We start from the raw sequence: 72,089 nt of genomic DNA, 5'->3' as shown, positions 1-72,089 counted from the left end.
TTTATGCGTTAGTGAAAACCGTATCAAAATCGCTACAGTAGTTCCTGAAATCAACCGTAATGCGGAAAAGAAAAACATGGCGGGAGACTTGGAGGTCATAATACTAGGTGTGACTAGTGTGAGCGCAGATATTTTCATATGTGATACCTTAATATGTACACACATCAGTGTACTGGTCGTTTTTTCTCTGTGTCGAACATTCTTTCCACAGACATTCACGAACTTTACGATGTGATTTTTTCAGCATGGTCGTAGCTGCACCAGTAAATGGACTACACTTGTCAGTATGTACTAACTGTTTTGCGTCCATGCGTCCACGCTTCATCACCTGGCCTGCTGCCCTGGGAAAAATAAACAATAACGTCTTGCTCTTGCCACATGTACTTGGAGGTACTAACCAACCTAAAAACATACTATTCTTAACAGCAATAATTATTAGTCTGCAAATGAAGTAAATACTGGTGTAATGTTGTTCAGTACACTGTCCTCAGTCAACAATGAAAATAGCTACTCTTATACCCATTACACAATGTATATATAGATTTTGTGTGTCCAGATAAACTTTCAAATAATAATACATCAAGATGTGTATAATAATAACATGCAGATAACAACAGTAACAACATATGAATAATAATATTAATAATAAAAACATTTCCGATTTTCTGATACTTCTAAAATCGTAATACAGAGAGATAAACCAAGACTTCAGAAAGCATGACGAACTGATGATGAAAATTTCTTTTGTTATCAGATCTCGGTGTGCCTCAGTGGCTCAGACCATAAATACAGGGATCCGAGATTCAGACGCCAGTCTGTTTGTAAGCTGTGTATAGATGTAAATTGCTACTGATTGTAGTGAGGCTTTTGTTCGTTTGCACGCGTTAAGAGAGGGTTGCCGCGCAAAAGTAATTGTGGAAGTGCCGTAGATCTGGATGACTCATCGGAGAACAGCGTGGTGAAAACTGTTCTGTTATAGCAGTAATATGGGAGTTGTTATCGGTGCTTGAACGAGTATGCCAAATCACTTCCATCTGTCGCAGCTGAATATATGTAGATGCAGACATTAAGACACAAGGTGTGGTAAAGACCCCTTATACCGCATTTCAACAAAATATACAGAACGTCGACACTGCAGATTGATGCCAGGAAAAATTTAACGTTTCAGAACCAGGATCCAGCTAAAGAAATGGAATTCCTTTCTCACTATGGTGTATATAGATGGGTCAAAATCTAGTGGCGGCACTAGTAGTGCCAATTTTGTGTGCCGGAGCCAACAAGCTGAATACACACTCCACCATTCTGAAAGCCGAGCTAATTGTCACTCTGGAAGCCCCGATATTCTCACAGACGACCATGGCAGAACAGTAGTCAGAGTCTCTGATAATATGTCTGTCCTACTTCAAAATAATTGTAACAACCCTACAGTTCAGCGATTGTCGAATTGTGTTTCTGATGCAGCGGAACTGTCGTGAAGTCGTGATAGTGTGGATGACAGGCCATTTGGGATACCTAGAAATGGACAAGCAGATGTCCTAGCACAGCAGGTATCTCTACATGGAGCTATTAAATATGATAGACTCACTATCACGGACATAATGCCGACACTTAGAGAGCGGTTGTCATCGGAGCAGCAAGAGGAATGGTCGAGGACATCTAAAAGAAAGGGCAGTCAGTATGCTCTAATTCCTCCCACGATTCCAAGAGCACCATGGTATGGAAATGAAATGAGCGTATGGGATCGTCAGCCGGGAGGCCCCATCTGGGGGAGTTCGGCCGCCAAGTGCAAGTCTTATTTCAGTCGACGCCACACTGGGCGAGTGGCGCGTCGGTGATGAGGATGAAATGATGATGAGGACAACACAACACCTAGTCCCCGAGAAAATCTCCAACCCGGTCAGGAATCGAACCCGGGCCTGCTTGCATGGGAGGCCAGCACGCTGTCACCCAGCTAAGCAGGCGGACTAACACCAGGGTATAAAAACATGAACATCAGAGAGCTTCGCGACGGTAGAAGCACGGCTGAAATTTAACCAATGGAAGTTAGGGAAACATCTATATCGGCTCATCCTCAGCGCCAGGAACCTCTATGTGTTTTCGGAGAGAAAGAAGATTCTAACCGCATATTTCTAAGTGTCCTCGGAACACGTAACAGATGAGCATTCTTGCAAGTAACCTTCGGGCTCTTGGTCATCAGTTCAGAAGTAGCCTCCAAACCTTCTTGTTAACATCCAACGATATAACAACAAGTAAAGTACAGTGCGAGTTCGTCAACAGTGCCAATTTCAAGTTGTAGCTGCCCGATCTGCTAACCTAATGGTCCTGGTAATTAGAATACCAGGGAACGACCAACACTCAATTAACTAGCTACTCAGTAGGATATGGATCTGTCAGCTTGTAAATATATGTCTCTATGTACCTCTTATATGTACGTGTCTGAATACCGTGTAACTATACTATGGCTGTAGTAACCAAATCTCGTTCTCGCGCACTGTTGTGCTGTTCTGTCTAGATGGTACTTATGTGCTTGCACAGATATTCAATTCTCTACCCACAGCATTTGAAACATTTCTTACCGGACTTACAAAAGAATAATGTATTGTTGGTGCATATTCATAGTTATTACTATAGACTGTATTGGGAATACCTGAGTGTACCAAAGGCGATTTACAGGGTGTCCAGAAAAGGACTCCCTGATTTCAAAATTAAATATCTCGAAAACAAAGATCGATAGAGGAATGCAGTAAACGGTATGTTTATTGTGAAAACTGTAAGAAGTTTATACAGCAGTTTGAAATAATAGTTACAAAAGCTGCTAACAGATGGCGCTGTACGCTGTACAGCTCATATCAGCATACATAAGTGAAATAATAGTATGAAAACAATCTTTGCAAACACTCACATCACAATGTTTTCAAAATGTTCATCATTGGCACTACAGAGGCGGCGCAAACGAAGAATGAAATTCGCCATCACATTTCGTAGTGTCTCAACCGAAATGGATTCACATGCCACAGAGATCGCCGATTCAAGCTCGTCCAGCGTGGCGGGATGCTTCGGGTAGACCATGTCTTTCACTGTGCCCCACAAAAAAAAAGTCACAGGGAGTCAAATCCGGCGAATATGGAGGCCAATCCATGACTGCACCAGTAAATTTGGGATATTCCAAAGCAATGACTCGATTCCCGAAGTATTCCTCAAGAAAGCGAAACACTTGTTCGGTCCGATGTGGTCGGGCTCCATCTTGCATAAACCATTCAGTACCTGGTCGATCCTCTAACGCTTGCTGTGTGGCGACAAATTGTTCCAAAATTGCAACGTAACGTGCACCAGTGACCGTTTCTCGAATGAAAAAAGGGCCAATAATGCCTCTGCTGCATACTGCAGCCCACACAGTAACTTTAGGAGAATACAGCGGTTTCGCTTCACACCAATATGGCTTTTCGGAACCCCAAAATCGCCAGTTCTGCTTATTCACGTATCCATTCAGGTGGAAGTGTGCTTCATCTGTAAACCAGATGCAGCCAACATCAAATCCTTCACTATCAATCATTGTGAGCATCTGATTAGCAAAGGCAACCCTTTGTTGCACAGCTCGTACGAGTATGGCCTGGTGAGTTTGAATTTTGAATGGAAACATGTGTAGGCTCTTTCTCAGTATTTTCTGCGTGCTGGAACGCTTCAAACCAGTCTCAGATGCAATTCTACGGACGGATGACATTGGATTTCGCTGAATAATTCCAGAAACTGACGATATTTTCAGGCGTAACTGCGGTTTGCTTGCGGCCAAGATGCCCCACTAGATCACCAGTTACGCTGCCTGTTCGTTGAAATTTTGCGAAGAGCGTACGAATGGTTTTCGCATCGGGTCCTTTTGGAACATTAAATCGTGCTTGAAAACTTCGCCTTGTTGCCGTAGGACTCTCTTCTAACCTGTGGTACTCTAGCACCAGAAAAACGCTTTATTGAATGGAGTACATGGTTTTAATCTCTTCCATCGGTACGCTAACCTCCTTAACGTTTCAATAGTGGAACTGATCGCTCAGGTCTGCAGATCACTATTTATACTAGGCATTACGTATGGCGATTACAGCGCCATCTGTTAGCACTTTTTGTAACTATTATTTCAAACTGCTGTATAAACTTCTTACAGCCTTCACAATAGACATACCGTTTACTGCATTCCTCTATCGATCTTTGTTTTCGAGATATTTAATTTTGAAATCAGGGAGTCCTTTTCTGGACACCCTGTATCATTTCTTGTTGTGTTGCTAGCAGGATTTTTATAGTCTATGGCCTCTGGGTATCCTGTGTTACATTTCAGTATTCTTTAATCCTTTCAGTATATTGTAGATGTAAAACTTGTTTTATGTCGATATTAGTTCATTGTTTTGTCTACGTAACTTCGTACCATGGTGCGACTAAAGGTTTACTCTGAAATGTTACAACAAACTGTAATGTAGCGTTTGTAGTGCTGAGATGGCTGTATGGACACATTCCGAAAGTCAGTGAATTGGGACAAAATGTCAGAAGTTATCGATAGGAATTATAAATAAACGGCGGGTGAGCAAGCAACATTAATTCCGTCCACCTGTTATATGACGAGAGAGAGAGAGAGAGAGAGAGAGAGAGAAAGAAAGACAGGCAGAGAGAGAGAGAGAGAGAGAGAGAGAGAGAGAGAAGAAGCAGTCTCTAAATAAAAACGTCCGTCTCTGTTTATAGGGTCACTTACTAATTTTATTCCTTTATAATACTACCCCAACAGTGGGAAATTCACACTAGAATATGTGTTTTGTTATATTCCACAACCTGACCAATGGATAGGCGATGTTTTCCGATAGTGGATTTGTTTGGCTTTTGTAAGCGTGTGTAACCAGTACTCTACGGTCCTGATGGACTCACTACCGTACCATATACGACAACTCTACAACACTCGCATTACGAAAAGCAGCATCATCGTTCACATACCCCAGAAGGGGCCTAATCTTATATTGTGGTCAAAAACACACTACACACAGTGCTTACGTAGACAACGGCCAACACTCTTCGAAATGCTACCTGCGTAAGGCAAAAAGAAAACTTCACTGCAAATTTAGGAGCAATCAAAACCTCACGGACAAATAAAAACTATACAAAGCCAAAATTAGTTGAAGGAAAGCCCAGCGCAAAGCGAATTACAAACATTCTATCGGCCTGACAGGAAGTGCGAAGAAGTTTTCCTGTTAACTCAAATCAGTAAGCGAATCGAAGCCGTCTGCCTATATCGAAATAAGTGATAGAGAAGTGAAGTAGAAAGCAACTGAAACTGCTCAATACAGGGAAGGCAAGTGCATGTCACGGGATACAAACACGATTGTGCATAGAGTGTGGAAAACAATTTGCACCTCTTCTTGCGGCAGTGTACCTTAGGTCTCTTGAGGCACGAAGTATTCCTAATGATTTGAAATAAGCACAAGCCATTCCCTATTTCAAGAACGATCATCACACAGACGCAGAAAACTATACCAAGAAACTTCCTCCAGACCATCAATGAAGAGAAGGTAGCCATAATTTTATACCTCCGTAGTGAAACGAATATTCTGGTGGATCCTGTTAAGATGTTGTAAAAAGCAGTTTCTCACTGTCGTCGACAGGCTAACAACAAATGTACCTTCAAAATATCTAAAAATACATTCAGGTTTCAACGCCATCGAGATCTCACATTAACAGATTAGCCATAATAGGGTACCGAGCGATGTGACGCAGTGGTTAGCACACTGGACTCACATTCGGGAGGACGACAGATCAAACCCGTGTCCGGCTATCCTGATTTAGGTTTTCCATGGTTTCCGTAAATCGCTTCAAGCAAATGCCGGGATGGTTTCTTTGAAAGTGCACGGCCGACTTTCTTTCCCATCCTTCCCTAATCCGATGGAACCGATGACCTCGCTGTCTGGCCCCTTCCCCCGAATAAATCAACCAATCAAACCATAACAGGTAAAAAATTACTCCCCATCCCGTCTCCATCTGCACATTGAGGTCTAAGATTTCGAGCAATGCCGATCGACGGCTTGAATTTCCTTCACAACTTTGCATTTATGCATTGAAAATGACGGGATAGAAACCTGTCGAAATACCAGCGGTTGTCAAAGACACTGAATGAAGGCTTTCACTACAGGATGACATAGCTGCAGGTAAACCTTTCGGGATGTGAGGTCGTGGTCCAAGAAACTCTTTTGTTCTCGACGTTCTGTCCAGGAGTGCGCTGATCATCCTCCAAGGCGCTCCTGCGCTACGTCGGCAAGACTAAGCGGATGAGTGCCTCTGAGGATGTCCAGCAAAGTACTGGACGAAACGTCAGGAACAGAAGAGTTTCTTGGACCACGACCTCAAATTCCGAAAGGTTTACCAGCAGCTATGTCGGAGACATTACCCAGCTGCCTTCAAACTCTTAAACTTGCGTATACAACGCTCTATCTTTGGGTGGGCCGCTTACAGGTCCTGAATTTTTTCTCCTCTTATCGCTTCGTTCACATCAGACACTGATTTGTTAATGTGGTTAATATAGCTGCACATTGATTCGACGTCCACATTAAACTAGGTCGCTACAGTCGGCTGGGGAAGTAATTTCAGCGGTCGGAAGAAGTAAAGGGCATATCACCCCAGTAGGAGAACGTCTATTAAGGATTGACAACAGGAAAAAGAAAGCACTACCATTATGGCCACAGATGAGCCAATCGGGACCAACCGACCACCGTGTCAATCTAGGCCGGTGGTGTCATGTGGATGCAGTATGGAAGGGCGGTAGCGTCAGCACACCGCTCTCCCGTCCGTTAGTGGTTCAGCAGACCTGGTCCTGCTACTTGTCACTGAAAGAGCTTCTCAGTGGGCATTACGAGGGACTTGAGGTGCCATGAAGGGGTATGAGGCCACAGTTGGTCATAGTTGTGGCGCTCGAGCCCCTTCTGTGTCTGTAACGACGTAACACTCTGCCCACGGGTCGCGACTACTGTGGCAGGAGTCCAAGCAGCCTTGCCCCCATACGAGTGGGCCCACACGGCCGTGCCCGAGGTATAGCACTAAGAGGGTCGAAAGCGGGGCTCAGAATGTGACGGTGTCAACAGATAGAGCAATGTCTGTGGTTCCTGCCCATGGAGGTCTTCGGCCGGACTATGACCATCAACGAGGCTGATGGACTCCACTTCTGTCCTCCCACCAAGGAAAATTCCCTGGCAGTACCGGAAGTCGAACTCGGGTCCTCCGCCTTCATCTACGGTGACTACTCAGCTAGAGAGGCGGGTGGCTTGATCGCACCTCGAAGTTATTTCTGGGTCGGGATCCACCATAGTTGTGTATGTCAGCAATCTCGAGTACCAGGGAGATGGATAAAAACGGAAAAAAGTAACTGTGATTTGGCGCCAGGCAATTTCGCAATGATAAGCCTTTTTAAAGAGTAAAGAAGGCAACGCTTTGACAACGTGCGAGTGCGTCACGCCTGCGTGGCGAGCTATTCAAAATAAATAAACAGGTCAGCGGGGGCGGCAGAGTGGCTTTTCGCACAGCGAGATGACGGGAAAGCGGGGGTGGCTGTCGCCAGAGCCAGTTGTCAGCCAGTGTGGAGGGTGGGTCCGACAGGAGAGGAATTGGGTGGGAGCGAGGACCGGGGGGAAGGGCATGTAATCCCGCATCACCAAACTGTCAGGTGATTAATTTTAAATGTGCGCGCGTCCACCGGGCTTCAGATATGCATTAGGCCGGCTCCATTAATGACGGAACGCGGCTTGGCGCCGCCAATCTGCGAATGGCGCCGCAGATTAGTGCCGCATTACGCCGCTGCAGGCGGGGCGCGCTGCAGTCGCGGACGCGCAGTAGTGCGAGGGGGCGTCGGCTGTCTACCTGTTCGCCCCTTCCTTCTTTCTCGTTATCACAGCTGCGGAAGGTAAACGCGACACACACTGTAAATGAACTGTAGCACTTCTCATAATAAATCTCTTCTTTGAGACAGTGTTACCACTAGACTTCAGTTAGCCTCTCCGAAGGGCAACGGACGACTGAAGACGTACGCTATCTGAAGAACGTAACTGAACACCTGGACATTAATATGGAACGTGTGCAGCCCTCGCCTTTGTGACGGCTTGAACTATGCTGCGGACATTTTGAATGAGTTGTCTTAATGTCTGTGGAGAAGTGGCAGCCTATTGTTTCTCAAGAGCCGAAACCAGAGAAGATAGTGATGTTTCACACTGGGGTCTGGAATTGACATTCTAACTCATCCAGAAACTTATTTCAATACACACAGTCGTGATCTCATTTAAGCAGTTTATTTTTAGTGTTTTCATTGCCTGCACATATGGACTTGCTCCACGCCAACGGTTCCTACGGTAATCAAGGAATGTAAGATCTGAAGGTTGTATCTTAGAAGACTGAGACCGGTCATCTAAAAATAAAAATAAAGAAAATGAAACAAATGAGCCCTCGGTCACAAATTTTTAGTCTTATTGACCAGGTTTCGACACTTCTAAGCGTGCCTTTATCAGAACTTAGACATACAGAGTGATTTAAAATATAATTACAATTTTATGAAATACATTTTTTTATATATAACCTGTGGCTGTACAGGTATGAGCAGCCCTTAGAGGCTCGCCTTTACACATTCTTTCTGAATTTTGTGACTAAAACCCTTTTGGCTTGTTATTTATCTTATACTTGACTCTGCCTGGTATTGTTAGTCAGTACTTACACTTTCTTTACATATATAAATTTTTTTCTTCTGTAAAATTGTAATTACGTTATAAACCACTTTGTATGTCTAAATTCTGATGAAGGCACTCTTAGAAGTGTTGAAACCTGGTCAATAAGACTAAATATTTGTGACCGAGGGCTCATTTGTTTCATTTTCAATTTATAAACGGTCACCGAACCAAGCAACCATGTTTAAAACTTTGAAAAATAAAGAACTTAAATGCGATCTCGACTGTGCGTTTTAAAATAAGTTATAACAATATAAATCGCTTTTTACCTTTGAACAACGTTCCAAAAAATTTCAACCAAAAGGTGTTTCATTGGATTCAGGTTGGGTTTCCGGGAAGACCAATCCTTTTCAGGAATATAGTGTCGCAAACCCTTGCATCACAGATGCTGCCTTATGACAGGACGCATAGTCACGCTGATAGAATCAGCGTCTCCGATTCTAGTGTTTTCCAAGCGCAGTGAGGGGATCACTTTCTAACCACATAAAACGCGCCCACACCGTGACATCACCTCTCTACTGCGCTGTTGACACCACACATGGTGGTGGGTAGCTATGTCCAGGCATTCACTAAGCACAAACTTTTCCGTCGGATTTCCACAGGGTATGAAGCGCTTCATCACTCCAGGGGGACCACTCGTTTCCAGTCATCTGCTGTTCACGGGCGGCGTTCTTTACATCACTTCAGATTTGTAGTAGCTTTGAATTTATAGTAGAAATGTGTGATTCACTAGGAACTGCTCACTCTATCCCATTCTTTTTAATTCCCTCTGAACATTCATTGTGCTACGAGGACTACTGACAGCACTTCGCAAGCCACTAGTGGTTCAGTGATCCCTTCCACTGATTTCATGCTGATTTTCACAACCACCCTCCACAATCATTGACGTTCCGTCCATCAGCGCATGAGCTATGTTTGGTCTTGGTTAAGCTATGGATGTTCCTTCGCGCTTCTACATCACACTCACATAAGTAAAATTCGACTTGGGCACCTATAAAACGGTTAGAATGTCCCTGATGGACTTATCATTTACAATAATCAGTGTTCCAAGTCACTGAGATCTGCAAATCGACCCGTTTTGCTGTTACTCCTGCTGCACTGCCAACATAAGAATCCCTGCACCCTTTATATTGGTGGATCCTAATGTCTGACATCTAATAATCAGAAACTCCCTTGCGGATTAAAACTGTGTAGTGGACCGAGAGTCGAACTCAGGACCTTCGCCTTTCGCGGGCAAGTGCTCTGCACGTGAGCAGCATCGTGCCATACCGGACTGGAAGCGTTTATTGCCGCTGCCGATGGTCATTTTTAACATGAGATGGTCAGTTGTCTCGTTACTGGTCAGAATGCTCATTACTATTGTATGCATTTGTTCTTTAGTACTTGCTGCCACGGGTATTGTACAGGTGTCGATGTGGGAAATTTTCAAAATACGATATCTCCTGAACGATTCGCACTAGAATCCTGTAACAAACACCACTGACATTATAATTTACCCTAATTTTTGTTTGTTAATGTAAATAACCATTGTTCCATTTAAAAAAGTGTATGTTTGCGCAAAAAATACACTTTTTAGGTATTATTATAATCTGTTGATTGGCCGGCCGGTGTGGCCGAACGGTTCTAGGCGCTACAGTCTGGAACCGCGCGACCGCTATGATCACAGGTTCGAATCCTGCCTCGGGCATGGATGTGTGTGATGTCCTTAGGTTAGTTAGGTTTAAGTAGTTCTAAGTTCTAGGGGACTGATGACCTCAGAAGTTAAGTCCCATAGTGCTCAGAGCCATTTGAACCAATCTGTTGATTGGCTAACAAAATGGTTCAAATGGCTCCGAGCACTATGGGACTTAACATCTGAGGTCATCAGTCCCCTAGAACTCAGAACTACTTAAACCTAACTAACGTAAGGACATCACACACATCCATGCCCGAGGCAGGATTCGAATCTGCGACCGTAGCGGACGCGCGGTTCCAGACTGTGGCGCCATAAGCGCTTGGCCACCCCGGCCGGCGATTGGCTAACAACACGAGCCCTTGACTACCAATCCATTTTGTAAAAACCACACATCAATAGAACTTTGTGTTTCCGCAATATTTGCTGTGCAATTTTTAGGTAATTCACCCTGTATATACGGGCGGAGAATTTAGCAGCCGCAGCGACAGAACTAAAATCTACATATTTAATGTATTTTTACTCTATGATTGCTTGTTAGATCTACAGGGGGCTTATGTCACTGAATTTCCCGCAGCGACAGAACTAAAATCTACATATTTAATGTATTTTTACTCTATGATTGCTTGTTAGATCTACAGGGGGCTTATGTCACTGAATTTATCTTATATAAATCTGCTTTTCTGTCGGCAAAAAGTAGTACAGCTGCATTAAAAATAGATTTTGCTGAATTCAGTTTTTAAAGTTAGAAACCTAAATGAGTATGTTAATAGAATGTTATGCAGAACGTTTCTTAAGTTTATTTATATTTACGAGTACATCTTGCCAGAGGAGAGCGGGAGCATCAAGTACTTCACTTTTGTGCTGCACAATGTATGTCAATCGTATACCAGACAAGTATGAAGCCACCTAAACTTCGCCGGCCGCGGTGGCCGTGCGGTTCTAGGCGCTCCAGTCCGGAGCCGCGCTGTTGCTACGGTCGCAGGTTCGAATCCTGCCTCGGGCATGGGTGTATGTGATGTCTTTAGGTTAGTAAGGTTTAAGTAGTTCTAAGTTCTAGGGGACTGATGACCACAGATGTGAAGTCCCATAGTGCTCAGAGCCATTTTGAACCACCTAAACTTCGAGCACTGTTGTATATTAACATCGCGGTTTTATACTTTTTACTCTGCATCTATAATATCGTGATCGGTACATGACATTAATAATTTAAATTCTTTCTGTTTTTCCTTACCAATGTACGAAGGATCTGCATCTCTTTTGTTCAAAAAATGGTTCAAATGGCTTTAAGCAGTATGGGACTTAACATCTGAGGTCATCAGTCCCCTAGAACTTAGAATTGCTCAAACCTAACTAACCTAAGGACATCATACACATCCATGCCCTAGGCAGGATTCGAAACTGCGACCGTAGCAGCAGCGTGGCTCCGGACTGACGCGCCTGGAACCGCTCGGTCACAGCGGCCGGCTCTTTTATTCAGGGCGTGGACCTGGAGAGGTCTACTGTGCACATCATGTGAGGATGTGTGTCGGACTTGGTGACGTTCCTGATTTAATGTGATTGAACGGTTACTACCTAGATTTAATGCTATGCTACTGTATTCTCAGGGCTCGTTGGTTTTTATGTACAAATTTTATGTTAAAGTTTTGTGGTTGGCACGGACTTCGAATATTATATAAAGGAGCACAGGCACTTTGTATGCGCTGTGCATTGTGTTCCAGTTATCGGTGCTTTCTTTTCACCCTTTAGTTCCTTGCATCGTTGTGTGCTACACCTAGACATCGACCACCAAGGCTCCTAGCTACCGAATGTTACGTTATTAATTTCAAATATCGAGAAACCCATGTGGTAGCGTAATGATTCCATTGTTGTACCATTCTGACTGCACTTTAAAAGTTGTTTACGATGTTTCACCTTGGAACTTCTTATTGTTCCTCTTTGATGTAAACTACATCTAGACATCGAGCGACACTTACATGTGATACCCATATTTCATGCTGTTATAGCCGCAAGCGACCAGCATGCGGTGCACGGCAGAGAATGGAGACACGAAGACGCCAGATGGGGGAGCTGCTGGTGGTACCACCAACAACGAAAAGGCAAGACAGACGAACGAGTAGGGGACGACAGAGACTGTGACTGAACAGGACACAATGCGAGACGAGCAAGCAAGAACTGCGAGACAATAACAACAAAAACGCAGGAACTCTCCAGACAATGGCAGTATGTATCGCAACACACGGAACTGGGATACAGTATGACCGAGATGCACACGCGAACTACGGCGAGTGCCAGACTGCCTGGGTACCGCCACGCGGTCACCTAAATACCTGAATACGGGAAAAGCGATTGGCCGCGGATTTCACGTGGTACGGAGATTGGGGCACTCGCAAGGCGAGGCTCGCCCCAGAGCGCAGACCCCTAGTGGGTATCCAGGTCCACACCCTCTGAGCGCATTCAAGTTCCGCGCCTTTTGACACAAGATCCCTCCCGCGAAATCTGTGCGTAGGGTCAGATATCCCCAGATGCTGCCGTAGTGGACGGAACGGAGGGAGACCCTGCTGCATCAACTGCCAGCAGTGGGTTGGGAGGGCTGTCTGTGGAATCCATCAAAACGTCACCGGAAGGCAGCGCATCGCACGGCGCCTCCGATCCTTGTGGATGTGGGCCGGCGGTCATCGGCAGCTGGGCCGACTCAGTGGCCTCGTGCACACCAGAAGGAGGCAGGGTGCTGGAAGACGTGAGGTGCCATGAAGGGGTGCGAGGCCAGAGTTTGTTATGGTGGTGGCAGTCGAGCACCTTCTGTGTCTGTAGCGACGTCACATGCCGCAACTACTGAGGCATTAGTCCAAGCAGCCTTGCCCCCACACGAGTGGGCCCACACGGCCGTGTCCGAGGTGTAGTGCTGAGAGGGTCGGAAGCGGGACTCAGAAGGCGACGGTGTCAACCGATAGAGCAGTGTCTGTGGTTGATGCCCATGGAGGAGTTCGGCCGGACTATGACCATCAACCAGCTCGGTGCGATAAGCGCTCAGGAATAAGGTGACGGCTGATGTGGTGGCAGAGGATTCGAATGCTTTTGTCAGCTGTTGTTTAAACATCCAGACCAATTGTTCTGCTGTGCCATTGGAGGACGGATGGAATGGAGGGGTGTGGATGTGTTTGATGCTGTTGGCCTCACAGAACGTGTGGGAGGAGGTTGCTGTGAATTGGGGCCTATTATCAGAGACCAAGGCATGACGCAGGCCTTTGAAAGCGAGAACCAGAGCTAAGGCCATGATTGTGGCATCAGCTGTGGTGGACACCATGTGCACCACATACAGGCATCTGCAGTATGCATCCACAATGAGTAACCTCATCTATCCCAAGGGGTGAGTTGTGAGCCAGGGGGCAAATGATTGTGGCGGGCTTGCCTGGTGATGTGCACACACTGTGCATCCACAGACCAAGTGGTCGATGTCGCCAGCGACGCTGGACTAATATACATTCTGGTGAGCCAATACCTCCATATCGTATATCCCCCAGTGTCCTCGGTGCAGCAAGCGTAGGACACAGTGGTGCAAATCACGTGGGATGATCACCCAACCCACAGCCAACAGAGGGACACCTGCCACAACAGAGAGCCTGTGGGAGAGGTGCTAACAGCGGCTGAATTCAGTTTTCAACTGGCGAGTCAGATGGGTGGGCCAACCATGAGACACATAGTGGAGAACCTGCCACAGAATGGGGTCCCAGCATTTGGCAGAGGCGACCTGTGCAGCCGTGACAGGAAATCCGTCCAGTGTATCTTGGCAGGCCATATCAGTGTGGAAGCAGAAGACTTCCTGCTGGTTGAATTCGGGATCAGGGCCCGAGGGGAGACTGGCCGAGCGGTTCTAGGCGCTACAGTCTGGAACCGCGTGACCGCTACGGTCGCAGGTTCGAATCCTGCCTCGGGCATGGATGTGTGTGATGTCCTTAGGTTAGTTAGGTTTAAGTAGTTCTACGTTCTAGGGGACTGATGACCTCAGCAGTTAAGTCCCATAGTGCTCAGAGCCATTTGAACCATCTTTGAACCGAGGGGAGACGTGACAAGGCATCGGCATTGGAGTGTTGAGAGATGGGTTTATATCAACATAAGTGTAACTGCATAAGAACAGCACCCATTGCTAGGGAGGTTGTGCAGTTTGCACAGGGAGGTGTGTGTTTGTGGGCCAAAGAGGGTAACCAAAGGCTCGTGATCAGCAAGGAGAGTAAACTTCGTCACAAACAGGTAGATGTGAAACTTTTGAATGGCAAAAACTATCGCCGGAGCCTCTTTCTCAATCTGATAAATGTTCCTTTGTGCTGGGGATAGCATCTTGGACACATATGCAATGGTCTGTTCTGAGCCATCTGCGTTCCTCTGAATCAGATGCCCCAATACCATAGGCTGAGGCATCAGCCGCCACAACCAAGGGGCAGTCCGGAGAGGACAGGGTCAGACAAATGCTCGTGGCGTGTATGGTCAGTGACCAACACGTCAGCGAGATAATTGACACAAGGCGGGATGGGCTGTGTGAGCTGCTCCAGGTACCGCTGGAAAATGGCTGGCGCCAGAAAATACCAAGTGGAAGGCGCTTGTATTTATATAATCCAAAAGACGTCTTGATGACCACGAAATTTTGGGATTCCTCATCTAAGGGTAACTAGTGGTAAGCCTCCGCCAGGTCGATCTTAGAAAAATACTCGCCACATGCAAATCTAGTGAGAAAGTCTTCCTGCTGGGGAATGGGATAAGTTTCAACCAGTAATTGTGCACTGATCGTAACAGTGAAATCCCCAAATAGGTGGAGGGAGCCATTGGGATTCCTGGTCACCACCAACGAGGTCGCCCAAGCACTCACCTTCATGGGCTCGATGACACCAGCAGCCTTCAGTCGATCGAGCTCTTGACTGAGTGCTGGACATAAGGACACCAGAATCGGTCGAGCCTGGAAGAACCCCACTCCCACCAGAGGTTCGAGTCCTCCCCCTTAGCGTAAGTTAGTTTGAGTTAGTTTAAAAAGTGTGTAAGTCTAGGGACCAATAGCCTCAGCAGTTTTGTTCCTTAGGAATTCACACCAATTTCAACATTTCCTGGAAGAACCGCAACTGGTTGGAGAGTAATGAGCACCTGGAAGTCTGAAGCACGTCAGTTTGAAACAGAGAGGCGTAGGCCGAGCGCAGATCGTCGAGGTCCTAGAACTGGACAGCAGTGGAAAGGACCTTAACTTCGTAAGGAATCGGAAAGCCAAACAGTGTGAAAGCATCGAGTCCAAAACTGTTTGAAGCCGACAGATGGTCAAGCACCGGTAGGGTTAAGAGGCCAGAACCGAGAAATGCCCACAGAGGGAAATAGAACCGTCACCATACACGACCAATCGTCAAGAGGTGGGAGACAGCTCCGAGCAATCTAGATTGATCAAGGAGACGCCTCTGTATCGATCTGGAATCGAACATTCATGTTAAAAATGTAGAGTATGAGGGACAACTTTTCTCTCAGTGGAGCGTCCAGTGGGACTACTCATTGCAGCGTGTGTTCGGTGTCCTGATGCCCCGTGGGTGAGAGGCGGGAGGGTGTTGAGCGACTGCGACAGACACATCGGAGATGGACATCTTTCTGAAAGAGGCCTGTACGTCTTCCAGCGATGAGGACAGTCTGTACGAGAGTGAACGGGAAAGGACTGTGGGCAAGATGGAAACGACCCACGCGACAGCCGGCGAGGGGCGACTGGCGGCTCCGAAGCCATAAAGACGTTGGTCTCTGTGGGATGTACCACGCCGGCGCCGCGAGGGAGGCGCCCATGGGGAAGACTACTGCTACCACTTGTGGCCTTACCATGAAACGCTCGTTCGCCGCTTGGGCGATTTCAAAGGAGTGGGCTATGTGTAGAATGTCTTCCAGCACGGGGTTATAGAGTTTCAACGCAACCGTGAGGACCTCTGGATCGGGTGTCAGGTGAATGAAAACGTCGCGATCAAGGACTGAGCATACGACGCCTTGCAATGCTGATTGGCACAAGTGAAGTCGCTTTTGCGGCTGACACCCCGCATGTCCATGACCCAAGAACGGTATGGCTGACCGGGCTGTTTATGGTACTGGTGGAACTCAAGTCGAGACGCCACGACGTAGCGCTGGGATAGTAGTTAGCCTGCAGCACAAATATCTCATTAAAGGAGGGGACCACGGGGTAGGACAACAGGGCCAGCTTGCGGAGCAGAAAGAACATGTCTGGTGATGCCCATGACAAGAGTAACGACTGCCGTAGGGTGTCATCCGTGATCTGTAAACGCTGTGAAATGTTGTTTCAGACGATGCAAGTATGTTTCCCAGTTTCCCTTAGCGTCGTCAAACGGCGGAAATGACGGCGGATGTAGGGAAGCATCAGAAACCTGGACACCAGGGAGCTGGCGCCATGACTTCGTCCATCAGCCACTACAAGGATTACTATAAGACTTCTAAGTGGCGGTGCTGCTGCTGCATGGGCGGCTGCTGTTGCTCCAGGAGACAGACCAACTTAGCCTCCATGCTACCGAACCTTTTACCTTATTGCCAATGCTACAGTCGCGAACGACCGTCGAGGGGCGCACGGCAGAGAATGGAGACGCGAAGCCGCCGGGCGAGGGAGCCGCTGGAGGTATTGCTAACAACGAACAGACAGGACAGACGAACGACCTGGCTACCTATTAAGGTTTATAACTTTATTTGTCCAACACTGTACAAAGGAGTTGAAACTTCTTTTTTTTTTTTTTTTTTTATTTGCACGTTGGTGCGGTTCAATGTCGGCACCATTTGTAAAAAATACTCCATTTTTAGCCACATGTTCATAAAGATGACAGGTGTTATGGCTCCTACTAGGGTGTAGATGCTTTGTCTCAAATGTACCAGATCTCGAAACCTTTTTCTGTAAACAATGTCCTTGATAAATCCCCACGCACGGAAATCCAGAGGAGTCAAATCGGGAGACCAATGGGGCCAGGCAATAGGACGCCAACTTCCAATCGAATGCTCAGGAAAGACTCATGGACAGTGCAGGGAGGGACACCATCCTGCTGGAAAAAGACGTCGGTAGGCATCTGTTGAACCGCACAGTTCGCAAACAACTCGAGACAACTGTGCCCCGTCACTGGCGCATGCGCCATGCGGCTTAACGCTGTTCACATCTCGGAGAGTGTCTATCCATTGCATATTTACTCAACAGCAGATAATGTCGTGTCCTTTCGCTATAAGGACTTGTTTGTGCATACCTCTAGCCCTTGCACACTGTGCGTTATTTACATACTGTATGATTGTTGGGGACATAGCAGTCAATTCTTTTTATGTTGCTTTTGTGTGTTCTTTTTTTTTTAAAGTGATTTATCTATACCGTGTATATTCATTGTCTTTTAACTTCGGCCGGCCGGTGTGGCCGAGCGGTTCTAAGCGTTTCAGTCTGGAACCGCGCAACCGCTACGGTCGCAGGTTCGAATCCTGCCTCGGGCATGGATGTATGTGATGTCCTTAGGTTAGTTAGGTTTAAGTAGTTCTAAGTTCTAGGGGACTGATGACCTCAGATGCTAAGTCCCATAGTGCTCAGAGCCATTTGATCCATTTTTAACTTCAAATGGGCTTTCGCAACTTGTTTTCTGATGTATACAGTTTGTTATGAGTTTCACATCATTACAAATACATTAAATGATGAACATGTATATATAAAAATGGCTTTAATAAATTACGAAGAACTACAAAAATAAAAAACAAGCTCTAGGAAAAGCTTTTTAAATTTTTTCTTATTTACTATGATTTGGCTGACTCCTTGTATAGTATTCTAATTGCATTGTAAACAATTATATGGATCTATATTGTGTACTTTTACTTTAAGCGATACGATATACTCATGTTCGATACTACTAGACTGTCACCTGGTAATTGACCATAATATCTATAATGTCTATTCCCGAATCTCAGTCTTCATTCAGTTCCTGAGCGAACGTGAGGATGTATAAGCGGCGTTCGATGGATGACATGTTATGTAATGGTAGTTTTACTTATGACATGCTGATATACTATGCTTTACATCGTCTTGAAATGTCTTTTTACATTGTGACACGATATATAGAGCACATGGACGAGGTTATTTGAAGTGTAATGCGTAAGGTACGTTCTATATGCATATATTTAGACAATGTTATGTAGATTTGTCACATCTGATTTTTATAAAAATAAATGCTATACAAAAGCGATCGCGGCTGTTTGAAGATTTTCCTTCTGTTTTCAAATACATTTCAATGACCGAACTGTTTTCGTTATTCAAATATAGTTCAATGAAAAAGGCCTAAAGCTGAGGCAAAATATGTTGAGAACTATGTTTGTGTGAGACTTCTAGCAGTACATTTAGTCTGTTGGTAATAGTAAAAAAAGTGAAACAGTGGAAGTAGGATAACAGTAAAAAATGTGTCCTGTGTCTTTTCACGATATATTATTCAACAAACCTAGGAACATTGGTACGAATAATGCATTCTCGAAAAACATAACTTTTAGAGATGTAGACGATTTACTTACGACGGGCAATGTTCTGTCGTCTGTGGCGAAGGAAATTTTCTGTTAGAATTCATCATCCACTTCAGATTGCTCTTGTTCGTCTCTTTGCGCTGTCCCATGACTGCTGATGCTGCTGTCAGTCGTAGCTTTCAGAAATGTGCTCTAAATCAGTCAATGCGTACGTACAACATTGATTGCTGCAGTTTATAGCTTGCATGTTATTGACAGATGAAACCGTATTCACACAGAGAGGAATACTAAATTACCAAAATTATCGCACGTGACCTGGCACAAAGCCTCAAGTGATCATACATGCAAAGAACAAAGTTCACAGTGGTATGAATATGTGGGCGGGATCTGTTGGTGACAGACTCGCAGGCCCGCACATTTTACGAGAAATATTAACACATGCTGTTCATCAACCACTCAGTTGGACATAAAACTGTAAGACAATGAACGCTGTCCGCATACTGTGTGCATAAGACGTGTTTGGTGTAAGTACAAATGAGAAGCGAACGCGACAAATAAACAATCCTAACGAACACAGATTCGGAATCCAGTGGTTTCCCCTATGCACCATATACAAAAGTGCAGTCATGTCCATGTTAAAACAATTTTAATGCCTAAGGCTACGTATATCTTGAAACGCCCCAAGTCAGGCGTACATTGCAAAGTGATAAACTGTCCTCCTTTGATTTTATGATCATTCCGTAAACCTAGTTGATCATAAATTGCGTTTTGACAAGAAGTGTATATGGCCGTGGCTCGCCAATACCACAACCTCCAGGTCTCCGGAGATTTATTTGCGTTGGAATATTTAAAAGCTTTGGTGTATTCCGACTGTGTTGATTGTGTTGATGATATCCGAGAACGTGTTGCGGATGGTGGTAGAGGCATTCGGAAGAACTCCTAGGATTTTTGATGTGCGTTCATCGACAAGGATCTATAGTGTATGGTCCCACTTGTAACATTTGTGTAATGTGCTTGTCCCCACGTGCATATCTGCACTTTCTATCCTACGGTACTCTCTTAAAAGTGATTATTTGTACTCACAAGGAACCCCTTGAGTGCTAGGTCGCAACTACAAACTTCAGTAAGGCTTGTTTGAAAATGGTTTGTTAACTGTTATGACAGTAAAAATATTAGCTGCTAGTGGCTCACTATGTGTACGAGGAGGGCTACAGAAAATGACTGTTCGGGATGTGCAGAGATCAATCTTCTATAACGTATGTACTACACTTCACAAAATGGACATCGCCAACATTCAAGAAATGTTCAAAACAAACCATTAAGTTTTTCCGAATGAAAAAATGTTGCATCACAGTGATGACAAATGTTTGCACCATCAAGGCCGAAGGCGAACTCCTTGGACATTACAAACAGTGCAGAACGTTCAGTGAGGTATCCAATCTTAAAGAGTGCATATAGAATCATGTTGGTGTAACGGGTTGATGAGAACTGAAGGAATGTCATGGTACGCAACCGAATGCGAAACAGTTTGTCGTGGAGCTTATCATGAAACTGGCTACCCTTTAAGACGTAGCTGCAGAGGCACGGGAAAAACTAATATGAAGAGTCTGAATTTGTCCAGTGGTTCCAGGTGATATGAAATGCAATGTCACACACTTGGGGGGGGGGGGGGGGGATAGTTTGCTCTAAACGTGTAGGATTTTTATACGCAGACCAGTAATCAAGCAAAAGCAAGTTTTTTGTCCAGCTATTGGATAAAAGCAGTGCTCATACCCTAATTGTAGTTCTCTTACGCTCATTTTCCCACTCTTGTTTGCTGTGACTAAATGTTCCGTACAGCCCTTCAAGATCACGCACGCGAGAAAGAACTGTAGAGAGCAGCGCACCTCCAACGTCTCGTAGCGCAATAAATTACTTTTCAGCCAATTTACGATCCACATTAACAGTCGGCATAATTCAATATGAATGCGTTAAGGCATTGATATTAGTTGACCTTGATACAGTTCTCTTGGTACCCCTAATTTCCACGGTTCCTTCCGTATGCGTTTCCTCTTCAAATTCCGATTGGTTGGAGCTGAAAACAAACTTATTACTGAACGATGGCATAAGAGTGTTTATCTCATCTACAAATTTTCCGGGTCGACTCCACAGGTTGCTCTGCATCGCCAACTTCACACTTACTTTGAAATTTCGTTACCTTACGTCTTCCAGTTCTGTAGCACTGAAGTTATGCAACTATCCAGAGCTTCCCTTCAAATCACTGCAATCTATGTCGCGCGCAGTTTGATGTGCATAACGTAGTAGGCCACTTCCATGCACATCCTGTAAATTGTATCGAGAATCCTTGAAACGCGCAAACACATGTATTTGTAATAAGTGTGCATTGTCCTCCCTTGAATATCCGTAGTTTTCCTTACACACCACACAGTCATAGTGCTACGAACTTGTTCGAAATCTGTTCTTTTTTTATTTTTACTATGCTGCGGATGACCTTCCATGTATGTAATTATCATTATGACCCCCTATTGGACAACGATTGTCCTTTACTTCGTTTCACTGGAGACGGGATTTGCGCTCCCTGTACGACAAGGATGGTGAATTTTACACGGCTCGACACCAGTCTCAGTATTACTTCCACTTGTCAAACACATATCGTCAGCATTGTACCCCTCACGAACATCGGCCGCACAGTCGAGTGTATACGACACCACACATTACACTGACTCATCTTGCAAAAACGCTAGTATTTCATCTGCTACTTCTTCCTCACTCTGTGAAATTCCTTGGGCTCGTTTCTAACGAAATGTCAGCTGTGGTATCTGTTGCTGCAGATATAATGCAATGTTTGTTTGTCGTTGCCATTGCTCTGCTTTGTATCAACACCACTAGCACTGTAGCACTGACGTGAATTACTCGTCGACTAAGCTGTCCAGCTATGCTCTGTGGTCTCACGCTGTGCTCCCGATTGGTTACTTCCAGTCCCGTCCCCTATAGCCATTAGCAGCCAATATTGTGGTTTCATGGTAGACCACATGTGGGACGTCGAATGCCGTAAAAATCATTGGCGTTTCGCAACCTCGCAGGCATCTACATCTACATCTACGTTTATACTCCGCAAGCCACCCAACGGTATGTGGCGGAGGGCACTTTACGTGCCACTGTCATTACCTCCCTTTCCTGATCCAGTCGCGTATGGTTCGCGACTGCCGGAAAGCCTCCGTGCGCGCTCGAATCTCTCTAATTTTACATTCGTGATCTCCTCGGGAGGTATAAGTAAAGGGAAGTAATAGATTCGATACCTCATCCAGAAACGCACCCTCTCGAAACCTGGACAGCAAGCTACACCGCGATGCAGAGCGCCTCTCTTGAAGAGTCTGCCACTTGAGTTTGCTAAACATCTCCGTAACGCTATCACCCTTACCAAATAATCCTGTGACGAAACGCGCCGCTCTTCTTTGGATCTTCTCCATCTCCACTGTCAACCCGACCTGGTACGATCCCACACTGATAGCATTAATCAAGTGTTCCTTGACAGCAGTTACACGCCGCATCAGGGAAACCTTTGGTTTCCGGACGTATGCTCATTAGCATTATTTTCTTGTTACACGTCTTCCATTTCCTCCTTTCGTTTGTACCTATAATGTTCAAATACTGAGTATAGAGGTTATGCAGCGGGTATGTGAATGTTGATTATTTGCGAGAAGACCATGTTATACCATGAGTAAAGCTGAGTTCACATACGTAACTAAGGTGACGCCCGGCTTGTGCACTCTATAGTGGCACCGTGAGCTACCGTTCATGCTGGACGTCACCAACACTACGTACCTGCACAGCTTTCAGTATGGCGTCAGCTGAGATTATACGGGCGGTTATTAATGTTACAGTGCAGGTTATGACATTAGAGCTGCGGCAGAGTTAAATACAAGGAAGACGAAACTCAAATGTTGGATCCGAAAATAGATTTCATGCAGGGATAAATTAGGGCCACGAACATGTTTATGAAACAAGTAACACTCGAAGACGAAAATGCTGTCTCCTACGACAAAGTAACTAACAGCCGTCACGTACTTGTAAATATCACCTTCACGCTCTTCCGAGATTTTATAATCTTATTATATTCTTTGATATAGGCATTCTTAGGTTAGCAGGTGTGACATCACACACGAGGCCTATAATTGACAATTTACACAGTGCTCGGTCTCATATATGGTATATGCGAATAGCATTTTCGGTTCCATACTAAGCTTTTTTGTTTATTCGTCCAAACATCTTTCAAGGTTGTGGCACACTGAGAACTGGGTGTTCCGCCACTGCAGTATGCCATTAGCTGTGGCGTCAGTTCAGTTGCGTATATGAACTCAAGTTGAGAAGAACAAACGTCTATCAGAACGAGTTGCGTTCGGACACGGTTGGACTGTGGCCTTTCGAGACAATGTTTAATCCTTACACGATGTTGTTGCTGGCGTTGGTAGGAATCTTAAGACTGTCACGCGAATATGGAACAGATGTGTTCAGGAGGGACATACTCAACGCAATGCTGGATCTTAATAGCCGAACTTGACTAGCGCCCGAGAGAACAACTGTTCCTTCGGGCGTGTAGGATCGTACAAAGACGTTGAGTCAAGTAATGGGCTTGTTTATAACGGGACAAGTATCCACACGGACGGCGCCTGGACTACCACAAACCGTCATCACGGTGACATCGCTGTGCTTATCTTGATGCGACAACAGAGGGCAGCACGCTGTCAAAGGTTCTCTATAGTGACAACATTGGACGAAGAAGTAGAATCACGTCGTCTTTACAGACAAGCATTACAATGGACGTACAAGTGCGTGGAGGCTTCGTGCAGAACGAACGTTGCCAGGTCGGGTTCATTATTATCATGGTATGGGGTGACATTGGATGCACAGCACGATCACCTGTGGCTCACATTGCTGGTAATGTGGGCTGCAGCCGTTATAGTTCTTTTAGTTTTCTTAAGACCGGTGGCTGCGTCCTGTTTTCGAGGCCTCCGTGATGTTACTTTTCAGAGAAATAACGAAAGACCGTACATGCTCCCGTGCTAACCAGACCTACCTCGATGTGGAGGTGGTTCGACTGCTGCCCTTGGCAGGATGCTATCCAGCTCTCGCAGATGGCGCATCTATTAAAAAGATCGGGTCATTGCTTGTCACTAGATTATGACACCACCACTTGTGAGACACTACGGTGGATGAGATTTGGCATATAGCTGTAGCGCCATGTCTGACATTCAAGCCCAGTTCGACTACTCAGAGCAGTTAGAAACGTTTTTGCTGCCAGGGGTGGAAAATTCTGTACGCTAAATTCCCATCATGAGTAACAACTAATCCCCTACAAATGCTCGTATTCCTTTTAACATACTCTAGTTGCACAATAACTGAAATTTCATTATTTTTTTTCTCGGTGTTACATGTTTGCAATTTCCGTAGGTCAGTCTGGTTCAAATGGCTCTGAGCACTATGGGACTTAACATCTGAGGTCATCAGTCCCCTAGAACTTAGAACTACTTAAACCTAACTAACCTAAGAACATCACACACATCCATGCCCGAGGCAGGATTCGAACCTGCGACCGCAGCGGTCACGCGGTTCCAGACTGAAGCGCCCAGAACCGCTTGGCCACTTCGGCCGGCAGTCAGTCTGGCTGCGCCATTAGAGACTTTTACCCTTGCAGAGAGGCTACGCATATCTCTTGTGTAGAAATGAGCTCCACTTCATATCATACGCCTCATACGGCAATCCATTCTTTTGTCGAGAACTGTGTCCCAGTTCGCCTGTCATTTAAAGACATTGATCTGTGATACACCTATAGACACATGCACGCTATACAAGAGCATGTATTCGAAACATGTGACCAGATCCTAAGGGCAGTCAGGTTCGGTTGGCACGAGCTGAAAATGAGGGCCAACGGAAGTAAAAGAACTAGCGATAACCACATGCAATATCAAAAGACACATGGCTGTAATAAAAAAGAATGGCACTAGCTTACATATACATATAAGTTTTTCTTCTAGATTCAATGAATACTGTATCCTGAAGAAATATACAGTACTTATTTTTAATCATTCTTCACATGGCAAACGACAATGTCATCGCTACACACTGATGAGCCGTAACATTATGACCACCTAATTAATAGCTCGTTTGTCCGTCTTTGGAACGAAATACATACCGATTCCGCGTAGCAGCAATCTTACAGCTTGTTGGTAGGTTTGTGGAGGAGTGAGGCAATATCTGTCTACCCTCAGGTCATGAAATCCGCGTAAAGGCCGCTGATTTGCGTACGCGGTAATGGTGCACGATAGCGACCGAGATCGGTTCCATAGGATTTACACCAGGTGAATTCGGTCGCCGACACATCAACGTGACTTCACTTCAATGCTCCTCAAACCACTGTAACACGATTCTGGCTCCGGGACACCAACAATTATACTGCTGAAAGACGAAATCGCCGTCGGGGAAGACGGGCATGAAGGGATGCAGATCGTCCGCAGTTGAAATGATGTCTTAGATTACTACCACAAGTCCCATGAAAGAGCAGGAGAGTGTCTCCCATGGCATAACACCCACCATCCTGCGTCCGTGGCGCGCTGCACCTTTCAAGCCGCCGTTCATCTCGAGGGTGGCGTTTATAGAGACGACCATCGACCTAGTGTAGCAAACATTGTGATTCACTCGAGCAGCCGACACGTTTCCATTGATCTATGGTAGAATCCCGATGGTCTCGTGCCCACTGCAATCATAATTGGCGAACTCGTTCGCTCAACATGTAAACACGTAGGTTGAACGGTATGCTCCTAGGCTCCTGTGCATGCACCAGCATTGTACTCTTTCAACAGAGGTGACACAGACTATAAAGTACATAATCTCCCGAATCCTACGTTCTGTGAAACGTCGTGGACATCTAACCATTTACAGCCTAGTGGTAGTATCACTGTCCTTGTACCTCTTTCTGTATATGCTCACGACACTAGCACATGAACATTTGACCAGCTTCATCGTTTTTGAGATACTCCTTCACAGGCTCTGCGTTATAATAATCCGCGTTTTGTCAAAGTCGCTTATCTGAATGGAATTCCCAATTTTCAGCCCTTATCTTCGCTAGGGTGATACTCTTCCCGCTTACAAACTTTTGCTACCGCTTTACGTGTACACAACACCACAAGCAGGCATTCAATGTCGCCGGGGGGCCGCACCGGGGTAGCCGATCAGTCTAAGGCGCCTCGTCACGGTTCGCGCGGTTCCCCCCGTCTGAGGTTCCAGGCCTCCCTCGGGCTTGGGTGTGTGTGTGTATTGTCCTTGGCGTAAGTTAGTTTAAGTTAGGTTAAGGAGTGTGTAATCTTAGGGACCGACGGTCTCAGCAGTTTGGTCCCATAAGACCTTACCACAAATTTCCAAATTTTGCTGTGGGGAGTGGTTGGTTGGTTGGTTGGTTGGTTGTTTGGGGGAAGAGACCAAACAGCGAGGTCATCGGTCTCATCGGATTAGGAAAGGATGGGGAAGGAAGTCGGCCGTGCCCTTTCAAAGGAACCATCCCAGCATTTGCCTGGAGCGATTTAGGGAAATCACGGAAAACCTAAATCAGGATGGCCGGATGCGGGATTGAACCGTCGTCCTCCCGAATGCGAGTCCAGTGTGCTACCACTGCGCCACCTCGCTCGGTGGGGAGTGGTCATTACGTTTCGAGTCATCAGTATGTGGCATACTTGTTTTTAGTATGAGGTATAGGTTCAGAAACATATGCTGTTTCAGTTATGCTGGTGTCTTAAAGACATAGAGGCATACACAACATGTTGCTTATGTCTGCCTACAGAAGGTTATTCAAGCAATGCGTTCTTTATATGTAAACTGAAGGTGGAGAGGGGAAGAAAGGTAAGGAAAGGGGACGGATCACTGCTGTCAGGTCCACTGAGACATTACGGGGAATCGGCGGCGACGAGTGAAAACGTGTACCGGATCCGGATTCTGGCCCGTGATCTCCTGCTTACTAGGCCGGTGCGTTAACCACTGTGCCATCCGGGGCACAGTTTCATCGCAACTGCACGGAAAATCTAGGCTCGACTGACGGCCGATCCACACTCCCATCGAGCACCACCTATCCGTAGCCTCTGTCCATTTCCTCCATATTCGCTCTTCCGAGATTCCCAACGGAGGTCGGACGTATTTGTGCGTTCGCACTGAAAAAGGTGGATTCATTGCCCAGCTAGGACAGACACCACGCAGAATCCGCAGCTGTTATATATTGTATGTAAACTTGAAACATCCTCTTAGAAAAAATTTGAATGACTATGCTAGTAAACCCCTTACATTATTTGATTTTCAAACAGCTGAGCAAACATTGAATGTACTCAGACATTTCTCTCTTTACTTATTCTGATCATCACGAAACCGACACACAATATTTTTATCGCAACGCAATCTGACTTTCAATAATCCCTACAAACGAATGACCCTGACTAACAATAACCTATACCTTTCATAAATCACTTACCTCACAAAAATCTTCGTTACTCGAACTACTGCAATACAGCGAGCGCCAATACTGTCAGCTAAATGAAAGATTATAACAACTGAAGGCACTATCTACTGATAGCCATAGTTAGCAAACGAAAAAATTTGATAAAGAACAAACAACGTATTTACCTTAATAATGTTCAAAACTCATCATATATAGATCTATCAATTCATGACATCCATCTTCATAAATTTCCTTTTTCTGGCGGACACACGTCCAGATCGTCCGCTTAGAGTAACCTCTCAAAACTCTGGCATCTCTCTCTCCACATCCACCACTGCTGGCGGCTCACCTCCAACTGCCCAACGCTACGCGCTGTTCACATCCAACTTCCTAACACTACACAAGCGAATATTCCAACAATGAGTCCAAGCAGCACAGTCAGTGATTTATCAAACTTTCCATTTGCTAGCTACCCCTATCAGTAGTTAGTGCCTTCAGTAGTTGGAATCTTTAATTTGGCTGGCAGTATTGGCGCTCGCTGTATTTCAGTAGTTCGACTAATGAAGATTTTTGTGAGGTAAGTGATTCATGGAAGGTATAGGTTATTGTCAGTCAGGGCCATTCTTTCGTAGGGATTATTGAAAGTCAGATTGAGTTGCCCTAAAAATATTGTGTGTCAGCTTAGTGATGATCAGAATAAGTAAAGAGCGAAATGTCTGAGTACGTTCAGTTCTGCTCAGCTGTTTGGAAATCAAATAACGTGAGAGATTTACTAGCACAGTCATTCAATATTTTTCTAAGGGGATGATTCAAACTGGAGAGGGGAAGAAGGGAACACATTTTTACTCGTCATCGCCGATTCCGCTTTCCTTTCTTCCCTTCCCCATCTTCGATTTACATATTATGTATAACAGCTGGGGATTCTGCGTAGTGTCTGAGTAGGAAAGCAGAAAAATTTGTCATCTTCTAAGAAGTGCTGTGTATGAGGCCGCAATATTGTGGCTAGATGCAGTGTATGGGCAAGTATAGACACGATATCAGTACAGTCTGTTCCGGACAAGTGTGTAGTGAACGTGGAATGAAAATTGGGACGCAGCGGTCATTGCGTATGAGAGGTGGTTCTGCCTCCTCCTGATATGAATACGTGATCTGCAAACAAAAACAAATTTGTTGAGAGCAGAAAAATGAATGAATCCAATGATGAGAAAGTCCAGCTGCAACGCAAGCTCGAAATCCAGTAATCAGAATGGCGTTAGTTAGTTAGTTACATGTTCCGTAGACCATCTGAACGATTGTCGTATCGAAATGATATCCAGCCAGTCAATTTACAGGATATGTGTACATGATTTCTGTTAACACTAATGAACACATTGTCATTTTATTCCTACTCAAGCAAATACCCTTATAAACAAGTTTTTTTATAGAAGAAATTCTTCAATGGAATAGAAGAAGTAGTCCAGGAGAAATGATTTCAATTTAGATCTAAAACTTGCTTCGCTACCTTTCAGATATTTTATGTTATCGGGGAAAGGACCAACATTTTTATTGCTGCATATTGAACGCCTCCCTGATCCACTAATAGCTTTAACAATGTGTAATAAATGTAATTTTCCCCTCTAGTGTTGTAGGTATGAACAACACTATTCTTCTCAAATTGTGGTGCATTATTTATGACGAATTTCTTTATTAAACAAATATATTGAGACGGCACAGTCAAAACGCCTCGTTCCTTAAAGAAGTACCTACATGATGTCCGTCAGTGAACACCACATACAATATTTTTATTGCTATTCGCTATTAAGGAATGAATGCTTTCTTTTTAAGTGACGAGTTATCTCGGAAAATTTCCGTAAAACATTATTGAGTGGAAATATGCAGCCGGCCTGGGTGGCCGAGTGGTTCTAGGCGCTACAGTCTGGAACCGTGCGATCGCTACGGTCGCAGGTTCGAATCCTGCCTCGGACATGGATGTGTGTGATGTCGTTAGGTTAGTTAGGTTTAAGTCGTTCTAAGTTCTAGGGGACTGGTGACCTCAGAAGTTAAGTCCCATAGTGCTCAGTGCCATTTTGGAAATATGCAAATTATGTCAGGAGGCTGATAAGTTTGTTTCCATGATTACCAATTGTATGTGGAACAAACGTAGGTGAACTTAATTGTTTGAGAAGCTCGGTGACATGCTTCTTTTATTTCAAGCTTACATCAATATGTATACCCAAAAATTTGGAGCATTCTACCCTACTTACCGATTTCTGCTCTTGTGCTACATCAATAGTTGGAATGACTCTGTTTGTTGTACAGAACAGAATGTGGCGCGTCTTCTCAACAATTAGGGAGAGCCGTTTTCAGTGAAGCGCTCAGTAATTCCTTGGGAAATATCATATACTAACTCTTCTGTTGCTTTCTCTCTAAAGCTATTTATTACAACACTAGTATCGACTGCAAAAAGTGATAGTTTTGCTCGTTGGATGTGGAGTGATTGACAGTAGGTCATGCAAACGAGCTGTACAGGACTGAATTACGGCTGCCCGCCTGGCCTATCGCTATGAGCAGCTCGATGCATTTGACATGCTGCCCCCGCTCCTGGAGTCTATCATCAACCACGACCCGTAGCTCCTCTGGCCGCTATACATGTCAACTGCTGGCGGGGTATTGAGGAGATTAAGTTTTTGTGCTTCTGACGTCAACAGTATCTACAGGGGATCTTAAGTATAGCAGAGATCATATCAATATATGTGTGCACATTGCCATATTGGACGCCTACAAATGTTTTGCAAATGGACAATTCGTCGTCTCTGCAGAGCCATGTGGACGATCACCGGTCTACTATTGACAGGTCACCGCTGATTTGAATGTGAGGCAACCGGGAACCCATTTGTACCAGTACTATAAAGACAACAGTGAAACATATAGGCTTCAGCTAGCATTGACTGACTCCTGATATGGCGGCTTCTCACGAGTTTTGACCGCTTAGCTAAATGCATATTTATCTTTCGATTTCTTGTAAAATATTCATTATTGTCCCTTCTCTGCAATGTGTAGAATTTTGGGCTCTGTTCTTTTTAGTTCCAGCATCCGTGGTACGCTCGTTTTCCTTAAAACACAACACTGAAAGGAATGAAATGAGACCGTAATTAGAGATGGTTTACCTATCTCCAATCTCCATAATGTGCGTCACTACAGCAAATTTATGCCCGTGAGGAGGTATTTGTCGAGATACTAAAACTGAACTAATCTCCGTCCGAACAGGCCATGAAGGCCCAACGGTACCAACCGGCCGCCGTGTCATCCTCAGTCCACAGGCATCACTGGATGCGGATATGGAGGGGCATGTGGTCAGCACACCTCTCTCCCGGCCGTTGTCAGTTTTCGTGACCGGAGCCGCCACTTCTCAGTCAACTAGCTCCTCAGTTTGCCTCACAAGGGCTGAGAGCATCCCGCTTGCCAACTGCGCTGGACAGACCGGATGGTCACCCATCCAAGTGCTTGCCCAGCCCGACAGCGATTGCCTTCGGTGATCTGAGGGGAATTGGTGTTAACACTGCGCCAAGGCCGTTGACTGTCGAGATTCTGACTGATTGCAAAGACAGCACAGTCAAAATGGTTTTAGAAAACATCGTTCTTATGAAACACAACTAGCTCTTTATACGTATGAAGTGTTGAGTGCTATTGACAAGGAATTTCAGATCGATTCCGTATTTCTCGATTTTCGGAGGGCTTTTGACACTACCATACAAGCGGCTTGTAGTGAAATTGCGTGCTTGTGGAATATGGTCTCATTTATGTGACTGGATTTGGGATTTCCTGTCAGAGAGGTCACGTTTTGTAGTAATTGACGGAAAGTCATCGAGTAAAACAGAAGTGATTTTATGGCGCTCCCCAAGGTAGTGTTATAGGTCATTTGCTGTTCCTTATCTATATAAATGATTTTGGAGACAATCTGAGGAGCTCTCTTAGGTCGTTTGCGGATGACGCTGTCGTTTATCGACTAACAAAGTCATCAGAAGATCAAAACAAATTGCAAAACGATTTAGGAAAGATATCTTTATGGTGCGAAAATTGGCAGTTGACCCTAAATAACGAAAAGTGTGAGGTTATCCACATGAGTTCTAAAAGGAATCCGTTGAACTTCGGTTACACGATAAATCAGTCTAATATAAAGGCCGTAAATTCAACTAAATACCTAGGAATTACAATTACGAACAACTCAAATTGGAAGGAACACATAGAAAATGTTGTGGGGAAGGCTAACCAAAGACTGCGTTTTATTGGCAGGGCACTTAGAAAATGTAACAGATCTACTAAGAAGACTGCCTTCACTACGCTTGTCCGTCTTCTTTTAAAATATTGATGCGCGTTGTGGGATCCTTATCACATAGGACTGACGGAGTACATCGAAAAAGATCAAGGAAGGGCAGCACGATTTGTATTATCGCGAAATATGGGAGAGAGTGTCACTGAAGTGATATTGGATTTGGGCTGGACATCTTAGAACGAAATGTGTTTTTCATTGCGACGGAATCCTCTCACGAAATTCCAATCACCATCTTTCTCCTGCGAATGGGAAAATATTTTGTCGACACCGACCTACATAGGGAGAAACGATCACCACCATAAAATAAGGGAAATCAGAGCTCGTTCAGAAAGATATACGTGTTCGTTGTTTATACGAGATTGGAATAATAGAGAATTGTGAAGGTAGTTCGCTGAACCCTCTGCCACATACTTAAATGTGATTTGCAGAGTATCCATGTAGATGTAGATGTAGATAGCAATGGGTGAGGTGGCGCATTGGTTAGCGCACTGGACTCCAATTCCGGAGGACGACATCTCAGTTCTCCAGCCTGCCACCCAGATTTTGATTTTCAGCGATTTCCCTAAAGCGCTCAAAGCAAATGACGGGATGATTTCTTTGAAAGGGCACGGCCGCACTCTTTCCCTCTTCCTCCTCAATCCAAGCTTGTTTTCCGTCTCTAATGACCTTGTTGTCGACAGGACATTAAACACTGATCTGCCTTTCTTCTTTCAAAGGTATCTTCACGGAAGTTCTTTCAAACTACCAATTTAAAAAAAAAAATATTTTACTATAAATATTATTATAGACAGCACAGTTGTTGCTAAATACTTAATCTCCTTTGTGCTTCTGTTTTTGAAACTTATGCTTCTAGAGTTACATCCAGTAGATACCGAGATAAGTACAATATGACAACGATTCACTTTCGATTATCTATCCAACTCACACTCTTAGCCTACCACGAAGCTTCCACAGATCATAATCTACCGCAGACTGAATTCTTCATGATATACGTTCTTCTGAGAAATGTAGTCTGGAAACATATGCAGACGAACTAAATTTTGGCATGATGGAAGCCGTGAGGTCGGTTTGTGGTTCCAGCCCTGCTTGGATTCTATTAGGTTGGTGCACAAGTTTGTAGCGTTTTTGTTTTGCATGTTGGTATTCCGAGTGCTATGGGTTTATTTATCGATTGGCATTTTTTGTTTGTAATTCACTGTTGCCTTTTGAGTTACATGTTGTCATTGTACTCGAGAACTGGCAAAAGTGATGAACTATCATCATTCCGTCATCGTGCGACATTTGAATTCAGTGGGGAAAGTTCAAGAACTGGGTGTGTGGATACCGCATGCTGTGTCAAAATTAAAAAAATCAGCGGGTGGGGCCATATGTGCGTCTCTGCTTGCTCATCATCAACTGACACGTGAACAACACCGACCATTCGTATCCTGTGTCGTTAACGGTGACAAGAAACGGTGTTTTCATGCTGCCTTAACGAAAAGAAAGGAATGGTTGAGCCCAAAAAAAAAGCAGCAACTCCCTGCGCGCCCCCACAAAAAATGTTATGCGTCTGTTGGAACAGAAATGGCGTGTTGTACTACGAATTGCTTCCCCCTGGTGTAACCCTTGGTGCTGACATTTATTGTCAACATATGAGACGTCTTTTAGACGCAATCCAAGACCAACGACCAGGAAGACTGCGTTAAATGATATTTTCCACCATAACACTGGCCCGGATTATGCTAGACTGACGGAAAACTCTATACAAAAGTCCGGGTAGGAAGTCTTACCGCACCCATCTTATTCACCTGACCTTGCGCCCTCAGATTTTCACCTTTTCCGTTCTCTATCGAGCAACCATACAGGACCTTCCTGTCCGGATGAAAATGCGTTACCAACATGGCTCGACGATTTCTTTGCCTTGTTGTGCCTGTAGAAAATTTTAATTTTTATTCATGCTTTTGTGACCATAATAAGAGTCCAGGCCCCATAGGCAAACAGCCAGCCGACATTAAGAAATAGTCCACCAGGACGTAGGGACAAGATAAGCGGCGGAGGCTGTCAAGTATGGCTTGTCGATCAAATAACTTTGTGTTTTGACTTCCTGCCAGAGGAAGCAGCATGACTCAAACTTGCGCAATGGAAGATGCAAACACCAGGGTGATAATACAGCAAGAGAGAGTGTCAGTCACGTGCGGAAAAGACTCGTGTGGAACCAAATTAAGTTGTGTGCAGCTAGAAACGAAAATGTGTGGAACCGAAAGCATTCTTGCGCAAGCCGACCAAGTAGAAACGAGAGTGTCTTGTGGAACCATAGGCATTCTTGTGCAACCAGATCACTTAGAAATGAAAGGGTCGTGTGAAACAAATTAACTCGTGTGCACCCAAGTAAATGAGAAACGAAATAAAAGGCCAGGCAGCGGAGTATCTAGAAACAGAGATTCAGATGCAGATTCAGAGCCAGGGTGATAATACAGCAGCGGAGTATCTAGAAACAGAGATTCAGATGCAGATTCAGAGCCAGGGTGATAATACAGCAAGAGAGAGTGTCAGTCACGTGCGGAAAAGACTCGTGTGGAACCAAATTAAGTTGTGTGCAGCTAGAAACGAAAATGTGTGGAACCGAAAGCATTCTTGCGCAAGCCGACCAAGTAGAAACGAGAGTGTCTTGTGGAACCATAGGCATTCTTGTGCAACCAGATCACTTAGAAATGAAAGGGTCGTGTGAAACAAATTAACTCGTGTGCACCCAAGTAAATGAGAAACGAAATAAAAGGCCAGGCAGCGGAGTATCTAGAAACAGAGATTCAGATGCAGATTCAGAGCCAGTGCCGGCAGTTTGGAGATTCCGCAGCGAGACGCGAGCGGGGCCGAGTAGGCCCATAGCAGCCGATAGAGCTGATAGAGACTTCAACTAGGAGAAGACGGTGATAGATTCTGGTGGACAATGAGGAACTGAAGGTCAAGTAGGATTTTTAGAGTTTCATTGGGATAGTGTTGAACGGAGGCTGTTAGTCTTTGTCTCAATTACTTAGAGAGATTTCAGTGCTAACCAAGAACAATTGATTGCTTTGTATTTGTTTCTTATACGTACCGACAATTAGAGTTGAAGTAACAAGTCCGAATAAATAGACTGAATCTTACTAAGGGGTTTATGGTCCAACACCTCACGTATATGTGAGAATAAACTTGATAGAAACTAACCAATCTTTTCTGCCTATTGCAATTCTGTAACCTGTTTTCAGGAAACTTATTTGCTTCAAACCAAAGACATTCTCTCCCTATTATCTCCGATATAAAGGTTGACAGCAATTTATAGCTAATCCATTGTCGTTAACGTTCCGATTGCGCTATGCAGTTCGCACTTACTTCATTCTGGTATAGTGATGATGTGCTGGGGACGCGACAGCCTCAATACCACGTGATTTCTAAGTTCACGGAATCGAAAATTTACCCCAACGCTGACAAACTGTTGTAAACAGCAAAGGAGAATATATTACTGATGATTAAAGTCTGTCTTATGTGCGCCTGTTGCGTTTATTAAACTTGTGGAAAACATTAGGAACTTATGCACCAACCCACTACAACTGTTAAAAAACGTTGATCGTGGAAAGCAAGGTTTCGGTGTCAATTCCATAAATCTCCCGGGTGGATAGTTGTGAGAAAGACTAACTGGATCTACCCATAGTTTACTTCAGCAGCCAAAGTCGGTCTACGTGCGAACCAGTGCAGAAACACGAAGATACGAAAAAGGTGGAAGAGAACGGGACAGAAATTGCACGCCATCTGGAAGACAGTTCCAGGCTTCCGAGACGGGCAATATTTTCCAGCCTTTGTTTCGCCTCTAAAACGGCTTCCGGCCTTATGTTTACGTGCCTTCTATCGCACTCGCGTGTCTGGCAGCTGTTGAAAGAAAGGCGCGTCTGGCTATGACGTCAGCGAGCCCCGCGCCCGGCGCAGTGATGGACGCTCGTTCCATCTGTTGTTCAGGGCTACGCCCGACAGTTTTACAACTGTTGCTCCCACCGGCCGCGCTAAAATCAGGACTCTTCCCCCCCCCCCCCCCCCCCTGCCACCATCCGTCGATCGTGCTTTATGGCCAGAGTGTCGGCCAAGTCGTTCCCAGCGCCCGGGAGCAACTGCGAGGAAAGGTCAGACGATAGGCTCCAAAATAACGGTAACTTCTACTTGCGCAATCTTCCTCGAACCTCACTTACCTTGCGATTTTTGCTGTGATTTATTTTCCTGTGTCTGTCCAAATCATCCATAGGCATAAGCGAAATAGAATCCCCATTTCAGCCATTCTGGTGAGTTTTTCATGAATCTCTCCACTACCTCTACAAAGTGCGACTCTTTGATCCTATCAGCACCTTGTTAACGATGCGTGTTGATGATGATACGAGCCCGCCAACAGCAGTCTTGTCGTCCAACCAGCTGGCATCAACACCTATAGGCAGTTTGCAGACACAGCTAGTGTATAATACCATCCAGATAGATATGTTCTCGCTACTTTTCAAAAAATGTTGTACATGGTGTGCTACGTCGAGCCCTATTTTTTTCAACTTCCGATCGATTGTGTAATGGAAACTACAGTGAAAATAACATGTTTAATTTGCAACATTTAGCTACACCTTCCGCCTAATTCTCTACACAATCGCTGCTCCGATTGTGACATTTATCGTGTCGTGCTGTAACACGATAGCTCTAATACTCCACTGATTTATTTTGCCTTTTGTTTTATTTAATGTTACATCGTTGAGCTTCTGTAAATGTGTTTGATTGAATAGAAAACACAAAATTGTATACTCCTTTCTTTGTTAAAACTTTGATGTCATGATTTGATTCTATGCAATGTAGTGTATCTGTCATTTAAATTCTTTGTCCCAGTTGGAGGGAGACAAAAACTTACTGTATACATTTGGAATTTGTTTAAACAAATGTTTTAGAAATGTCAATATGTGTAAAGGCTCTATTTTATTTAAAATGTTTATTTGCTGTTGTGTAAACTGCTGACCTTCACTTAGGATTCTTAGTTAGTTTGTATGAGAAAGGTGTAGTGGTTCCCCACGGGAACGGCACTGTGTAGCGCGCGCAAATTGTGGTAGGCCTAGGTAGAAAAGGTGGATCCAAGAGTCAGTCGGGGACGAGCTACCAAACTGTGCACTGACATGTAAAAGATGTATATTGTGCTGGTGCCGAGAGAGGCTTTTTCTGCCACTTTCCAATGCCTCCGATCTCGGATGGATGGATAAATAGATGGAACGATTCTGGAATTGGTATCCATCATCGCCACCAAGAAATGACAGAGTCCAGCAATTCTACCTACAATTCCATCTTCCAACATGCAATCGCCACCACATTGCGCAATCACTATAATGGAGCACTATCATAATGTACAGTGAAGGATCAGCTCATGGGATGTTTTAGTGTGCACAAATATAAGGTAACTTATATTTGGCGCTTGCTATATTTTGACAAAATTTATTTTTGATTTGGTTTCCTTTCAGAGACCAATAAAATAATCATTGAACTCAGGCATTTCCATGTCGATTTCCCATGTCAGAAAAATATTCTTAATTGGTGATTCAATTTAATGATGATACCTTTGGACAGCAATAGGTATTACGGAATGGCAAAGATGACTTGGACTGTTTTTGGTAAACTAAATGGAAATGCCAAATTTCTAATTTCTCTAGAACTAGAAGTTCACAAACAGTATGTCTTAATAGCTTACAAACTCAATGCGAAAGCCGCGCAGATATATGTCGTTGTTCAGAGAGCTCGGAGAATTTCATGATGGATTTACTATAAAAGACAAACGAACGAAACAGAATTGTTCAGGAAACAGATTCTAGTGGAATATGTAAACAAAACTATGATGAAAATGTAACGCTGATGTGCAGAACGTATGTGGACGGTAGATCAAGAAAGCTCTTTGGTGTATTTCAGGAGCTAAGAAAAGACCTAGACGTAATGGAAGGTCAGTCGAAATACGCAGGATCAAGAAGAGTGTGCAATGTGGTCTTGTATGGCTAAAAGTCTAATGCAAACATTTATCAGGCAGTTGATCTGAAACGGCACATGGTGGTGATGATGATGATGATGATGATCATGATAATGATGGCCTAATAAATTTTAGAGCCTAACGAAATAACAATAACAGTCTTTTTAAATAAATAATTAGCTAATCATTCCTGTTTTATTCTACCCCGAAAGGCGCGATTCCCTCCAAGTTGGTAACGATCGATCTAGGACTCGTCTACGAGGGATATTTCTTTCAACCTCCGATCAGTCGCCATATTAAAACCGCAATGTATTGCACAGAGTGTCTAGTATGGCCGTCTACCGTGTCACGTCAGATATCTCAGTTCAGAGCGCACCGTGGTCATGTAAAGATGCATAGAAACTACACTACTGGCCATTAAAATTGCTACACCAAGAAGAAATGCAGATGATAAACGGGTATTCTTTGGACAAATGTATTATACTAGAACTGACATGTGATTACATTTTCACGCAATTTGGGTGCATAGATCCTGAGAAATCAGTACCCAGAACAACCACCTCTGGCCGTAATAACGGCCTTGATACGCCTGGACATTGAGTCAAACAGAGCTTGGATGGCGTGTACAGGTACAGCTGCCCATGCAGCTTCAACACGATACCACGGTTCATCAAGAGTAGTGACTGGCGTATTGTGACGAGCCAGTTGCTCGGCCACCATTGACCATACGTTTTCAGTTGGTGAGAGATCTGGAGAATGTGCTGGCCAGGGCAGCAATCGAACATTTTCTGTATCCAGAAAGGCCCGTACAGGACCTACAACATGCGGTCGTGCATTATCCTGCTGAAGTGCAGGGTTTCGCAGGGATCGAATGAAGGGTAGAGCCACGGGTCGTAACAAATCTCAAATGTAACGTCCACTGTTCAAAGTGCCGTCAACGCGAACAAGAGGTGATCGAGACGTGTAACCAATGGCACCCCATACCATCACGCTGGGTGATACGCCAGTAGGGCGATGACGAATACACGCTTCCAATGTGCGTTCACCGCGATGTCGCCAAACACGGTTGCGACCATCATGATGCTGTAAACAGAACATGGATTCATCCGAAAAAATGACGTTTTGCCATTCGTGCACCCAGGTTCGTCGTTGAGTACACCATCGCAAGCGCTCCTGTCTGCGATGCAACGTCAAGGGTAACCGCAGCCATGGTCTCCGAGCTGATAGTCCATGCTGCTGCAAACGTCGTCGAACTGTTCGTGCAGATGGTTGTTGTCATGCAAACGTCCCCATCTGTTGACTCAGGGATCGAGCCGTGACTGCACGATTCGTTGCAGCCATGTGGATAAGATGCCTGTCATCTCGACTGCTAGTGATACGAGGCCGTTGGGATCCAGCACGGCGTTCCGTATTACCCTCCTGAACCCAACGATTCCATATTCTGATAACAGTCATCTCGACCAACGCGAGCAGCAATGTCGCGATACGATAAACCGCAATCGCGATAGACTACAATCCGACCTTTATCAAAGTCGGAAACGTGATGGTACGCATTTCTCCTCCTTACACGAGGCATCACAACAACGTTTCACCAGGCAACGCCGGTGAACTGCTGTCTGTGAATGAGAAATCGGTTGGAAACTTTGCTCATGTGAGCACGTTGTTGGTGTCGCCACCGGCGCCAACCTTGTGTGAATGCTCTGAAAAGCTAATCATTTGCATATCACAGCATCTTCTTCCTGTCGATCAAATTTCTTCGTGGTGTAACAATTTTAATGGCCAGTAGTGTAGGAGCTGTCACATGGGTTACTCAATATCCGTTCCGGAGGGGAATGGTGCTGTGTCAGGAAAGGAATCCGATCACACACTGCCACTAAAGACCCTCGTACTCAATCAAACTTGTTAGTCAGATTCTCTCTTTTCTGTTCCAAGGTGTGTCAAACAAGTCCATACGCGTGCTAGGGAAGTTGGTCTGTGTAACCTCACTTTTAAAGTAGAAATTGTTCGTGTTGCGAAGTATTTAACACTAGTGGAGAATGACCAGCAATGCAAACAAAGCATTTCTCTCATTGACTTTAGTACTACTTTTAAAGAAGAGAAGGAAAACAAGATTCTGTTCTGTGGAATGGTTGAAACTGAAAGAGAAAAATAGCAATGAAAAACTGCTAAAGGTAATGTTACACGCAGAACCTCTTGAGTACATTAACTTTCTCTCAATGGACAGTCACACTTATAACAACTGAGTATCTCCATCGTAGACTGTAATAGAAGATAAAAGTTTGCGAAAATGTATTCACTTCTATTCGATCTTCTAATGAGACTTCATTAAAATACCACAATCTGGGACCATGGAAGAACCAGAGAGTTTCAATTTTTAGGATCCCGTGCGTCAGTCTGTAGAAACGGAACGCTTACAGGATCGCTGTGTGTCCGACTGTTAAGAACCAAATTTTTTCAGGAACGGGTAGATGCATCACTTTCAAATTTATGTCACATATGAAGGTCTATGGTCCATCAGCGGTGTAGAAACTTTAAGCTTCAAAGTCAATTCAGTCAAAACCTACGACCATTTACGTCACATATTTTGCTACTCGAAAACTCACTCATCAATCCTTATAAGATACTTCCCAAGAATCATGACATTTGACAGAAACCACCATTTCACACTACAAATAAAAGAATAAATCCGAAACTTGTTAATCTGTAACTATCTTACACGAAAAAATATTTTTTATCTTTTTTTATCCGTCTACCTGCCATCTTTTAAGACCTCTTTTGCTCTTTAATAGCTTGGCATAAGAAGCTAAAATTTAAGTCACATACTAAAGTCTATCGTCTCTTGCTCGTGTAAGAAATTTAAGCTTCTAAGTCGATCCAATCAAAATATTCTGTCATTTAGGTCGCAAGTTATATGCTCGCAAAGTCACTCGTCAAAACTTATAGGGCACTTCCGGTTGATCTGGAATCAGGAAACGCAGAAAGAAACAATGTTTCGCAGTACAAGTAAAATAATAAATCTGAAACCTGTTAAACTGAAGTTTTTTTTTTGTCATCAGTCTCTCTCTAGTACCATGGAAGTCATTCCCTCATGTCTTAGCAGATGTCCTATCATCCTGTCCCTTCTCCTTATCAGTGTTTTCCACATATTCCTTTCCTCTCCGATTCTGCGTAGAACCTCCTCATTCCTTACCTTATCAGTCCACCTAATTTTCAACATTCGTCTATAGCACCACATGTCAAATGCTTCGATTCTCTTCTGTTCCGGTTTCCCCACAGTCCATGTTTCACTACCATACAATGCTGTACTCCAGACGTACATCCTCAGAAATTTCTTCCTCAAATTAAGGCCGGTATTTGATATTAGTAGACTTCTCTTGGCCAGAAATGCCTTTTTTGCCATAGCGAGTCTGCTTTTGATGTCCTTCTTGCTCCGTCCGTCTTTGGTTATTTTACTGCCTAGGTAGCAGAATTCCTTAACTTCACTGACTTCGTGACCATCAATCCTGATGTTAAGTTTTTCGCTGTTCTCATTTCTACTACTTCTCATTACCTTCGTCTTTCCCCGATTTACTCTCAAACCATACTGTGTACTCATTAGACTGTTCATTCCGTTCAGCAGATCATTTAATTCTTCTTCACTTTCACTCAGGACAGCAATGTCATCAGCGAATCGTATCATTGATATCCTTTCACCTTGTATTTTAATTCCACTCCTGAACCTTTCTTTTATTTCCATCATTGCTTCCTCGATGTACAGATTGAAAAGTAGGGGCGAAAGGCTACAGCCTTGTCTTGTTGTTGTTGTGGTCTTCAGTCCTGAGACTGGTTTGATGCAGCTCTCCATGCTACTCTACCCTATGCAAGCTTCTTCATCTCCCAGTACCTACTGCAACCTACATCCTTCTGAATCTGCTTAGTCTATTCATCTCTTGGTCTCCCTCTACGATTTTTACCCTCCACGCTGCCCTCCAATGCTAAATTTGCGATCCCTCGATGCCTCAAAACATGTCCTACCAACCGATCCCTTCTTCTAGTCAAGTTGTGCCACAAACTCCTCTTCTCCCCAATCCTACTCAATACCTCCTCATTAGTTACGTGATATACCCACCTTATCTTCAGCATTCTTCTGTAGCCCCACATTTCGAAAGCTTCTATTCTCTTCTTGTCCAAACTAGTTATCGTCCATGTTTCACTTCCATACATGTCTACACTCCATACAAATACTTTCAGAAACGACTTCCTGACACTTAAATCTATACTTGATGTTAACAAATTTTTCTTCTTCAGAAACGCTTTCCTTGCCATTGCCAGCCTACATTTTATATCCTCTCTACTTCGACCATCATCAGTTATTTTGCTCCTAAATAGCAAAACTCCTTTACTACTTTAAGTGACTCATTTCCTAATCTAATTCCCTCAGCATCACCCGTCTTAATTTGATTACATTCCATTATCCTCGTTTTGCTTTTGTTGATGTTCATCTTATATCCTCCTTTCAAGACACTGTCCATTCCGTTCAACTGCTCTTCCAAGTCCTTTGCTGTCTCTGACAGAATTACAATGTCATCGGCGAACCTCAAAGTTTTTATTTCTTCTCCATGGATTTTAATACCTACTCCGAATTTTTCTTTTGTTTCCTTTACTGCTGCTCAATATACAGATTGAATAACATCGGGGAAAGGCTACAACCCTGTCTCACTCATTTCCCAACCACTGCTTCTCTTTCATGCCCCTCGACTCTTATAACTGCCATCTGGTTTCTGTACAAATTGTAAATAGCCTTTCCCCGAGGTCGGCTTCTACCAGTTTTTCCATTCGTCTGTAAAGAATTCGCGTTAGTATTTTGCAGTTGTGACTTATTAAACTGATAGTTCGGTAATTTTCACATCTGTCAACACCTGCTTTCTTTGGGATTGGAATTATTATATTCTTCTTGAAGTCTGAGGGTATTTCGCCTGTCTCATACATCGTGCTCACCACATGGTAGAGTTTTGTCATGACTGGCTCTCCCGAGGCCATCAGTAGTTCTAATGGAATGTTGTCTACTCCCGGGGCCTTGTTTCGACTCAGGTCTTTCAGTGCTCTGTCAAACTCTTCACGCAGTATCTTATCTCCCATTTGGTCTTCATCTACATCCTCTTCCATTTCCATAATATTGTCCTCAAGTAGCCTTGTCTTACACCCTTCTTAATACGAGCACTTCGTTCTTGATCGTCCACTCTTATTATTCCCTCTTGGTTGTTGCACATATTGTATATGACCCGTTTCTCCCTATAGCTTACCCTTACTTTTTTCAGAATCTCGAACAGCTTGCACCATTTTATATTGTCGAACGCTTTTTCCAGGTCCACAAATCCTATGAAAGTGCTTTGATTTTTCTTTAGCCCTGCTTCCATTATTAGCCGTAACGTCAGAATTGCCTCTCTCGTCCCTTTACTTTTCCTAAAGCCAAACTGATCGTCACCTAGAGCATTCTCAATTTTCTTTTCCATTCTTCTGTATATTGTTCTTGTAAGCAACTTGTATGCATGAACTGTTAAGCTGACTGTGCGATAATTCTCGCAGTTGTCAACTCTCGGAATTATGTGGATGATGCTTTTCCGAGTCAGATGGTATGTCGCCAGACTCATACATTTCACACACCAACGTTTTGTTGCCACTTCCCCCAATGATTTTAGAAATTCTGATGGAATGTTATCTATTCCTTCTGCCTTATTTGACCGTAAGTCCTCCAAAGCTCTTTTAAATTTCGATTCTAATACTGGATCCCCTATCTTTTCTAAATCGACTCCTGTTTCTTCTTCTATCACATCAGACAAATCTTCACCCTCATAGAGGCTTTCAATGTATTCTTTCCACCAATCTGCTCTCTCCTCTGCATTTAACAGTGGAATTCCCGTTGCACTCTTAATGTTACCACCGTTGCTTTTAATGTCACCAAAGGTTGTTTTGACTTTCCTGTATGCTGAGTCTGTCCTTCCGACAATCATATCTTTTTCGATGTCTTCACATTTTTCCTGCAGCCATTTCGTCTTGCCTTCTCTGCACTTCCTATTTATTTCATTCCTCAGCGACTTGTATTTCTGTATTCCTGTTTTTCCCGGAACATGTTTGTACTTCCTCCTTTCATCAATCAACTGAAGTATTTCTTCTGTTACCCATGGTTTCTTCGCAGCTACCTTCTTTGTACCTATGTTTTCCTTCCCAACTTCTGTGATGGCCCTTTTTAGATATGTCCATTCCTCTTCAACTGTACTGCCTTCTGCGCTATTCCTTATTGCTGTATCTATAGCGTTAGAGAACTTCAAACGTATCTCGTCATTCCTTAGTACTTCCATATCCCACTTCTTTGCGTATTGATTCTTCCTGACTAATGTCTTGAACTTCAGCCTCCTCTTCATCACTACTATATTGTGATCTGAGTCTATATCTGCTCCTGGGTACGCCTTACAATCCAGTATCTGATTTCGGGATCTCTGTCTGACCATGATGTAATCTAATTGAAATCTTCCCGTATCTCCCGGCCTTTTCCAAGTATACCTCCTCCTCTTGTGATTCTTGAACAGGGTATTCGTTATTACTATCTGAAACTTGTTACATAACTCAATTAGCCTTTCTCCTCTTTCATTTCATGTCCCAAGCCCATATTCTCCTGTAACCTTTTCTTCTACTCCTTCCCCTACAACTGCATTCCAGTCACCCATGACTATTATATTTTCGTCCCCCTTTACATACTGCATTACCCTTTCAATATCCTCATACACTTTCTCCATCTGTTCATCTTCAGCTTGCGACGTCGGCATGTATACCTGAACTATCGTTGTCGGTGTTGGTCTGCTGTCGATTCTGATTAGAACAACCTGGTCACTGAACTGTTCACAGTAACACACCCTCTGCCCTACCTTCCTATTCATAACGAATCCTACACCTGTTATATCATTCTCAGCTGCTGTTGATATTGCCCGATACTCATCTGACCAGAAATCCTTGTCTTCCTTCCACTTCACTTCACTGACACCTACTATATCTAGATTGAGCCTTTGCATTTCCCTTTCCAGATTTTCTAGTTTCCCTGCCACGTTCAAGCTTCTGACATTCCACGCCCCGACTCGTAGAACGTTATCCTTTCGTAGATTATTCAATCTTTTTCTCATGGTAACCTCCCCCTTGGCAATCCCTCCCGGAGATCCGAATGGGGGACTATTCCGGAATATTTTGCCAATGGAGAGATCATCATGACACTTCTTCAATTACAGGCCACATGTGTTGTGGATACACGTTACGTGTCTTTAATGCAGTGGTTTACATTGCCCCCTGCATCCTCATGTCGTTGATCATTGCTGATTCTTCCGCCTTTAGGGGCAGTTTCCCACCTCTAGGATAAGAGAGTGCCTTGAACATCTGCTCCTCCACCCTCTTTGACAAGGCCGTTGGCAGAATGAGGCTGACTTCTTATGCCGGAAGTCTTCGGCCGCCAATGCTGACTATTTATCAAAATTTAGGCAGTTGCGGGGATCGAACCCGGGACCGAACACGTTTTGATTATGAAACAAAGACGCTACCCCTAGACCACGGTGAAACTGAAGTTACATCACATAAAAGATATCTTTTTGTTATTTGAACATACTTTGCATTCATCATCCGCCAAAAGCGTAATAGACGAACATTACTACACGCAAACATAAAACAAAAATGTTTCATTACATTTCTCTCTCTACATATATAAACTGAAGTCCCCTTCTTCCCTCTTTTTGTATGTCCCTGCTAGCCTGGAGAACTGTAGTCTGATTAATATTACTTGATAATTGACACTTCACTGGCTGCAGCTGGGTTTTCCAGTTAGAGTGTTCGCCGTTGCCAAACTGCACAACAATTGGTCAGTTCACCTTGTGCGGATTTCTTTCTCGTGGTGTTTGGCACCCGAATCCTGGATCTAGCTGTTTAATCTTGTATTTCATCATACTTCATACCCATAGAGCAAACCACAAACACACACACACACACACACACACACACACACACACACACACACACACAATAAACGACGCTAACCATATAAACACGCGTTTAATGCACAGCACTAAACAAAAACTAGTACATCTATTCGCAAAATGTACAATTCAGCATGACATATACAGTTACCATAATCACAGATATCGGCTTACATTAGAAAAATTTCGCACGAAGTTACATAAAACCAAATTTTTGACGGTTGCAATTCATCATTGCTACTGGAAGATGAGTCATAAATGTAACTGTTTATAAAAGGGTACTGTCCTAGCGTGATGCTTAGAGCATGAAATTGCTGTGTAGATGGTTGTAGGTTCAAAACTCCCAAAGGATACCGAGAAATTTTGTTTCTAAATCTAATCAAAACACGTTCATTATTATTTATATTTAATTAATTGAGTTAAATGTAATTTATTAAATTTCTAATATTTTGCTGTGTAATTTTCATTATCGTATCGACTTTTTTATTTTGTCTTATTTTTCTTCCCATCATTCGTTTTTTGTTTGGAATCTACCAGTATCGTCTACAATCTACAGCCAAGTGCCAGACAGGACAGCTCATGCTTCGTAAATCGGCAGTTCTTGTAGCCAGTATAAGGATAGTTTCAGGTAACCAATGGGTGATAGCGTGAAATTATAGTTCGCTTTTTAGCACTGGAACTGAAATTTTCCTGTCTTGAGGTCGCTCGTAGAGGTTAGCTTTAATTGCTGTGAATAAAGTGATGGTGATTTTAGTTCCGCTGAAGGGTTTTCTCGGATATACTGCACATCATGTGGTTGTGTTTAGGTCACTTGTAATCAGAGCATCTCGTAGCCCTTCAGTCATACCTTGCGGCAGCCGCTTCCAGCATTGTCCCGCGTTACACATTAACATAATTTGTGAAGTGACCCACCTATAAGCGAGCAGTAGCCGGCAGCAGATGTGGCAACATTGTAATGGCAAGTGACAGACATCAACTATCAAGTACTTTTAATCAGGCCATGCTGTAGAGATTTCGATACGGTCTTGGTATTTCCAGACAGGTATCGATGTGTGTACAGGCAAAAATCGTTGAGATTTTCGATTCCCAGGATGGATAAGTTTGTACAGAACCCTCAGGGGGCAAGTCCTATTTGCACTCTGCCACTTTTTAGTTTATATCATTGAACGCCTGCTTTCTTCTTGTGTGTAGAATACTGATTTTCTTCTGAAGATCTTCCTGCATAATATATGGCTGGTGAAGATTCAACACTTCTACCATTTTAGTAACTGCAAGAGCTGTTCTGTTTCTATCTTTGATCGTAGTTTCCATTGTTTTGGAAACTTCCGTTGCAGCGATATAAAAATTTTTCCATTCCATTGTGGCAGAATTCTACAGCAACCGGCTCCAAATTATTTCGGAATAAAAACAGCCTTGGTTGGGCAATTATTTAATATCAATGTTGCGTTTTACCTTTTTGGGGCATCACCAGATTGTGTAAATGTATCTGGGTATCCAGCTACTTTTACACAATCTGATGATGCTCTAAGAATGTGAAACGTGTCATTGACATTAAATAATTTTGTAACGAAGACTGTTTTTATTCTGAACGAGTGATATAAACTGTAATAAAACAGTTTTTCCCTAAACATGCACTTCGAAACAAAGATACGAACAACATCTGCCATATTGTCAAATCTGTCGATTGCACAAACACGTCGAAGAGCGCCATACACCGTCAAATGTTTTTCAAACATAACGAAGTTTGACAAATTGTTTGATCATCCGAAGTAACGTACCGACCCCGTGGAGACACGGGATACAATCAGGAAGAAGAAGAAGATTTTGAGAAAGCATAAAACTATGTTTACAAAATATGCTAATGTCATTCATTGTTCTTGCCAAATTATCTCCGTATACAACGCTTTTTCGGTATTATGAGTAAACCAAATAAACGGTAGCATAACGGCACTACTGTCCCTTTCATGTCGACGTAGCGACGTCAGCTGTAAATCTTTTCCGCCCCGGCTTCTACTTTCCGCGCTCTTAAGGCCCATTTTCGCTCGCGGAGAGGCATGCAGTAATTAGCACGAGTGTGGCGGGCATTGCCCCGCCGGGACCGTGTCGCGGGTTGCATCGCGCCCCTGCCACCCCAACGGCTGCACCGCCGAGTCACTTGCTGCCGAAAGCGTCGCCCCAACCTCCAGTGCGAGCGCTAATACACTTAATGCACCGTTCCGCAGTCCTTGTCGGTGTACTCCTCAATATAAAAGCCGAGCACTGAACGCGAGCTTTCTCCTTTCTTTTGCTCCTTTCCTTTGCCCTCCGCGGCTCCTAGCCTCCCTCTCCTCCCCCCTCACCCCTCTGACGAGCTCTTACTCGACGTCCTTTAGCGACGTCGTCTCGTTAAAACGCCTCTGCAGCTTGAATACGAATGTCCCCTTTCAATGTGGTCCGACAACCCACACACACTTGCAGAATAACCCCTAACGTCTCCCCGTATTATCTCCTCTGCCTCTCGTTTTTTTTCCTTATTCGTTACTTCTCTCTCTCTTACACACTCACTCTCCGTCTCTTTCTCTCTCTCTTTCTAGCTTACTCCAGCGCCAGTATTCGGCGCACGGTTCCTAAACTTAACGTTTTCAAACCCTTCCTCAGTCGGAAAAGGGTAATTTCTTGTTTACGCCTTCCGTTCACCCATTTTAGCCGGCCTCTTCTGTGGGTGGAGGTTCGCTCTGCAACAGCTTTCACGAAACGCCTCTACCACAAGCAGTTGTGCAGTTGCTTTCAGCAGCAGTCTCAAGAGGCCTGTTCGTTCTGACAAGTAGCTCTCCACCTCAATGGCGCTCTTACAACTAACTCTCTGGGGTGCAATCCCCTGTGACCCATGTTGTGGCAACAACAGTGTCTAAAATAAGACCTCCTCTAACACTTTACCCCTTCCAATATTCAGCTCTCGACTGAAGTGTTGCGAAATGCACCTCATACCTACCTCTAGACTGTATTTAAAGGACACCTGTAAAGTCGCCTCCTATACCGTTAATTTTCTTTCACCTCAAAATGGATAATCTCTTATAAACCACCTGTTTATTTTGTTTTCCTTTCTCGTCTGTTCAGTTCCCTCTACACTATTTTCCACTCGTTGGGTTACATACCTTATGTCTGTGTGTGTATGGATTTCCAAGGGACCAAACTGCTGAGTTCATCGGTTCCTTACTTTATGTCTGCTCTCCTTTTTACACTTTCATAGCCCGCATTCTTCTTCATATCTTTCAACTATTTAAAAAGCCAAGCATAATCTTTCTTATAAAATTTTCTCAGATTCCAGTCGCGTCATGTGACCAGAATCATAAAACTCCATAGGCCGCTGTGGACAATCATAAATAAGCGTAGACTACGGTAGCTTTTCTAGTAGCCTTGATCAATTACGATGGTAGATGTGTTAACTGTACATTAAGTGTGTTGCTTTAACTTATATATACACTCCTGGAAATTGAAATAAGAACACCGTGAATTCATTGTCCCAGGAAGGGGAAACTTTATTGACACATTCCTGGGGTCAGATACATCACATGATCACACTGACAGAACCACAGGCAACAGAGCATGCACAATGTCGGCACTAGTACAGTGTATATCCACCTTTCGCAGCAATGCAGGCTGCTATTCTCCCATGGAGACGATCGTAGAGATGCTGGATGTAGTCCTGTGGAACGGCTTGCCATGCCATTTCCACCTGGCGCCTCAGTTGGACCAGCGTTCGTGCTGGACGTGCAAACCGCGTGCGACGACGCTTCATCCAGTCCCAAACATGCTCAATGGGGGACAGATCCGGAGATCTTGCTGGCCAGGGTAGTTGACTTACACCTTCTAGAGCACGTTGGGTGGCACGGGATACATGCGGACGTGCATTGTCCTGTTGGAACAGCAAGTTCCCTTGCCGGTCTAAGAATGGTAGAACGATGGGTTCGATGACGGTTTGGATGTACCGTGCACTATTTAGTGTCCCCTCGACGATCACCAGTGGTGTACGGCCAGTGTAGGAGATCGCTCCCCACACCATGATGCCGGGTGTTGGCCCTGTGTGCCTCGGTCGTATGCAGTCCTGATTGTGGCGCTCACCTGCACGGCGCCAAACACGCATACGACCATCATTGGCACCAAGGCAGAAGCGACTCTCATCGCTGAAGACGACACGTCTCCATTCGTCCCTCCATTCACGCCTGTCGCGACACCACTGGAGGCGGGCTGCACGATGTTGGGGCGTGAGCGGAAGACGGCCTAACGGTGTGCGGGACCGTAGCCCAGCTTCATGGAGACGGTTGCGAATGGTCCTCGCCGATACCCCAGGAGCAACAGTGTCCCTAATTTGCTGGGAAGTGGCGGTGCGGTCCCCTACGGCACTGCGTAGGATCCTAAGGTCTTGGCGTGCATCCGTGCGTCGCTGCGGTCCGGTCTCAGGTCGACAGGCACGTGCATCTTCCGCCGACCACTGGCGACAACATCGATGTACTGTGGAGACCTCACGCCCCACGTGTTGAGCAATTCGGCGGTACGTCCACCCGGCCTCCCGCATGCCCACTATACGCCCTCGCTCAAAGTCCGTCAACTGCACATACGGTTCACGTCCACGCTGTCGCGGCATGCTACCAGTGTTAAAGACTGCGATGGAGCTCCGTATGCCACGGCAAACTGGCTGACACTGACGGCGGCGGTGCACAAATGCTGCGCAGCTAGCGCCATTCGACGGCCAACACCTCGGTTCCTGGTGTGTCCGCTGTGCCGTGCGTGTGATCATTGCTTGTACAGCCCTCTCGCAGTGTCCGGAGCAAGTATGGTGGGTCTGACACACCGGTGTCAATGTGTTCTTTTTTCCATTTCCAGGAGTGTATATCGCCTTGTTTACGTATGTGACCAGTGTCTTACTAGATACCCCTAGAAACTAGAAACGGTGAACTGTCTAAAAACTGAGTGCGGATATATAAAGGGCCGCTTACCCTACGGAACATTTTTGTTCTACATAGTTAACCTCCTGTCTGTTACGTAAAAATAAACAGCATTTATAGCAGTATTAAAATTTTTAACGTTTAATTCAGGTTTGACTGGAAAATTTTTGGTTTGTAATGTGAAACATAGGATTGTCCTAGTAGAAATTGTTTAAAAAATGCAGTTCATCATGTATCGTTGGAAGTTGCAGTCCCCACCCCCAAAAAAAGATAGAATTAAAAAAAAAGGCGAAACAAAAATATATCAGTCATCTCTTCAACACTTCATCGAGCTTATATAGAACATGTTTCTGTAATTCAAAAACAACTTTCACATTTATTAACAATAACAGGAAACGCTTGCCTTGATGATAACATCCTATTAAGTAGAAAATAAAATCGATAATTATAGAGAGTTTTTTATATGAGTGCATGTAAACTGTACTTGAATCAGAAGTGATTGCGATGGCTGCATAAAAGCGCTGAAGCTACGTGATCAACTAATTTTTATTACTTATAAATGGTCTAACACTGAATGAAGTTCTAATCTAATTAAGTGCAGAAAAAACAACCCAACAAATACAAAAACAAAAAGAACTCATCGGCTCCCCGTTTCTGTCATCTACATTGGTACCAGCAATGTACCAAAACTACCAGACTAATTTTGGTATAGCCCAGCTGACCGAGCGACTAATACGACTAATACCCTCGAGCTCTCAACCGACTGCTCCTTTGTCACTAACAAGAGCTCACCTCTTGACATTGGCAGAGGAAATGTGTCTCTTGTCAGCAGACATTCAGTTAATATGTTGGTATTGAATTCCGGGAGTACTTACTTATGTCTTGACACCCACCTTGGAAAAGCAACCCAGAGAAATCGTTCTGTTAAAGCATCGAGTGGTCCAAAGAGAAGCATCTTTATCTGTAGACTGACAATAAGAAATTCCCTTAGCATAGATTGCAGAAGACCATTTCACTTTGAAACTTGGCATAATGAGACCGGTAGAGAAAGTCTTTGACAGCGGAAAGTGTGATTTGATAATCCAACACTATGAAAATAGGGATTAAAGTACAGTGACAGACAACTGATCTGTGACATTTATAAGTAACAAATTTAGTTTATACGACGTATTGTTCAGGAGAAGTGACATCATAAACATGGAAATCCAATTTTTTAATTAATCAGGACAGGGGGCTGGGGAAACGGAGGGGTTACTGCTGAGTAATAAAAATAGTAAGTGAAGAAATACAAATTCGTGCTAAATGGATGTAAGGTTGAGTTGAAGTTTGTAATTACTGTTCTTCAACGTGTGCGTCGAAGACGCAGCGAATCACGTGAAAGAACATTTCGAAAGAAAAGTGAAAGAACAAGCGGAATTTTCACCAACGCTAAATAAAATTCATCAGCTACACAGCCCTTCTGTCCGGATGTGAAGAAGACTCGAACAACTGTCGAAATAAGTGGTCAGCATACTTAGCTTATAATATGGCAAGGAGCAATAGGGACTAGCTTAACATCAATATTGAGAACGACTTGTTAGTGGAATAAGTAAAAGAATTCTCCGATCAAAAAGTAAGACCGCACAGGTCGGCCGAAAGTTTAAGTACATTTGCATTGGTGAAGAAAGCTTCTTTCAATAAAACAGCTCTATTGCTATGAGGTACTGACTCGGCAATGAGAGAGAAATTTCTGGAAGTGTTTGCATGGAGCTCATTATTGTACGCAAATGAAGGGCAAACTGTCCTGTACCATGATTGAAGGAACTGAAAGAATTTGCAATGTTGTGCTATCGCAGAATGTTCAAAATTAAGTCTACAGATAACGTACGAAATGGAGTGCTAAACATACTGATTAGGAAATGTTTGTGTGGAAGTTCCTTATAAGAAAAAGGACCAAGAGTAAATATGTACACAGTGTGGTCACAAGCCCCTACGACTAACTTACTTGTATCTCCGCTTTACAGGGACGCGTTGCCTCAAGCAATCTGGGGCTGTATATGTGCTGTCTTCATTACTGCCCACTCACCTGTAATAAAAGAACACAATCTGGTTAACTCATTGTTCGAGAAACGCCAAAGACTATTTTAAAAAATACGCAATAACTAAATTTATCTTCAAAGATACTGCGTGGATAAGATTTTCTTTCAAATCAGTTACCACGACGAGAAAAAAAGTCAATGCATTTTTATATTGCTATATCTGTACATTTACAGCTGTGCTAAATTTCTCGTAGAGCATATGGGTAAATTTTTGCTCGTGGGTCCACACGACGGCAGTGTCTGCAGTATATCTGCTGTTATGCGAGATTATGTGGAGAGAATTATAAATAGGAATGTAAAACAGAAGAGTCATAACGCATTTCGAATACATTTGATTCATTAGTTAGAAGAAACATTTTGGAACTGAAGTGTCATATCTGCATTCCTGCGCATCTTCTGTGCGTATTTTCCGGGAGATCACTCCATTTGAGCTTACCACAATCACTGTTAAAAAACTTATCTGAGATGTTACTCGTATTAGTTTATTTGAATTCTGAGTTTTATTATGTAAACTAAATTGACTGAATTCGATAACAATTTGATCCATTTTGAAAAGTAGTATATGCAACTCTGAACCCAAGGAGAGACTAGGTTGTTGTGATCTTCAGTTCGAAGACTTGATCGATGCAGTCCTCCACACTGATAGGAGTATATCTTCTGCAAGCCTCACATCCATTTGAAACGGTGTAATGGACTCGTCTTGCGGTCTCCCTCTACAGCTTTTAACCCCCCCCCCCCCCCTTCCTTCCTTCTTCCTACTTGCCTCAATTACCAAACTGACGATTTTTTCATGTCTCAAGCTGTATCCTATTCATTGCTTCGTCCTTTTCGTCAAGCTGTGCAACAAATTTCTTTTCCATCCACATCCCCAGTGCCTTCTTATGGTTATTCTATCTACTCATTTAATCTTTAACTTCAAAAGATTCCGTCATCTTGTTCTCTTAACCGTTCATTGTCCACGTTTCACTTCTTTACAAAGCTACATACCATTCATATACGTTGAGAAAAGACTTCCAGAAAATTAAATGTATATTCGATGATGACAAATTTATCATTTTCAGAAATGCATTTTATATCTTTTCTACTTGTCACATCATTAATTATTTTGCTGTCGAAGTAGAATTACAGATCTATTATTTTCAATGTATCATTTAGAGGTCTAATTTCTTAGGCATCGCCTTATTTAATAGGACTAAAATTTCATTTTTCTTGTTGACGTGCATCGTATAACTCCTTCTCAAGACATTAACCACTACTTTCAATAATGCTCTTCCACATCCTTTGGCGTCTCTATAAAAATCACTATGTCGTCGTAAAGTCTCAAAGTCTTTATTTCTCCTCACTGAACTTTAATTAAATTTCCAAATTTGTCCTTAGTTTCCTTTACTGATTGCTGAATGTGCAGATTAACTACAGCATACTAAATTTGTCCTTCCTCGGATAGAGTATTGCTAAGCGGTATGGGATCGTTACTACATAGGACAGACAGAAAACATAAAAAAATTCAAGCAAGGGAAGCTCGTTTTGTACTGTCGCGAAATAGTGGGAGAGTATCACAGACGCGGCACGCGACTTGGGGTTGCAGTCATTAAAACAAAGGCATTTTTTCTCCGAATATGACACTATTTCACTGTCACCAGCAACATAACAAACTAGAAGAAATCAGAGCTCATACGAAAGATTTAAGCGTTTGAGTTTCTCGCACGCTGTTAGAGAGTGGAACGGTGGATAAATAGTGTGAATGCTACGGACTGAAGTGCGAGTTAAAGAGTAGTAGTTACGTATGTGTAGATTTAGATGTAGATGAAGAAAACTGACAAGTAAGTAGTTAAAACTTAAGGATTTTGACATGAAAGTACTTGAAAATTTATAAACTTGGTCAAAATTTTTATGTAAGGAAATGAAAAATGGAAATGTAGTTTTAGATGGAGATGAAGAAAACTGACAAATACTTAAATTTTAGAGAATCTGGCATGACAGTACTTGGATATTTATATACACGGTGAAAATTTGTATGTAAGCAAATGAAACACCAGTTAGTGTATGGTACGAAAGAGAAATAGTCTATTAATAAAGTTACAACAGTTCGTACGTTTCTGAAGGGAAATTTCAGCCCAACTACACGGTGACTTTAACTAAATGTTTACGTTTCAGCTATGTTTCTATAAAGTAGGACAGTAAATGATACTGAAGTCAGTTGCGGCTCGTTATCTTACTTTTTCGGGACTGATAGGTAGTGGAACGTTTTGCCTTCTATAGTTTTACCTGTGTCAGTTTTCGCCAATAATTCCGATACACGTTTCAGACAAATTTAGCTCTAGGTGCGCTTCTGGCATCCCTCTCAGTTTGACGCCCCGAGTGGGCACTTATATCGCTTGTGCCTTAAACCCGGCCTGGTTCCATTTCATATCCCTGCAGATTGTTATATGTCGATAATTGTGTGGGTTGATCTTTTCCATCTGTGACTCGTTGATATTGTAGTCCAGGATGCTACGTTTTCACGTTTTGTGAACACAGCTTCATGTTGAAAATTTAACCTCTTAACGTACCATTCAGTTTGACGAGATCCGTAGCCATGCGGTTGCAGACGACGCGTGCGAAACGGGCCAGTGTAATGTTCGAGACACTCGCAATAGAAGCCGACACACGGGTACATGTTATAATAGCTATGTGTGTATTTGTTTCACGTGATACTGATACTCTGAAATTACTTCAATTCTGTTCGCGCTCTTAGCTGAGTGGTCAGCGCGCCTGACTTCCATGCAACGGTACCGGGTTCGATAACCGGCCGGCTGGGAGATTTTCATTGCTTGCGGCCTCATCACCGTTTTATCAACACGCAAGTCGTGTACTGTGGCGTCATCTGAAAAGAATTGAAACTCGGCGGCCGAACTTTCCATGTAGGGACTCGCGGCCATGAACGCCACACGATCAATTAATATATAATTCTAGTTCCTTTTATGTACATTTCGAACAATACTTCAATATGTAAATATAATTTTTTACACATAAACAATACTTATATAGAAATTATCTTCTTCGTGAGTGTCTTCAGGTGTGACTTCTGCTGGAGGAATGCAATAACGTGTCGTCTGGACGTAGATACAGTCAACAAGAATGTAACAAGAAGAATGAGTACACCTCCTTAACGAATTTGTGATAGGAAAATATCTACAAGTCTAAAAATGAGTAGTCTAGCATGGAACTGTAGTTTCAAAAGTACTGTGGCAGATGTAACGCCACTTTACCGTCCGTGCATTCTCACGTCGTTTCGCTTCGTACTCGTTCAAGTACAGCAAGGGGTTAAAGGAAATTGACAGTCCCTGCTACACTCTGAAAACTTATCAAGATCAGAGTGATTATTTGTGCAGATAACTGCATCACCTGCGAAAGGTCTCAATCTCTCATGACTAATACAGTGAGTTTGAAAAAGAACTCCCTAGTTTTAATGTGTCCTAGAATCTGTAAAAAGTGACATACACTATTGTAGTTTGTGCTGTTTGATTCCTCAACTCTCCAAGTTTGGCTCCCCTGCAGTTGGCAGGTCTGCTTGACCTTGAGACGGCACCAGTGCTGTTTTTTTCCTGTATTCCCTCAGTTCAGTCCAGGCGTGCGTGCAGTGCAGTGCAGTACAGAGCAACTCCGCAACAGTGTATACTCCGCAACAGAAAGCGCAGTGTATTTGGCTTGTGAAATCGCAGTCATTTATAACAGTACAACGTAATTTTTTGACGTTAGTATGGTGGTGAACCACCTACAGCAAAATCTATCCGTCATTGGCTAAAGTCTTTCATGGAAACGGGCAGTGTTTTAGAAGCAAAATCACTAGGTAGACCGAGAACTTCTGAAGACGTTGTTGAACACATCCGTGTTCGGTGTGTTCGGAACCCGAAGAAGTCATTGGCCAGACCTAGTCTACAATTACGAGTTCCTGTAGATACTGCGTATGATGTTGTGCGTAAAAGACTTAAGCTGAGCTCCTAGAAATTGCAGCTGTTGCATAGGCAAAGCTGGACCAATACCTTGGCCACCACGAAGCCAGACTTAACCCTACTGGACTTTTACTTTTGGGGCCACATAAAAAAATGTTGTGTAAAGTGAAAAGATCAGTGGCATCCATCATTTACAGGAAAGAATAGTCGCGGCGGTTGGGACAGTTACACCTGAAATGTTGGTGAATACGTGGCGAGAAGTGGAATATCGTCTCGACTTGTGCAGGGCAACAAATGGACGCCACGTTTAAGCCTACCTACATGAAACAAAACTTGAAGGAATTCTCTTTCATGACGTGTACTCATTGATGTAATTTTTCATTAATTTTCCCGTTAAATTTGTACTCAAAACTAGGGAGTTCTTTTTCAGACACCTTATACGAGGTAACATAATTTGTAGATGAATAGACAACTAACAATGTGGATATACAGGGTGTCCCAATTAGGGCTTAACACCAAAAAATTGCATACTAAATCACTCAGAAAAGACAGAAGTTTATAAAAATCCGTTATAAATGTTCAAAATGTTCTCCACTGGCTGCACGGACGACATCTAGCCGACAGCCGAATTAATCCCAAACTTTGCGTAAGGTGTCTTCTGTCACTAAAGCTACAGCAGCTGATATCCTGGTTTTTAGTTCATCAATGTCACAAGGTAAGGGAGGAACGTAAACACATTGTTTAACATATCCCCACAGGAAGAAATCACATGGTGTTAAGTCAACGGGCCTAGGAGGCCAAGAGTGTAAAGCCTGCTCTCGCGGTCCTGTACGCCCTATCCAACGTTCAGGCACGTTGGCATTGAGGAAACTGCGCACATTGTTTTGCCAGCGCGGTGGTGCTCCATCTTGCTGATAAATGAAACTGTTAGAGTAAAGTTGTGGGAATAACCAGTTCCGTAGGATTGCTCCACCCAAATTCTCGTCGGATTTGTTCCACTGTTTGTTCAGGAACGCGTGGCCAGCCAGGACTTTTACCCTTACAGAGGCACCCTGTTTCTTCAAACTGTTTATACCACCGTCGAATATTCTTTGGTGATGGCGGTTTAGCATGAAATCGAATATGAAACGCCCACTGAACTGCGATCACTGATTGAGTATGACTAAATTTAATAACACAATACGCCTTCTGTTGCGCGGATGCCATATTGCGCGAGACTGGCTGCAAGCTCCAGATCAGCGATCATAGCGACATCTAGCGGATTTTTTCTGAAACTTTTGACCATGCCGATTACATCTAGCGCTGTTACCTAGTGACATTTGTCTCTATATTATTACAAGTTAAAATCGGGTCACTCTTTTTGGGACATCCTGTATACTTGGTGGTCCATTGATCGTGACCGGGACAAATACCTCACGAAATAAGCGTCATACGAAAAAACTACAAAGAACGAAACTCGTCTAGCTTGAAGGGGGAAACCAGATGGCGCTATGGTGGGCCCGCTAGATGGCGCTGCCATGTGTCAAACGGATATCAACTGCGTTTTTTTTAATAGGGACCCCCATTTTTTATTACATATTCGTGTACTACCTAAAGAAATATGAATGCTTTAGTTGGACCACTTTTTTCGCTTTGTGATAGATGGCGCTCTAATAGTCACAAACATATTGCTCACAATTTTAAACGAACAGTTGGTAACAGGCGAACAGTTGGTAACAGGTAGGTTTTTTAAATTAAATTACAGAGCGTAGGTACGTTTGAACATTTTATTTCGGTTGTTCCAATGTGATACATGCACCTTTATGAACTTATCATTTCTGAGAACGCATGCTGTTACAGCGTGATTACCTGTAAATACCACATTAATGCAATAAATGCTCGAAATGATGTCCGTCAACCTCAGTGCATTTGGCAATATTTGTAACGACATTCCTCTCAACAGCGATTAGTTCTCCTTCCGTTATGTTCGCACATGCATTGACAATGCGCTGACGCATGTTGTCAGGCGTTGTCGGTGGATCACGATAGCCAATATCCTTCAACTTTCCCCACAGAAAGAAATCCGGGGACTTCAGATCCGCTGAACGTGCGGGCCATGGTAGTATGGTGCTTCGACGACCAATCCACCTGACATGAAATACAGCTTCAACCGCACGCGAGCTATGTGCCGGACATCCATCATGTTGAAAGTACATCGCCATTCTGTCATGCAGTGAAACATCTTGTAGTAACATCGGTGCCGCGCGGGATTAGCCGAGCGGTCTGAGGCGCTGCAGTCATGTACTGTGCGGCTGGTCCCGCTTCGTCGCTAAATAGAACGCGTGCACAAAATCTGTCATCGTCCTGTAATCTCTCTTGTGCCCAGTCCCAGAACTGAACACGACGTTCAGAGTCGTCGCCATGCAATTCCTGGTGCATAGAAATAAGATACGGGTGTAATCGATGTTGATGTAGCATTCTCAACACCGACGTTTTTGAGATTCCCGATTCTCGCGCAATTTGTCTGCTACTGATGTGCTGATTAGCCGCGACAGCAGCTAAAACACCTACTTCGGCATCATTATTTGTTGCAGGTCGTGGTTGACGTTTCACATGTGGCTGAACACTTCCTGTTTCCTTAAATAACATAACTATCCGGCGAACGGTCCGGACACTTGGGTGATGTCGTCCAGAATACCGAGCAGCATACATAGCACACGCCCCTTGGACATTTTGATCACAATAGCCATACATCAACACGATATCGACCTTTTCCGCAACTGGTAAACAGTCCATTTTAACACGGGTAATGTATCACGAAGCAAATACCGTCAGCACTGGCGGAATGTTACGTGATACCACGTACTCATGCGTTTGTGACTATTACAGCGCCATATATCACAAAGCGAAAAAAGTGGTCCAAGTAAAACATTCATATTTCTTTACGTACTACACGAATATGTAATAAAAATGGGGATTCCTATTTAAAAAAAAAAACGCAGTTGATATTCGTTTGACCTATGGTAGCGCCACTAGCGGGCCCACCATAGCGCCATCTGGTTTCCTCCTTCAAGCTAGACGAATTTCGTTCTTTGTAGTTTTTTCGTTTGATGCTTATTTCGTGAGATATTTGGCCGGGTCACTATCAATGGCCCACCCTGTATACACAAATTTTCGTCTTCAAAAAATGGGAGAAATTTTTCGATCAGACGCCACCTTAACTGAGATCATTGCATTTCAAACACTTCTAGAGCCGCCAACCGCATCGCGAATTTATGTTGATCCATGAGCTGAGCCGCCTGAGGGAAATGAACTAGCATACTGCAGTCTCTGCTAAAACCGCGTCCCGTTGTTAATTCAATGCGAGCCCATTTGCGGCCGCTCCATCAGACACGTCCGCCGCTGGAGCCTTCGGTGTGATGAGTGACAGTTATAATACTGCTGAAGGGCCGTCCGCGAGCTGAGGACAGCGAGTGACTGTTTAGCCCGCGGCCGGGACATGTCCGGGCCCGGTCATGTTAATTTGCGGCGTGCGGTCGCCGGACATCAAAGGCCTGCGCGGCGCGGCGCGGCGCGGCGGCGACTGGCGGGTCGCCCTGTACCTCGGCCCTTTACAGCGCGGCACGCGCTGTTGCCACAGACTGTTCCGTGGCGCTGTGCAGCTGATATTGAATTAAAGCAAAGCCCAGTGGCGCGTGGGTAATCCCCTCCGGTAGTCAAATAGTGCGACGGCGGGCAGTGACCGCCGGGCTCGAACCCGCAAACGCCCGGTCTGCAAAATGCCTGGAAGCGAGGCGAGTGCACGGCCTGCATGCGCCGCTCTGTCCGTGGACCTGAATCTGCCTGTCAGTCTCAGTCCGCAGCCAATGACGCGCTTGCGCGTGCGCACACACACACACACACACACACACACACACACACACAAACACAAACACACAGGCGTAAAGAGAACAACCATGGAAGACGTCATCCAATTCTTTCTCACATCTACAGTTACACTTCAATTCACAATTGTCTGACAGAGGGTTCATCGACCCATCTTCGATCAGTTTCTCTACTGCTCCATTCCCGACTATCGCAAGGATTAGCTCTGATTTCTGTTATTCTGATGATCGTTTTTCCCTGTGTAGATGGGCGCCAACAAAACATTTTCAAACTCTGAGGAGAAATGTTGTGAGTATTCACTGGAAGATCCTGCCGCAACGAAAGACGCGTTTGTTCTAATGATTGCCACCGGAATTCGCGTATGAAAGTTGTGGTACTCTGAAATGATAATTCAATCAATACCCTAAGCTGTCGACAGGCGTTGATATCCATCAACGGGGACAGTTGAATATGTGTGCCCCGACCGGGACTCGAACCCGGGATTTCCTGCTTATATGGCAAACGCTCTATACACTTTTTTTTCAGTCACATTTTGTTCTATACTTTTCGTTGAATTTGTTCGTGGCGGACATCCGATGACACCCCTTTAAGTTCTTCGTTGACCCATTCACTAACTTTTTTTGTTACAGATCACAGAGGATAGTGCGACTGCAGGGATTTATCCCTTGCACCCTCCCCGTGAGACCCACATTCCTAGCTTAATGCCCACACACCACATTCGAAGTGCCCCTGCCCATTACACTCATTACTCGCGGCGGACAATCTTACCGAGTACCGTAAGAGTTCGGGCAATAAGTGTGCATCCGCACAGAATAAGGAGGTCAATGGCCGGTTAGCCTTAACTATATGTAGATGGTATCTGTTCTTTCGGACATGTCCGAAAGAACAGATACCATCGGTGACCGTGCAGCTCTCTAGAATGAAATGGTAATTAAATCAAGACCCTAAGCTGTCGACAGGCGTTGATAAACATCCATGGGACTCGGTAAGGTTGTCTGCTGCGAGTAATAAGTGTAATGGGCAGGGGAACTACGAATGTTGGGAATGGGGGTCTCGCGGGGAGCGCGCAAGGGATAAATCCCTGCAGTCGCACTATCCTGTGTGCCCTCGGTGGCGCAAATTGATAGAGCGTCTGCCATGTAAGCAGGAGATCCCGAGTTCGAGTTCCGGTTGGGGGACACATTTACAACGGTCTCCGTTGATGCATATCAACGCCTGTCGACAGCTTAGTGTATTTATTTATTTTTATCATTTCGTTCTAGAGAGCTGCACGGTCACCGATGGTATCTTTTCTTTCGGACATGTCCAAAAGAACGGATACCATCTTCATATTGTGGTACTCTGTCCCCTGTTCCGCGATAATACGAGGACTATTTGGAAAGTAAGGTTAGATTGGTCGTGAAATAGAAACCACAGAAATACTTCATCTGCAACAGTTTGCTACACCTACCCGCTACTTCTCTGCATAGTCGCCGCTCCAACTTAGAAATCTGTCGTAGCGTTGTACCGACGTTCCAATACCCTCATCGTAGAAGATAGCCGAGTGTGCTTTCTGCCAATTCTCTACTCTCGTCCGCAGTTCATTGTCTGTGCCAAACTGTTGTCTTCATTTCAAGCGGTTCATGTGGGCAGGAGTGAAAATCAGAGGGAGACAAGTCCGGGCTGTACGGTGGGTGACCATACATTTACCATCGGAAACTCTGCAAGAGCGACTTCACTGTCCCTGCAGTGTGCGGTGAGAATTATCATGAAGAAGGAAATGCATGACAGGTACGTTAAGTGAGGTTGCATGACATCGAGCGAAACCTCGCAGCGGACTCCCGTATTTGGCGGGAAACACGATTGTTCTACCCATCTTTTACGTGCTCAGTGTACGCTCAAAAATGAAAAGAGCGAAGTGACGCGATCGACAGACTTACTAGAGACACTGACCAACACATCTGTGCTTCATTGGATTTCCAGTGTCGTTTCCATTTAGCGGCCCAACGGACCTTACTTTCCGAAGAGTCTCCGCAGAAAACGAGCTGAACTTTTTCGATGTCTCGCTTCATTTCTGTCTGATGCGGATCCCACATCGCTCAGCAATACTCCTGAAGTGGTCGGACAAGCTAATTGTAAGCAGTCCCCAGTATTTTTTCATTTTCTGGCTGTTTTGCCAAAAAAAAAAAAAAATCGCAGTAGTCGGTTCGCTTTCCCTACGACATTATCTATGTGAACTTTTCTATTTAAGTTTTTCGTGACTGCAATCTCTAAGCATTTACACTGAACAGCCACAGAAATTGGTACACCTGCCTAATGTCATGTAGCGCCTCTGCAAGCACGCAGAATTGCCGCAGCACAACGTGTCATGGACTCGACTAATGTCTGAAGTAGTGCTGGAGGGAACTGACAACATGAATCCTGCAGGGCTGTTCATATATCCCTAAGAGTAAGAGGGGATGGAGATCTCTTCTGAATAGGACGTTGCAAGACATCCCAGATGTGCTCAATAGTGTTCATCTCTGGAGAGTCTGGTGGCCACTACTCTGTAGCAATTCTGGACGTGTGGGGTGTCGCATTGTCCTGCTGCAATTGCCCTAGTCCGTCGGACATGAATGGATACAGGTGATCTGACAGGATGCTTACGTAAGTGTTACCTGTCAGAGTCGTATCAGGGATCCAATGTAACTCCAACTGAACACGCCCCACATCATTACAGAGCCTCCACCAGCTTGAACAGTCCTCTGCTGAGATGCAAGGTTCCGTGGTTTCGTGAGGTTGTCTCCATAACCGCACACGTCCATCCGCTCAATAGAATTTGAAACGAGACTCATTCGACCGGGCAATATGTTTCCAGCCATCAACAGTCCAATGTTGGTGTTGATGGGCCCAGGTGATTCGTAAAGCTTAGTGTCGTTCAGTCATCAAGGGTACACGAGTGGACCATCGGCTCCGAAAGCCCATATCGATGATGTTTCGTTGAATCGTTCGCACGCTGGCACTTGTTGATGGCCCAGCATTGAATTCTGCAGCAATTTGCGGAAGGCTTGCACTTCTGTCTCGTTGAACGATTATCTTCAGTCGTCGTTGGTCCCGTTCATGCAGGAACTTTTCCCGGCCTCAGCGATGTCGAAGATTTGATGTTTTATCGAATTCCTGATATTCACGGTACACTCACGACCTCGGAGATGCTGTGTTGCATCGCTTGGCGCCAACTATAGCACCACGTTCAAACTCACTTAAATCTTGATAACCTGCCATCGTAGCAGCAGTAAATGATCTAACAACTGCGCCAGATACTTGTTGTCTTTATGTAGACCGCAGCGCCGTATTCTGCCTGTTTACGTGTCCCTGTATTTGAATACGCATGCTTATATCAGTTTCTTTGGTGCTTCATTGTATTTTAATGAACATCCTTTATATTTGTCTGATTTACCGAGTAAATGACACTTAGCGGATTCCTTTTAATACTCATGTGGATGGCTTCACACTTTTCATTACTTAGAGCCGATTGCCACTTTTAGTATTACACACATACCTTGTTTAAATCATGTTGCATGTGTTTTTGATCATCTGATGACATTATAAGACGTAAATGACAGTATCATCTGCAAGCAATGTAAGAGAGCTGCTCAGATTGCTCGTAAATAGTTTATATAGAAGGATCTGGAGAAGGCCTGTAACACTTCCTAGGGGTACAACAGATGTCACTTTTGTTTTACTCCACGACTTTCCAATAATTAAAACTAACTGTGATCTTTCAGACAGGTAATTACAAGTCCAGTCGCACAACTGAGACGATACTCCATAGGCATACAAGTCGGTGAAAAGGGTTTTACCCAGGGTGAAGGTAAAGGCCAGCACAAGGGCTGTGGACTGGAAGGGAAACCCAAGGGTAACGCACCAGCAACATCGTTCACAGTAAAAAAAAATTTACAGAAGATTTATACCCTAAATAACAAGTAAAATGGACCTACAATGTAATAAATTTATATCAAATGTACCTACTGCTCCAGTGGTTTCATTACGAAACCACTCATAACGGCAGTAGGACAAATACAAATTTACGTTCAATAACTTTAGATATGCTTGCAGCGTCAATAATCTCAGTACGATCGCTATAAAAAAACCACATCATACGATCTGCTGTAACCACGTAGCACAATATCTACGCCGAATATTCCTTTCCACTGGCGGAGCTTGATGGTGAAATAACGTTGAGGTCTTGGCCACGAAACACGTCTGACCTGACCCCAATGGAACACATATGGACGCTATCAGACGCCAACTCTGCGTAGATATCTGGTTCCACAAACCTCTGGAAGCCTACCGAAGGCTTAGGGATCCATGTCAGGGATAACTAGTGCTGTATTGTGTTCCAAAGGTGGAGCAAAACGCTCTTAAGCAAGTATTCATATATTTTTGGCTCACCGTCGTATTCCAATGCCTATATGTGCATTATCTTCTCAGTCGCCTCGTCATCAGTCTCTTTCTATAGCGAATAACCTTTGTCCACTGTATTTGCGTCACTCAGCTGCCCAAGTACCGCTTCAATGGCATCGATATTTAAACACGCGGGGGGTGTTTTCACTACGACGTGTTCGCGACTATGAATTTGACATCTAAACGAAAATATTTGTTATAATTATAACAGGATACTTCACGCGTGGTTTATTATTTTTTCAAAAACCGCAAAACTATGCACGTATAATCGGGAAGGCAGATCATCCGCAGCCGAATAATCTACTTCTACGTCATTATCCTGCAATTCACAGTTAAGTGCCTGGCAGAGGGTTCGTCGATCCACGTTCAAGCAATTTCTTTGGCGTTCCACTCTCGAAAAAGGAGTGTGAAAAACGAGTACTTTAATGTTTTCGTACCAACTCTCATTTCTTTAATGGACGCCAGAAAAATATTTTGATACTATGAGGAGAATGTGGGTGATTGAAATTTCATGAGAAGATCCTGCCGGAAAGAAATACACCTTTCTTTTAGTGATTGCCGCCCAAATTCGTGTATCATATCCGTGTCACACTCTCTCACCTTTTCCGCGGTAGTACAAAACGACCTGCACTTCTTTGAATTTCTTCGATGGCCATCATCAGTCCTATATGATACGGATCCCACACCACACAGCAATACAAAGACGCCATTTTCTACGCCTCACTGAGTTTGAACGAGGTTGTGTAATATGTCTACGAGAATCTAAATGTTCCTTCTGCGACATTGTAGAAATACTGGCGGAAATGTGGCCACTGTACATGATTGCTGGCAGCGGTAGTCACGAGATCGTACAGGTCTGGACGGCCACGTGGCACTACCGAGAGAGAACACCATCTTGTTCGGCGTATGGATATGGCGGATCGTGCTGCAACTGCAACAGCATTTTGAACAGTAATTGACACCACAGTGACACAGCGAATTGTTGTAAATTGCTTACTTAAAGGACAGGTCCGAGCCAGACACCCTGTAGCTTAGAATGAAATTTTCACTCTACAGCGGAGTGTGCGCTGATATGAAACTTCCTGACATGTGGAAAAATCGGGTCTACTGCCGGATGTTTCTGTCGCTCTGGTACAAAATTTCGGCCACGTAACTCGTTGCCTTCTTCGGGTGCTACCTGAGACTGCCATTTGGAGGATCTTGTCCAGTATTTATGCCCAGAGGGCGCTGGGTGCTCTCTCTGCCGTCCGCGCCCGCCTGGCGCTGCCTGTAATGTGTTGTCTCTTCCCCGGTGCTCCCTCGGACGTCCGCACCTGACTTGGTCACCATCTGTGGCAGTTGTTTGAAGCCCGTCTTGTGTCGGGCGCGGACGCGGACGGCAGAGAGAGCACCCAGCGCCCTCTAAGCATAAATACTGGACAAGGTCCTCGTTGCCTGGCAGTCTCAGGTAGCACCTGAAGAAGGCAACGAGTTACGTGGCCGAAATATTGTGCCAGAGCGACACAAACATCCGGCAGTAGACCCGATTATTCCACATGTCAAGATCTCCTCGGGAAAGCATGAAGAGTTACATGAAACTTCCTGGAAGATTAAAACTGTGTGCCGGACCGAGACTCGCATTCGGGACTTATGCCTTTCGTGGGCAACTGCTCTACCAACTGAGCTATCCAAGCACGACTCACGTCCCGCACTCACAGCTTTAATTCCGCCAGTACTTCATTTCATGCCGGCCGCGGTGGTCTAGCGGTTCTAGGCGCTCAGTCCGGAGCCGCGCGACTGCTACTGTCGCAGGTTCGAATCCTGCCTCGGGCATGGATGTGTGTGATGTCCTTTGGTTACTTAGGTTTAAGTAGTTCTAAGTTCTAGGGGACTGATGACCACAGATGTTAAGTCCCATAGTGCTCAGAGCCATTTTGAACTTCATTTCATTCTAGAAACATCCCCCAGGCTGTGACTAAGCCATGTCTCTGCAATACCCTTTCTTCCAGAAGTGCTAGTTCTGCAAGGTTCGCAGGAGAGCTTCTGTGAAGTTTAGAAGATAGGAGACGAGGTACTGGTGGAATTAAAGCTGTGAGGACGGAGCATGAGTCGTGCTTGGGTAGCTCAGTTCGTAGAGCACTTGCCCGCGAAAGGCAAAGGTCCCGAGTTCGAGTCTCGGTCCGGCACACAGTTTTAATCTGCCAGGAAGTTTCAGCCTGTAGCTTGCATTCCACTGATACCAAACCACCGCCATTTGCGACTTCAGTGGTTTCAGCGAGAAGCTGTCGCAGGGCAAGGTGGAGGTTTGTTGTGTTTTCTGATGAAAGCTGCCTCTGCTTCGTAGCCAGTGATGGCCGTATGTTGGTTAGAAGGAAACCAGGTGAGCACCTGTAACCGACCTGACTGCGGCCTAGACACATTGGAACTACTACTGTAATTATTGTCTGCATGCGATTTCGCATGATAGCAGGAGCACTTTCGTGGTTATTCCACGCACCATGGCTGCAAATTTGTAAGTCAATCTGGCGATTTCACCTGTTGTGCTGCCATTCATTTACAGTATTCCAGGGGGAGTTTTCCAGCAGGATAACGCTCGCTCACACACCGCTGCTGTAACCCAACATGCTCTACAGAGTGTCGACATCTTGTCTTGTCCTGCTCGATGACCACATCTGTCCCCAGTCTATAGGGGACGTCACGGACGATAACTTCAGCGCCATCCACAAACAACATTAACCGTCCCTCTATCGACCGATCAAATGCAAGACGCAAGGGACTCAATTCCACAAACTGCCATCCGGCACCTGTGCAAATAATTTACGCCCTTTTGCATGCTTGCTTTCAAAATTCTGGGGGTTATATGGGTTATTAATGTTCAAAATGGTTCAAATGGCTCTGAGCACTATGGGACTTAACACCTGAGGTCATCAGTCCCCTAGAACTTGGAACTACTTAAACCTAACTAGCCTAAGGACATCACACATATCCATGCCGGAGGCAGGATTCGAACCTGCGACCGCAGCGGTCACGCAGTTCCAGACTGAAGCGCCTAGAACCGCTCAGGCACAGCGGCAGGTGGTTATTAATGTACGAGTTGGTCAAATTTGCTTAGGTTTATTTCGCGCTTACATTAAATTTCGATTTTCTATAAAACTTTATCAGTCTTGAAAATATTGTGTTCTTTTAATTTTGGTTTGCCTTCGTCCTTAATCAGGAGCTTAGCGCAGTTCAGTCCTAGCGCTGTAACGAACTAGACAGCTTGCACGATGGGCAATGCCTCTGCCGAAAGCACTGACGTATTCTGTTGGAGTGTGTCCGTAGTACTAGAGATCGAGACGAAAGAAGGCGCTGTGCCTAAGTAATTCTTTGCTTTTTTGCACGCACTACTGGGACTTCTTGGGATGGTCGAGAATTCTCAGCCCGGGAACTAAGCTTGCTGCAGTAACTATGGCCGAGACCATGCACGTTTAAAGCACCAGAAATAGGAGCGGCTTACGGGGTGGAAGCGTCGTTTAAGTGGCGGGGATCTCTGAAGCGGCTATCTGAGAGCGTCTGGAGCGCAACACGTCCCACGGAAATGAGAGGTTTGCTTTACTGGAGAAGCTCCGGAACGCAGATGGCCGCCCTAAACGTTAACATTGCAGAGCTCTGGAAGCCTTTTTTATTCCTGGAAGTCAGCTTTCTGAGAAGACCGCACTCCAATTTGAGTATCCATCGCAAGGGATATGTAGTATTATCCCAGAGTACTAGCATTCATTTGTTAACCGTAGTTGGAAAAAAACCCCAGGAAACTATGTGAATAGCTCCGGAACGAACGAGTGTCTTCATACAATGGTCATACTAAAATTCGTGAGCAAAACTTCGTTAAAACACAATTCCTTCAATGAAACAAAAACTTTTGCAGGGTTGTAATCTACAGACTCTACGCCACATTTTGCAATATTGTGAAGTCATTAGCTTTTATCACATGAGGTCAGGTAGTACTTCTACACTCCTGGAAATTGAAATAAGAACACCGTGAATTCATTGTCCCAGGAAGGGGAAACTTTATTGACACATTCCTGGGGTCAGATACATCACATGATCACACTGACAGAACCACAGGCACATAGACACAGGCAACAGAGCATGCACAATGTCGGCACTAGTACAGTGTATATCCACCTTTCGCAGCAATGCAGGCTGCTATTCTCCCATGGAGACGATCGTAGAGATGCTGGATGTAGTCCTGTGGAACGGCTTGCCATGCCATTTCCACCTGGCGCCTCAGTTGGACCAGCGTTCGTGCTGGACGTGCAGACCGCGTGAGACGACGCTTCATCCAGTCCCAAACATGCTCAATGGGGGACAGATCCGGAGATCTTGCTGGCCAGGGTAGTTGACTTACACCTTCTAGAGCACGTTGGGTGGCACGGGATACATGCGGACGTGCATTGTCCTGTTGGAACAGCAAGTTCCCTTGCCGGTCTAGGAATGGTAGAACGATGGGTTCGATGACGGTTTGGATGTACCGTGCACTATTCAGTGTCCCCTCCACGATCACCAGTGGTGTACGGCCAGTGTAGGAGATCGCTCCCCACACCATGATGCCGGGTGTTGGCCCTGTGTGCCTCGGTCGTATGCAGTCCTGATTGTGGCGCTCACCTGCACGGCGCCAAACACGCATACGACCATCATTGGCACCAAGGCAGAAGCGACTCTTATCGCTGAAGACGACACGTCTCCATTCGTCCCTCCATTCACGCCTGTCGCGACACCACTGGAGGCGGGCTGCACGATGTTGGGGCGTGAGCGGAAGACGGCCTAACGGTGTGCGGGACCGTAGCCCAGCTTCATGGAGACGGTTGCGAATGGTCCTCGCCGATGCCCGAGGAGCAACAGTGTCCCTAATTTGCTGGGAAGTGGCGGTGCGGTCCCCTACGGCACTGCGTAGGATCCTACGGTCTTGGCGTGCATCCGTGCGTCGCTGCGGTCCGGTCCCAGGTCGACGGGCACGTGCACCTTCCGCCGACCACTGGCGACAACATCGATGTACTGTGGAGACCTCACGCCCCACGTGTTGAGCAATTCGGCGGTACGTCCACCCGGCCTCCCGCATGCCCACTATACGCCCTCGCTCAAAGTCCGTCAACTGCACATACGGTTCACGTCCACGCTGTCGCGGCATGCTACCAGTGTTAAAGACTGCGATGGAGCTCTGTATGCCACGGCAGACTGGCTGACACTGACGGCGGCGGTGCACAAATGCTGCGCAGGTAGCGCCATTCGACGGCCAACACCGCGGTTCCTGGTGTGTCCGCTGTGCCGTGCGTGTGATCATTGCTTGTACAGCCCTCTCGCAGTGTCCGGAGCAAGTATGGTGGGTCTGACACACCGGTGTCAATGTGTTCTTTTTTCCATTTCCAGGAGTGTAGAATGAACGACGTCAATATAATTTCTTTACGACAGCATGGCGTTCCTGAATTCATCGTGAAAGTTGGAAAATGTGCTGCTGAAATCAATCGCAAACTTCAGCGCGGCTTTGAAGACGTCTGAATGGGCGCTACCAGTGTTAAGAGATAGATGAAATATTTCAAAGAAGGAAACACGAGTATCCACGTTGAGACTTCTAAAGGTCGACGTGGAACTGCCTCCGCGGAATGCAACAAGTGAAGATTCTGATGGAGTTTCTTGAATCTAGACAAACCATAAATGTTGATCTCTATACCTAGACACTTTGGAAGCTCCGTCGGGCATTGCGCAATAACCGCCCTGGGAAGATCATTGGTTCAAATGGCTCTGAGCACTATGTGACTTAAAATCTGTGGTCATCAGTCCCCTAGAACTTAGAACTACTTAAACCTAACTAACCTAAGGACATCACACACATCCATGCCCAAGGCAGGATTCGAACCTGCGACCGTAGCAGTCGCGTGGTTCCGGACTGAGCGGCTAGAACCGTGAGACCACCGCGGCCGTCGGGAAGATCATTCTGCAACAGTATAACGCACGCCCTCACACTGGTTGTCTTATTGTGGAGATAAGCAGGACATCTGGATGGGAAAATCTTCCACATAATCTCCGTAGTTCTAACTTGGTATCCGCCGATTACTATCTTTCCCGTTCTGTTAAGTAACAGTTTCGAGGCCAGCGTTACGAGGCGATGGAGGATGTTCTGTCTGATTGTCTTCGGGAAGCTGGAAAAGGAGTTATACCGTGAGGATATTTTCAAACTTGCAAAACGATGAGAAATGTGTGTGCGTAGGAATTGAGACTATGTTTAAATTTGAGAGATGGTATGTAGATTAAGATTATATGCTTGGTTTGTCTCAATAAATAGAGATTAAATACTTTAAAAAAGTTCTTATTAGTTTTAGTACGACCCTCGTATATTTGTAACAAGCTACACATGAGCAGCTTAATGCATTCACTTTCTGTAAGACTTACTGACAACAATTATTACTAGCTATAGGGGACACATACTGATAATTACGCTCGCCGGAGTGGCCGAGCGGTTCTAGGCGGTACAGTTTGGAGCCGCGCGACCGCTACCGTCGCAGGTTCGAATCTTGTATCGGGCATGGATGTGTGTGATCTCCTTAAGTTAGTTAGGTTTAAGCAGTTCTAAGTTGTAGGGGACTGATGACCTCGGACGTTAAGTCCCATAGTGCTCAGAGCCATTTGAACAGATAATTACGTGGAATTCATAACTACTTCTGAGAATAAAAGTATGTACCTTCGGAAAAAGTGTCTTTTTTCTACACTGCTCAGCTCCTCTTTTCATCTAATACTCGATATTTAACATTTTTGTAACATAACCGACTTCAGAGAGCACTGTAAGCTTCCCGCATAATGGAAGAGGCAAAAGCATAATTCATGTGAACATTATTGTTGACCAAATACTACATCATAGAGTCCAAATACTGTGTGAATTATGCACTGGGTAAAAAAGCATCCTTTCACTTCGTTTTTCAATACCTGGCGAGTTCCAATATCGTGCATGATGTCTTCGTCTAAAGAAAAGCGGAATCTTTCAAAATTAATACTGAACATCTTATCACATTCGTTACAGTTTCTTGAGATCCCGACAGATCGATTCTGTTTGTACAGAAATCGATCTGTTATTCGTTCTACCGGTGGCATGCTCCTTACTTTAAGTTGTAATGAAGATTGTCCAGTCAAAAAATACTAAATATGTATAAAATTGAAAAACTCAAAACAATACATAGGTCATTAATTTTGTACTCATAGATG

This window comes from Schistocerca piceifrons, chromosome 8 (genome assembly GCF_021461385.2).
Source record: "Schistocerca piceifrons isolate TAMUIC-IGC-003096 chromosome 8, iqSchPice1.1, whole genome shotgun sequence".
NCBI lineage: Eukaryota > Metazoa > Arthropoda > Insecta > Orthoptera > Acrididae > Schistocerca > Schistocerca piceifrons.
This window is presented reverse-complemented; position numbering follows the sequence as displayed.